The 58261-nt window shown below is 37.5% G+C and overlaps 4 protein-coding genes across 5 annotated transcripts; 3 read left to right on the top strand and 1 right to left on the bottom strand.

The window, feature by feature from the left end:
- The first annotated feature begins 6026 nt into the window (after positions 1–6026).
- On the top strand, positions 6027–7139 carry LOC128215287 (uncharacterized). Its single transcript, XM_052921991.1, has one exon. It carries the CDS (start codon positions 6027–6029, stop codon positions 7137–7139), a length of 1113 nt encoding a protein of 370 aa, XP_052777951.1.
- Positions 7140–7793: 654 nt separating this feature from the next.
- Positions 7794–11672, top strand: LOC128213124 (uncharacterized). The gene is made up of 2 exons (XM_052918655.1): positions 7794–7931; positions 8593–11672. The coding sequence occupies exon 2, from the start codon at positions 8603–8605 to the stop codon at positions 11354–11356; it is 2754 nt and encodes a 917-aa protein (XP_052774615.1). The 5' UTR covers positions 7794–7931; positions 8593–8602; the 3' UTR covers positions 11357–11672.
- Positions 11673–21451: 9779 nt separating this feature from the next.
- LOC128213205 (uncharacterized) lies at positions 21452–26772 on the top strand. 2 transcript variants are annotated; one of them, XM_052918762.1, is made up of 2 exons: positions 21452–21487; positions 22728–26772. In XM_052918762.1, the coding sequence occupies exon 2, from the start codon at positions 23512–23514 to the stop codon at positions 25306–25308; it is 1797 nt and encodes a 598-aa protein (XP_052774722.1). In that variant the 5' UTR covers positions 21452–21487; positions 22728–23511; the 3' UTR covers positions 25309–26772. The 2 variants fall into 2 exon arrangements, with proteins under 2 accessions (XP_052774722.1, XP_052774723.1); XM_052918763.1 differs by having other exon boundaries at positions 21469–21483.
- A 348-nt stretch (positions 26773–27120) lies between these two features.
- Positions 27121–57712, bottom strand: LOC128214643 (atrial natriuretic peptide receptor 2-like). The gene is made up of 23 exons (XM_052921207.1): positions 57622–57712; positions 55080–55182; positions 54571–54715; positions 53666–53853; positions 52876–53016; positions 46298–46449; positions 45995–46067; positions 44677–44809; positions 44351–44437; positions 44013–44156; positions 42724–42845; positions 41948–42180; positions 40882–40995; positions 39551–39670; positions 37842–37935; positions 37423–37510; positions 36929–37068; positions 36402–36551; positions 35707–35805; positions 35077–35168; positions 33750–34284; positions 27695–27823; positions 27121–27360 (listed from the first exon to the last, which is right to left on the bottom strand). The coding sequence occupies exons 1-23, from the start codon at positions 57667–57669 to the stop codon at positions 27302–27304; spliced, it is 3189 nt and encodes a 1062-aa protein (XP_052777167.1). The 5' UTR covers positions 57670–57712; the 3' UTR covers positions 27121–27301.
- Positions 57713–58261: the final 549 nt, after the last annotated feature.

Below are 58261 nucleotides of genomic sequence, written 5' to 3'. Positions count from 1 at the left end.
TTCGAGAGGGGAAGTATTTGTTCGCCTTAAATTGTTCGTAAAACCGGTCATGTTTTGCTACAAAAACATGACGAAATTATATGTCGAAAGATGTTTCGATGCGATTTGCTATTTGCTGCTTCCATTTTTACAGTGAACACTACTTGAACGCTACAACTGACTTATGTAGTGGCACCTTATGATATCTAACTGACATACTATTATGTCTAACAGACATGTTATTGTGTACGTGTGATGCTATACTATGTCAATATATCATGCTATCATGTCTAACTGACGTGTGATTTTTTTCTAACTGCCATTATGTCAGAATGACATACATGTATTGTTATGTCTAGAAATCATATAATTACGTCTAACCGACATTTGGTTATGTCTTACTGACACGGTATTTGGAATAACTGGCATGTTATTGCATGTTTGTCTAACTTACATGTTTTATGCATAACTATCATTGTAGTATATCTAATAGATGTCTTGTCCACAGAGCAAGCCATCTTAAAAAAATTGGCAAATAAAGTTCTGATTTTGATTTAATTTAAGCAAAATGAAATGTCGATTGGACATTATACCCTGTCAATTTGACAAAAAATACGGCGATAACAAACGTATCATTAAACCAAAACTCACATATATCTCTGTTTCATTACTTCGTTAAGTTATTGTCATGTTCGATAGAGGGAAATGTCATGTAATGTCATTCTTTTTAAAATAACAATAAACACCCAAAACAATTTTTAATTCATCATAGAAATTTGAAACATAAACAAAAAACATACACGCTGTTCGTGTCATATTTCGTTCATTTGCATTTAAAGGCAAGGAAGAAAATGAACTATTAAAACTGTTTAGATCGATTTAGCGTTCATATTCTTGATTGTTACACAGAAGGAAATGAAGAAAACGAAAACCATAAATCGTGTTTTATTAGTTTGGCCAACTACAGAGATTTGTTCTTTAAAAATCATCTTGAATTTTACGAACCTCACTTCATTCAATTCAAAATCAAATGTGTAGTTGGAAACAGAAAATCCTCAGTAGTGTACATGAAAGATGCAATAGAACCATATAAATGGGTTTGGACATTCAAATCTTCCAAAACCTCGTTTTCGTATCTGAAATGGCGTAGCGATTTTGGTATTTTATCATTTGGTCTACTAGACGCGAAGACGACAAGGACAAATTTAAAACTAAACGTTAATGTTCCGGACTCCGAATGTCTGTTAAAATTATTGGACCAAACAACGATCAACCGGTTCGGCTAAGCGTTGCGTAATATGACAGTGAAATATTTATCAAAACTAAACAAGTTCTACAATTATTCATACTTTTGCTATCATTCTGAGATTCGTGGCATAAGAGACACAGTCGGATACCTTTTGTCTTTATATTCGGCTTTCCCATCTGAGTTTGAACGATACAAGTTTTGTAAAAACCAACCTTATGTTGAAATGCTCTAATATCCGCCAATCAAGAGACTGAAAGAAGCTAACCAAGCACCATTTGCCCTCGGACTGCTTTGCATTGGCCTACTTCCAAATTCTTCTGTTTTTGATTGGTGGTAAACTTCTGGCGATAAATAGAAAATAATTATGGCCGTCAAAATATTTCTCTACAAGATGTTTCCACTTCCAGCTATGTCAATATTGACAAGTCGTATGATAACTATGTGTGCTTTAACGACGAATATCCCGTCAGTGGGTTTGCAATTGTGTGTGGTTTATGTGGTCTGGCTCAGAAATGTCCTTTCGGCGTTTCACGCCTTCCTTAGAGTTTTGTTCACATTATTAACCCCATCGGTTATCTTCTTTCAGATATATATTTATTACATATTCAATTATGAACATATAATGGTACTTTTAAACAGAAACTGTCCTATGGCCTATCTGTCAATGCTTTGGGAATTCGAGAAAAGCTTGAACAATTGTGTGCCTCAATTCGGAAGACCATATTGTTTATTTGCCGGATTTTATTTCGCAAGTGTGGCTTTCCTTATACTTCCTTCATCTCTAGATAAAATTGTTCAAGCTGGAACATACAGGTACACGACTTTCGGTGAAAATTCTCCACTGTTTTCAAATATAGAAACACTAGAACAGCTTAGTCCATACTTTGTGAGACATACCGTCGGATACAGCCGCGTTTCTCTTCTTAGTTTATCGATGTTCTACATGGTTGCAAACCCCACATTTTGATCCTACGTCATTGGAGAACAAAAAGGACGTGTACGAGATAGTGCTGGCCAACACAGAGCAATGTTCACATTTAAAATACTAAGTATTTTTCTTTTTCCTGTATATAGTGGTTTGCGTTTTTGAACTTGATCCATGCATTGTATATAATGGGTTTAATTCTTTTGTAAAAGTTGTATGCATTGTTTTCGTTGGATATACTGTTGCTCTTTTGGATTTACTGTCTAATGCTTCCACAAGCTGATTGCAAAATCAATTGCCTTTTAACTGTGAGATAACATTAGTCTTAAAGCCTTCTGTTGTACTATTGCTGCTGTTGCTTTTGTTTGCGATGTCATTAGCTTCTGTTCAATGATTATATCAAGTTTTTATATAGTGTTCAGGTGATTTTTATTCTGCTTTCTTGCAGTAATCACATTTCCTGCAACTTCTTTCGGCTATTTATTCTTTGGTGTTGTGTTTCTATATTATATCGTCAAGATGTTCCAGAAGTTTTCTGATGGCTACTTTGAACTGCTAGCTGATGCAATTGAAGCTAGCCAGCAGCTAGAATCTGAAGTGCAGAGGACAACGGTTATTGATGGCACTGTTGTTATTGGTGTTGAGAATCTAGTTGAAATTACCAAACTACAAATAGGTGACAGAAAAATTAATTTGTCCACCGATCAGCGTCGGGCCATAAGAGAAGGATCGCACTTAGTTCGGAAAAAACTTCACACTAAGGACCATTCTTTTGGCATTCCGAGAGACTTGTATGATCTTTTGATTAGAAAGTACAGACCTGTATATAAAGAAGTAACCAAGGCGTTCTTTAAGATACTGTTCACATTAGTGTTGATAGTTTTCACGTTGTGCAGAGTTGTCAAGGATAACAAAGGACAGAGCGTGGAACTTTCTGAAGAAATGCATGTTGTCTTTATTATAGCGATTGGAGCATTCCCTAGAATTCTAGAGGTTGCACTTAATCATAGGTTTGAAACAATTAAGAAAGATATAGAAATAAGAAAAATTAAAGGCACACTAATTGAATACTTGGCTCGCAACTAGTCTGGATAGGGCACAGTCTAGGGATGGTTGGATAGGGCAGGATACAAGAATCAGATAAAATCAAAAACATTTGAAACAATTGAAACGTGTACATAAAGACTAGATGAATAATTTTTGTGTTTGTTTCATCATTGAGCGGTCTGCTATTTATGTGATCCATGCATGCGCAGTCTGTGCTTGAGGTCAGACATGCCTGTGCGATCTGTTATTGCGGTAAGCCATGCCTGCGAGGTCAGTTATTGAGGTAAGCCATGCCTGCGCAGTCAGTTATTGAGGTCAGACATGCCAGCGAGGTCAGTTATTGAGGAAAGCCATGCCTCTGCAGTCAGCTATTGAGGTTATACATGCCAGCGAGGTCAGCTATTGAGGTTATACATGCCAACGAGGTCAGTTATTGAGGAAAGCCATGCCTCTGCAGTCAGCTATTGAGGTTATACATGCCAGCGAGGTCAGTTATTGAGGTAAGCCATGCCTGCGCAGTCAGTTATTGAGGTTATACATACCTGCGAGGTCAGTTATTCACGTAAGCCATGTCTGCGTTGTTTGTTTAGAGGTAAGTCATGCCTGCGTGGTCTGTTATTGGAGTAAGCCATGCCTGCGCGGTCTGTTAAAAAGGTTAGCCAAGCCTGCGCGGTTTGTTATTGAGGTTAGTCATGCAAGTGCGGTTTGTTATCTTGCCTGCGCGGTTTGTTATTGAGGTAAGCCATGCCTGCGCGGTCTGTTATTGAGGTTAGCACCGTAATGTATGTTATTCTTATTGGAGCTGTTACATAGTGTTATGGTTTGGGGTCAAGGTCGAACCATCATAGAAAGGCTATCTCGAAATATGGTATACAAACAGTTTAGAATCGTGGAATTTCGGAAATACTTTAGTTTGGCATATATATATTTCGTTGTTGACTTCCTGAGGCAACCAACCATATACATAAATGCCTTTTCTAAACTATGTTGTATCCATAATGTGTACCTTCTGCCATACTTAACAGATTTCACAATTGGTTATCCTTGCTCCATATGCTTTTCTGTATCTATTGTGTATGTTTTGTAATTATGTTAATGAAATAAATCGTGTAATGCAACATATAGCATCTGCATCGAATCGTCATATACTACTTACGTCGAGCTTACTTATAAATATAGACTCACTGGACGAGTTGAATAAAAGCATGTATTATATGACCAATCGTTACGACACTATCAGATTTTTTTCACCACATGCCCTTATTCGGTAAAACAATACATGTTTTACCCGTGCTGATGATAAGCCAAATATTACAAATTGACAAAGTATTGCTATTTTCCGCGATACATAAATTACAGAAATGTAGTAGCTGGAATAATTTAAATCAAAATATTTATCCGATCATTCCGTTGATAAGAAGTATGATTACCGAGCTTATATTCAGTAATATCTATTCATAAACACTATATATATATTTTTAAGGAAATTTATGCTTTCTTTTAATCGGTGCCGTCACACCCGGTTAGATGACGTTAAGGTATATGCTCATGACGTCACTTCCTGATAAAATATAAAAAAGTGACGAAGGTTTTGAGTATTAGTTAGATGACATGAATTAAAATTTTAATGATTAAGAATGGGCGAAGTGAGCGAAGCGAAGGAGTCTTTCTTAATTATTCAGATTTTACTTCAGGTCATTATACTTAGAATACAACTTCATTGGCTGACATATTGTCAACTCAAAATCAAACGCAAGGATTGTTTTAAATATCGGATGAGTGGGCGGACCTATAAACACCCGCAAAAGTTGAAATTCTTCATTGGCTGTAAATGTAAGTTGTATTTTAAGAAAGGGTTTTATGAAATAATGAGGAAATATCAAGATTTTTCTCTTAAATATTTAATCAAACAAATCTTTATCATGAAAACAAAACAAAAAATAAACGTATAACTTGTTGGAATATTACGTATCAAGCAATTATCGTTTCCACTTTAATATTACAAACGTGTGGAATTATATTGTCATATTACACGTGTATTATACATAAATAATATTGAAGGTAATATTTAACAGGGAATAAGGTATAACATAATGATGAAACATAATGTTACGCTGTGTTACGCGGCGTAGTAAAATGCTTTGATACATCAAAGGAACAACACTTTGATACCAATATTTCTTTCTACTAAAGTTAATCACTAAATGGTTCTTCTTTAAAAATGATGAATTAACAAAAACTTCCTTTATATTATACTGAAACGTTTAGAATTACTACCAGCTAGTACATCTTAGATAGTGGAAGAGGAAATTAAGTATAAGGAAGAACGCGTCAGTCATAAAAGGGGCACACTTATCAGCGATCATGTGGTTAACAAAAGAGATGTCACAATAAACAAACAATAAAACAATGGAGATTTTATTCTTTTCACTATTGCAGATAAAATGTTTCTCAATGTGTTTCGCTATTTTATTTCGTTCCCCTTTGTTGTTGGGTGTTACTTATTGATATTAGAGTTTCCGGGTGTCACAGCGTATTTGACATGGGGTTCATGTATGAAAGACTCGCTTTCTTTTGATATATTTTTATGTTAAGTGTTATTCGAAACATTGGATATTGCATGCCACAATATTATTATCTGCATTATGTAAAACCCTGTTTGAATGGGTACATGTATGTTTTTGATTTTCTGCGAACCACATCACCCAACTATATGTGCATTAAACGCGTTTTGAATGATCTGTACCACTTCACGAGTATGCGACTATCAGCGAACTTACAATGCATGTTTAAGTGTAATTTCGACTCTGCATCTGTACATTTGGCATGTGCGTCGTGTTCCACTTCCCCTCTAATGACGGCATGTTGGTGGATGAAAGCGGACCTGCTTGTTTGTTCCACATCCCCTCTAATGACGGCATGATGGTGGATGAAAGCGGACCTGCTTGTTTGTTCCACATCCCCTCTAATGACGGCATGATGGTGGATGAAAGAGGACCTGTTTGTTTGTTTCACATCCCCTCTAATGACGGCATGATGGTGGATGAAAGAGGACCTGTTTGTTTGTTTCACATCCCCTCTAATGACGGCATGATGGTGGATGAAAGCGGACCTGCTTGTTTGTTCCACATCCCCTCTAATGACGGCATGTTGATGGATGAAAGCGGACCTGCTTGTTTGTTCCACATCCCCTCTAATGACGGCATGATGGTGGATGAAAGCGGACCTGCTTGTTTGTTCCACATCCCCTCTAATGACGGCATGATGGTGGATGAAAGCGGACCTGCTTGTTTGTTCCACATCCCCTCTAATGACGGCATAATGGTGGATGAAAGCGGACCTGCTTGTTTGTTCCACATCCCCTCTAATGACGGCATGTTGATGGATGAAAGCGGACCTGCTTGTTTGTTCCACATCCCCTCTAATGACGGCATGTTGATGGATGAAAGCGGACCTGCTTGTTTGTTCCACATCCCCTCTAATGACGGCATGTTGATGGATGAAAGCGGACCTGCTTGTTTGTTCCACATCCCCTCTAATGACGGCATGATGGTGGATGAAAGCGGACCTGTTTGTTTGTTCCACATCCCCTCTAATGACGGCATGTTGGTGGATGAAAGCGGACCTGCTTGTTTGTTTCACATCCCCTCTAATGACGGCATGTTGGTGGATGAAAGCGGACCTGCTTGTTTGTTTCACATCCCCTCTAATGACGGCATGATGGTGGATGAAAGCGGACCTGCTTGTTTGTTCCACATCCCCTCTAATGACGGCATGATGGTGGATGAAAGCGGACCTGTTTGTTTGTTCCACATCCCCTCTAATGACGGCATGTTGGTGGATGAAAGCGGACCTGCTTGTTTGTTCCACATCCCCTCTAATGACGGCATGATGGTGGATGAAAGCGGACCGGCTTGTGTTTCACATCCCCTCAAATGACGGCATGTTGGTGGATGAAAGCGGACCTGCTTGTTTGTTCCACATCCCATCTAATGACGGCATGTTGGTGGATGAAAGCGGACCGGTTGTTTGTTCCACATCCCCTCTAATGACGGCATGATGGTGGATGAAAGCGGACCTGCTTGTATTTCGCCTTCGCCAGGAGAGGCTGAACTCCACCATGTTTATGCTTACTTGTACGTGTAGTTACAAGTACGTGTTAAAGTTGCGGTTGAGTTTAAAATTCGTTTGCGAAATGTTTATATTAGCTTGAACCTGTAGCTTCAGAGATACCCATATGAATAATTTTACTCGTGGTTTTATTCATACCAATTTAAATCCGCAATAAGTCCACTTACCGGGCGTTTTAACGCACAGAAAATAAATCACATGTACTCGTATTACAGGGATTTCGCAGTGCAGTTGTGTAGTCGGAGAAGCAACCTGTTGTTTAAAAAGGGTTTTCGATGTCTAACGTTAAACTTATTTGAGATGAGCATCTCATAAAAGAAATAATAAAAAGCTGTTTCGAAACGACCGCAGTCATCTGCATCTACATGGCATAACACATAAACTATTCGTCTACCATGTCACCAATAGCAAACAAGTCATACAACCTTAACTAACCAATCATTATTTTGTTACCTGCTGGAAGTTTATGTAGTTTTTCAAACTTTTTGTCAATAACTACGATTTGAAGCTAATTACACAGGAAGAAAATATAATCGGTACCGAAACTTCAACTTAGTGTTCATATTCTTGTTTGGAACACACAGTTAATTGCGTACCTAGGTAAGTGGATATTTTGTTCATACTTATGTTAGGATTATTTTGCGTTTAGATAGTTTTAGCACAACTCTTGAAGTTGAAAAGAAATCGTGTTTAGCAGTATGTTTTACAGCCAATTAGTAACTTGATGTAATCGAATGTAAAATATTTCTGGAATTTCAAAAAATTATATCAAGGTAAAAAGTTACGATAGGACATTAATGCTATAAATATAAAATAGAAAGTTAGAAAAATAATCGTCGGCAGAGTTTTCCAAGCAGGGTGCTTCTGGTCTGCATTCGTGGACCATATAGATTACACCATTGTAGACAGTTACCACATAACCTTTGGCAATATTGAAGTGAAAGTAGACAACATATCAATGTTTATTGTAAGTGGTTAGGTCAAAATAAAAATTCGTTATTACAAAATATCATTTTTGTCAACATATTTTGCTGTAAAGAGGTATGGTAATGCGAACTTGTCAAGGCCCAATCAGCTACTTTAAACAAAAATCGGGAATATACACATAAACCGGAATATTGTAGAAACTTGACTTTCAAAAGCTTCCTTTTAGGAAGACATTTTTCAGGAGTTCATTTACACACTGATTCGATAAAGTGTACTAAAGGAATAAGCATAATCATATGCATGGAGATTCATATCAGTTATAATTGTGTTTCAGTACACTCAAGATGTCTATGATTCTTCTGCTGATATTCATTCTTGGGATCAAGCATGCAGTTGCCAAAGAAGATCAAGGAGATCAGTCATTCATAGCCCATACAGCTCTAAACGATCTACACGATGATACAGACATAAAATTTATTAAAATAGACGAAGACAACAAGGTTACCAACGGTGACGACAACATGGTTTCCAACGGTGACGACAACAAGGTTACCAACGGTGACGACAACAAGGTTACCAACGGTGACGACAACAAGGTTACCAACGGTGACGACAACAAGGTTACCAACGGTGACGACAACATGGTTTCCAGCGGTGACGACAACAAGGTTACCAACGGTGACGACAACATGGTTTCCAACATGGTTCAATTGACAGAAGGAAATGAAGAAATTGAAAAATATAACTCGTGTTTTATGAGTGTGGCCAACAACAGTGCTTCGTTTTTTAAAGCTCATCTTGAATTATACGAACCTAACTTTGTACAATTCAAAATCAAATTTGTAGTTGGAAACAGAAAATCCTCGATGAAACCCCTGATAGAGCACACGGAAAATGCATTAGAACCATATAAATGGGTGTGGACATTCAAATCTCCGAAAAGCTCGTTTCCGTATCTGAAATGGCGTAGCGATTTTGGTATTTTGTCATTTGGTCTACTAGACGCGAAGACGACAAGGACAAATTTAATACTATACGTGGAAGTTCCGGACTCCGAATGTCTGTTAAAATTATGGGACCAAACAACGATCAACCGATTCGGCCAAGCTTTGCGTAATATGACCGTGAACTATTTATCGACACTGAACAAGTTTTACAACTATTCATACTTTTGCTATCATTCTGAGATTCGTGGCATAAGAGACACAGTCGGATACCGTTCGTCAATATATTTTGGTTACCCATATGACTTTGAACGATACAAGTGCTGCAACACCTTTCTATCAAAACAAAACCATGAAATTGATTGCTCACATCCACCGATCAAAAGATTTAGAGATGCCGGCCAAGCACCATTTGCTCTCGGACTGGTTGCTTTTACTTATTTTCCAATTCTTCTGTTCTTGATTGGTGGGAAACTTTTGGCAATAAACAGGAAATATAGCCGTGAAAGTATCCCTATGCAAGATTTCTCCACTTCCAGCTATGTCAATATTGACCAGTCGTATGATAACTATGTGTACTTAAACGGCGAATATCCTGTCAGTGCATTTGCTATTTTGTGTGGTTTATGTGGTCTGGCTCAGAAATGTCCTTTCGGCGTTTCACGCCTTCGTAGAGTTTTGTTCACATTATTAACACCATCGGTTATCTTCTTTCAGATATATATTTATTACATATTCAATTATGAACATATAATGGTACTTTTAAACAGAAACTGTCCTATGGCCTATCTGTCAATGCTTGGGGGATTCGAGAAAAGCTTAAACAATTTTATGCCTCAATTCGGAGGACCATATTGTTTATTTGCCGGATTTTATATCGCAAGTGTGGTTTTTCTTATACTTCCTACATCTCCAGATAAAATCGTTCAAGCTGGAACATATAGATACACGACTTTCGGTGAAATTTCTCCACTTTTTTTGAACATAGAAACTATAGAAAAACTTAGCCCTTACCCTGTGACGAATACCGTCGGATACAGCCGTGTTTCACTTCTAAGTTTATCGATGTTCTACATGGTTGCCAACCCCAAATTTTGGTCCTACGTTATTCAAATACAAAAAAGACGTGTACGTGGTAATGCCGGCCAGCACCGAGCAATATGCATTTTAAAAGTATTGTTCTTGCCCCTGTATATAGTGGTTTGTGTTGTCGAACTTGTTTTATGTACTTCCTATTATGGATTTTCTATTGTAAATGTTTTATGTATGGTTTTTGTTGGATACACGGTTACTCTTTTGAATTTACTGTTCAATGCTTCCACGAGGCGTAATGAAAACTCATTTGCATTTTTACTGTCAGATAACATTATTCTAAAAGTTTTCTGTTGCACCATTGTTGCTGTTACGTTTTTATACTATGTTATTAGCTTCTGCTCAATGTTTCTTGTAAGTTTCTGTTTTGTGTCCAAGTTAATTTTATTTTGCTTCTTAGCTGTAATCACATTTCCTGCAACTTCTTTCGGTTATTTATTCTTTGGTGTTGTGTTTCTATATTATATCGTTAAGATGTTCCAGAAGTTTTCCGATGGCTACTTTGAACTGCTAGCTGATGCAATTGAAGCTAGTCTTCAGCTAGAATCTGAAGTGCAGAGGACAACGGTTATTGATGGCACTGTTGTTATTGGTGTTGAGAATCTAGTTGAAATTACCAAACTACAAATAGGTGACAGAACAATTAATTTGTCCACCGATCAGCGTCGGGCCATAAGAGAAGGATCGCACTTAGTTCGGAAAAAACTTCACACTAAGGACCATTCTTTTGGCATTCCGAGAGACTTGTATTATCTTTTGGTTGAAAAGTACAGACCCGTATATAAAGAAGTCACTAAAACATTGTTAAAGATACTGTTCATATTGGTGTTGATCGAAATCACGTTGCGAATAGTTGTGAAGGACAACAAAGGACAAAGCGAGGAACTCTCTGAAGTAATGCATGTTGTGTTTATTATGGTGATAGGAGCATTACCTAGAATTCTAGAGGTTGCACTAGATAGTGTGTTGGGATCTATTAAGAAGGACATAGAGATCAAGAAGATTAAAGGCACAATACTAGAATACTGGGCAAACCACGTGCCTGAATATTGCGAAGACTGAAATAATAATAAGAATAATAATATATATATATACAAAAGAAAGAAAAGAAACACCAGAAAAAAACCGCATAGGTGTATGCACATGCACATAGTTATAATACTCTAACTTATTATCCCTTAGCTGAATAAGCAAGAACACAAGCAGCAGAAGCATCAACAGCAGCATCAGCAGCAGTAAATACAGTTTGATTAAACACTACAAATTTTATTGAGTACGGTTTAAGCATTAAGAAAAGCACTGGACATGTGGTTTGGTCCTTTAACCAAAATGTCTATGTCGTTGCCGGACCCAGATATATAGGATCTGACACGAGTTGTCATTTAATACAAGATTTTATTAAACGAGTTCATGAAATTTGTTAGTAAGCGAGCCTCTGGCGAGCTTACTAACAACTTTCATGGACGAGTTTAATAAAATTCTTGAATTAAATGACAACGAGTGTCAGATCTTTTTTATCACATGCTTAAAACGGTGTTTTTAGTACCAATTAAGTTCCACTTTCTGAACCGATTGTTTAACAGCCAAAGTACCCAGAGTAGAATGTCAACGATGCGCCATATAAATAGTTCCAAATTAAAATGACAAAAGTAACTAGCAGTTATCAAGTTTTAAAAGCTGATAAAGCGCTTAACAAGTCACAAATATAAAAATGTGTAGTAAAATATCCAACAACATGAATAACGAACGATTTTAACCAAAAAAAACAATAAGTACACAATTTGATGACGTCACACTCAGAGTACATGCATTTACGCGGTTTATGTGACCTACATCGGTATGTCAAGTTTTAGATGTGTGCACGGATTTAAAAGATATTCGCTGTTGCTTTCTACGATGATTTTGCAGCGTTTTCTTGGTGTACATGGTGTTTCACAACATGCAGATGATAACGGCGAAGCCTTACTCTGTACTGCATGGATGTTGCTGTTGGAAAAGTTAATTTCCACCAGGAATGTTTCCAGAGAACATGATGTTCTAGTCGCCATGGAATGTGTAATGAGATGTCTGTGCTGCGGAATTCGTATTTGTGTTTTCGGTAACCGACAGCTGATTAAATTGGCAAGCAAATGGCATTGGTTGCATATTGCTTGTGTTGGTCAAGATGGAGATGTTTGAAATGTTCTTGTGGTGTTTGTCACTATTGTGGCTGTATTTGTTGACTGACTGGATATTCCGTGACTAGTAATCTGCATTATCTGGTTGGCGGAACATTGTTATCAGAAAGTTTTTGTACAAGATGCTTTCTGGCACTATGATTCGTTAGCCATTTCTCTCCCGAATGTCTTACAGCTTCATTATTACGGTAAGTATTTGTTGGCATTTAAACCATTTTGTTTACAAATAATGCGGAGGGATATCTAGGTTGCGTGTGATTAGTCTGGCCAATCGAAATGTCTGATAGGTTATCTTACACATGTGTAAGATAAAAATATTCGTAATGGGTATATTACACGGAAAACAAGGGTAAGCATGTGATAAAAATCATTTAACAATGCTGAAGACAACTATTATAATGACAACTCTCAAAGTAATGATTACATGATCACCGTGCAAATTAAAAATTCCAATAGCAGTTATACCTGGGGCGGTGTACCGAATATGCCAAGTGATTTCAAACCCAGATGGATTGAACAACCGATTGTAAGATTGTGTTTGCTACAATAAAAATGTTTGCAGTTTTTGTGATTTTGCTCAATGAATAAAGATTCAAACAAACATATGTTTTGGGACTGTCACATGACGTAAAAGTTTTGTATCAAAATATATACCTTCCTAAAAATATAATCGAGGAAGTTACATCGACCATCAAAAATCGCAATGTCACATTTGGTAACTTTAAATATTCTATATTTCTTGCAATGTACGTTATTTTCAAACCGAAGTAAGTTTTAAAAAGGACTACAAACAGGAGAAACTATAGCAGCGCCCAACAATCAATTTCATTTTATGGTGCTACAATGAAGTTTACATTTCTCACAATTTCATCTACTTACACCGAATACAAATATAACAGAACACTCAAATATGTACACAAGATGTTTTACGGTACAAGGATGTTGTAAATATGATCAATATATATGTGGTCTACATGCATATTTGAGAAAATATATTTAAAAACACAACATTTTGTATGATGAGCGACCAAATATGAACCGCACAAATAACAGTAGAGATATCATACAAACCAATCAGTTGTATTACAATCGCGGCTACTACCAAGTATGCCCTCCCACAATCATGTTCAGTGATACCTGTGGTTCATGTAGATTTGAAGCATATGGGACACAATTTGAAGATTGTGTCGACCTGTCTCTTCTGAACATTCGCACAACAGTATTGATGATAGCTTATAGTTTGTATGGTATCTCGAATTTTTTTTATGTCTTTCATCGAACAGGAATGGCGTGATTATCGCCTCGTGTCCTACCCGTCTATTTGAAAAGGTTAGGCAACAGTGGGAATCATCAATACTTTTTATATTTGAAAACACTTCGGCCCTGTGTTATTGAACGGGTTTATTTTTAAGCTTTCGACTACTGGACTTATTTCTGTAATTTTTCATTTAAATATTGATCGTATTTTACGTCATTAAGCGCTACGAGTCAATGTAAGGGACACATCAACCAAATAATAGGGCATGCAATGTTGAGAGTGGAAACAAGACCATCCTTAAACGCAATAAAACTTCAATAATAGAAACTCTATCGTAAATGAGTTTTTACGTTCTCATTTAGACAACACCAATTACAAACAATAGGTGACAAGGGTGACAACAATGTTACGCTAGTGGTAAAGCTTGACAAATTGTTCATCTTGATCTTTAACTACCTTCTCATTCAACAATGATGGTACCTGTAAAAAACATACAATGAGCATCCGGCAACGCAAGCTTATGTTGAACATTCATTTATTTCATGTTATGGCTAAGCGAGAGGACTGGATGGTTGGCGGTATTGTCGATACATCCAAGGAACCATTCCCAAAATGCTCAACCAGGACATGTTTCCAGTCACGTAAAACACATGTTAAGGTACACGTGAATCGTGTTTTAAACCTGAATCTGTGTGTGGTCGAGATGCAGTTGTCCAAAAACATTTTGATGATCACATTTTGCCTTCTTAATCTTACTGATTTTTTTTAAGAAGCTCAGCTAATCTGAATGGAGATGAAAAATAAAATCTAGTTAAGCAACTCTTCAGATTAAAAAAAAACTTTATTTTTCTAATGATTTAGGTCGAACGAACTCCGACCTGCAGACTATCAACACGGGTAACGCTTCACCGATCAGGCAAGCATCTTGTCGACTGCCAACTGGGAGCGTTAAGTTGATACAGACGAGGTGGGTAGAATGTTAGAACGTGGCATCATTCAACCATCCTCAGAGTGCATCAGCAATTTTTCTTATAAAGAAATATGGAAGTCATAAGTAACGATTGTCTTATACTAAGATCTATCAAAGCATTGAAAATCATTCTCGATTTCTGCTATTCCTTTTGATTTTTTGATAGTGGCTTTTCAGCATTTTCAGATGATTGTCAACAGGCTTTTAAAAAGCTGAAGAAGTCTCTTAGATCGTCAACAATACTTAGTTACCCTTTTCAGGTGAAAGCTGCATTCTTGACACTGATATGGCCAGTGATATTCATGTAGGCCATGTACTCGCACAATGTCAAGGTGGTCAATAAGTAGTAAAGCCTACTATAGCAAGAGTAACATAACTATGAAAAGTCCTGCAATGTGGTCAACCACATTCAAAACTTTCTGCTCTTACTTTTATGGCCACCTTGTTTGGTTGCAGACAGACAATACTGCTGTCAGCTGGATGAAACATTTGAAAAAAAACAACAACTGTAGCAACTAGCTGGAAGAACTTGACATCTATATCCTCACAATTTGAATAGTACACCACCCAGGGTTGCAACACCTTAATACAGATACGCTATCAAGGGTCCCCGTCAAGGTTTTTGTGAAACTGACCAGGCTAAATTATAAACTGTTATGTCAGAGAACGAAGCGCAACACTTTCAAGCACCTGCTTTCATGTGCTCTTCGAACTGTAACAATATCAAGTGTCAAAAACAACCCGAGACACATACTTAAGAGTGTGCCACATTCTCTAAGTGATCACTGTATTTCACTTAGAGCAAGGTCAAAACCTCAATGGTCAGCAGTTCTGAGATTCATAATGGTATATTGCATTGTTTTTTTAAATGATGACAATTGTTGTCATAAAGTCTCAAATCAGAGCTGCTAACATATTGTCACGACATTACTTCCTACAAAAAACACGTGTATGCAAAACATGTATTGGTCTTTCAGCAAATGCGACCCATGTTCACCGCGGCAACCATTAAAGCCGTCCTTGTCACATCTCAAAGCAGCCGGTGGCTCGTGAGCCCACCAGCGTGTGGCTTTGTGTATGTTTGGCCAACTGTAAAAAAGTAATTCTGGAAATAGCTATGTGCTACTTGTATGCTACAAGTGGACCGAGGCCATTTTTATTCTATTTCAGGGGAAAAATACGCTTGCAAAGGCTTTTGTTAATGTGTTTGTCAGTTTGACGTCCCATTGTAGACCCATTCTGATCTTGGATCAAATTGCACATCAAGACTTTTCCCTGACATGTTTGATATTCTTCAGTTACACTATTTTAAGTCTATACCACAACATTCACAATCAAAGGTTTGAGCATTTCAACCCTCACCGTGATGCTTACTGTGTATTGCGAGCAAAACCAGTGAAACCGGAATGGCATTCTGACACAGGTATTGTTAGCGTATAATTCGTCTATTTTCGCGAGCGCTCACTGTGGTGACATCAAACAAAGTTGTCTTTGGTCACGATATCGTACTTTTAATTCAGGTCTTTACTGGACTGTCACCGGGTCCTAATTTGCCATGCGAACTATGTCTCATCTCCCCACAATGCACTGGAGTAGCTTCACGAGTTGGCACGAAAGACTCAACGTACTAAAGCCCAGTATTAGAAGCGTCATTTTGACCTCACTACCAAACGCCGCTACTTTGCCAAAGGTGAAAAAGTGTGGTTAATCGACAACACCAACGGAATTGGAGTTAGCTGCAAGCTCTCTTTTTCTGAAGGAGGAACTAAGCTATATCGGATAAAAAGAATGGCAGTGGTCGATGTCTGTACCATATCACTCTGGGCGTCTCAGTTGTACCGAGACTCATAAAGAACTGCATGGAAGAACGTCTATGGAGACATACGAATATAATGTATCAACATGAATACATTAACGTGTACAGAGATTTTTTTACATTTGAAATATTATTATTGTATTAATCATGGTTGAATTTAAGAGTGAACTATAATAAAATGTCCGCATCAATGGAAAAAAGGAAATGCTGAAAACACAACTATTACAACAGCAAGAGCAGCAATAAAACAAAATAACTTAAATAAGTAATAAACATATGCATATAAAAGTCCAATGAAGCGTTGAACAAAATACAAGAGCATATTGAATATTGACAACAGTTAAACATATAGTCTCTATACTTTAAATTAAGACTGCATATGAAATAAGTCATACAAAATGTAAAAGAGTAGAAGATGTTCCGATTAATTAGATTTGCACGTACTCCAATCATAGAGGGGTATCTGGTCTCATTCAAACAACACACGTAATCTCCAGAACAACATAAGAAAACAGATCACGTAAAAAAATGTGCTCAGCCACGGTCAGCACCCCGAAATAAACACTATACGATGCAATTTAACACCCCCTGGCCTATAGCTGCACTAACCAGAACTCCTTCTTAACATATAAACAGCGACGGGTTATCTGTCCGAGGAAGCAATGTTCATGAGAAACCTGGTCTCTGATGCCTGCCAAACTCAACCGACAAATGATGATAACATCCGTCTGCTTCCATTCTTCGTTTTTTTGGCAGAGACTTCCAACGGCCTACCAAAGACACAGCCAGAATTTACAAGTTCCATTCTATTTATCATTTCCAAACCAAATACCTCATTGAAGCCTCTGATGTCGCCGAACCCAACATCATTCCCACCCTTACTGTTATGATCTCCGGTGTTCATCTTGGTATCCGACACTCCAGATCACACCCATTACCTCAACACTAGAATATTAAACCAGTGAGCCAGACACCAATACTCGTAGTGTATACTTTTAATTACTTCGATAAACATCGACAAATAGCTGAATGACATCAACTCCTACGTTTGCTCACCAGGAAAAAGGTCTGGTGGAAGAAGTGACGCCCAGCATCAAACATGAAATAATTTTAAACGTATGAGATGTATGTTACAGTATGTTAATCCTTATTAACCATATTGCCATAAGGTTGTTTGTAGTGGTAGCATGTAATGCTTTGTCATCTTTGTCAGCACAACAAAGGCAAATTTCAAATGCCTCGCCCAAAATTTCCTGCACGCGCAATCGACAGTTGGTTTGGACGTTAGTGCAAACTTAAGTACAGTCAACTGTTAAATATTGCGGCCAAATAGTTCCCTGTTATCACAAAGACATTGTCTACACTTAGCTGTTTTTGCAGTAATTAATAGCTGCTATAAACTTTGTTTTCTCAAATAACAAACTTAAAATTGTTAGCTAACGACATGTATTTATAGAAAGTGTGGACAATAGATGATTGAAAAATGCGGAAATTTAAACACAGTAGTATATGTTCAGTTTAAGGAAATAAATTCATTTTGTGCTCTTTTTATTATTGAAGAAGTTGATTTACAAGTAGAATGATGACCAGTTTCGTCGTCGTCAGATAAGTCGTGAATAAATCTGAACCGTCGTGTCTAGCCAGTTTTTAAATGTTAAAAATGTTATTAAATATATCTACAAGACACTTAAAACTTAAAGGCCAAGTTTAAGAAATGTTTGGCATAATAACCCCCTGCTGTGCATCTCCTGCTAATTGCACTGGTGTCACAGTAGGGTCCAATTTCCTGTGTATTCATTTATTGGCTCAGGGCCATTTAGGATCCATTTCTATAATAAAACTTCCCAAACTGCACAGCAGGATACTCAGATCGGAGATCTGAATACTTAGAGGGATCAAGGGAAGTAGATTAAGATCAATAAACAGAGGTTGCGTACTGTTCACATTTTTTTTTTTTTTTTTTTTTTTTGGGGGGGGGGGGCACTTATAGAAGGCTTTTAATGATGGTAGTGATGACATTTCATGTGCTCATGTATAGAACGTCGATGTTTATAAATGTATGGCTGATTAGTAAGCTATTTATATGAAACGTAGTTAGTCACATTTTAGGACACCCATCACACTTGCTTACATAATTGTTAAGTAGAACGAATGTAAATATCTTTATTAATACACATATATGTAATGTTTAAGTAAACCCACCAAACCTTCCAACGTTGTCAATCCTGGCCATACCTCAATATTTACACCTTAACTTCCATTCTTTAAATTAAATACCTGCCGGCAATTGCGATTATCATCAGATGAACGCAACATCTTCGAATGCGTTCGAATCGTGAGTCATGGCATAACAATAAATTGTATATATATATAATGGCAGATTTCACGTTTTGGTGACCAAAAAGTTCCCGGCGAATATTGATTTTTAAAATTTATTGCAGATTTGTGATTTCAACATAATCTTTTACAGCAATATCTTATCTATCATATTTTAGAACATTTGCAATGATTTATTCATGCACTTTTATAAAAAAAAGAATTTTGTATCACCATACCATTTGTGCTAGTGTTACAATATTGCCGGTAAAAACTTGTTTTTTTTTTAATATTTTGATCCAAAGAAGTATTTTGTCTTGCACTAAATGGTTCATTTATCTATAAAACAGATTGTACAGACAAAAAATAAAGATTGTTTCGTTTTTCTCAAATAAATTTATTGAAACAAACCCTAATTGGACAACAAGACAGAAAATGCTTTCTGCAAACATAGGTTTTCTTTTTATATCAGATCAGATAAGCTATAAACATAAATGTTTTGTTGTGGTAATATAAATGTCTCTAGTATGGTGCAATTATCATTACCTTTGATATTAAACATATATATATTATAAATTGCTAATTGCAGTATGTGCTAGTGTTACCACAAAACAGAATGAGTAACATTAGCAGTATGTCACATTAGCAGTTGGACAGAATGTTTCACAACAAATTAAAATACAGACCTACCACAGACTGTTTGAGCTTGATACAGTATAAAACAAACTATATAAATGATTGATAAACACGGTCAATTGATAATCACAAAAATTCTTAATTCTGTCCAATAAATAACGATATCAAACACAAAAGCGGTATGAATTCAATATAAACTACGTACCTAATGAATGAATACTTACAAACGATAGTTTACAGACGACATTGTTATGTTCGAATAATTGACTCTGGGAAAGTCATCAAATTTCAACGATTTTCTTGCTTTATTAAGCGCTTGTCTTAATGCTAGTGTGACATAATGTTAACGTTACATCGAAGGACAGAATGAGCCAAACTTGGATTAAGTTTTTATCAACGGTATTCACCACTATTTTTATCATTTCAATGTCAACTGTGAACCAGTCCAATATAAAAGTAATCGCTACCCGGATGTTAACCCTCAGTCGGTGTAAATTATTCACGAATAGAAAAGGTGCTATCGTCATGCTAAAATGGGACAGAATCGATTTTGAGTAACATTAACACATTTTTAGACCTAAAAAACTTTATGATCGGGAATGACCAATTTCTTGTTACATGCAATACTGTTTTTATCCGACACGTAGTCTTTGTTTTCAGTGATTTAATAAAGGTGTGTTTAGGCTTAAAACAGTTAGCAGTGGATCATGTCTGCTAATGTTACACAACAATTCGAGGACAGATTACCGTAACGTTATCACCATGCGCAATTACCGAAAATTTAAGTATATTACGAACGAAATGCAATCATTTTAGATATATTATTGTTTTAATTAACATTTCTTGCAAACATTATTCAACAGACAAGAATAAAATACTTACCAGATGTTATTGAAAAGCATCCTGAAAAAAGTGGTATATTGGTACCGGGAAGATTTTCTGTCTTTTTTGTCCTAAATATCGGCATATTTTTACATTTTTTTACCTTATTTAACACAATATTTTCATTATTTTAATACAAATCACTTCTATTAGGTGTTCTTATTGGGTTGGGAAAGGCAATTGCTGTATATATGACGTTGACATGCAATAACAATAAATGAAAGCAAATGGGCCAAATAATTGCCTTTTTTGTGAAAATTGTTTATCTTGTTATTGTTTGTTATTGTTTGCAGCAGGCCACGAAAAACTTAAATCAACATGTTAGAAAGTGTAAATTTTTGATATATTAAATGTATTGTTGTCATTTGTGTTTCAATTTTACTTTTAGAAGTTATTTGGAGTGATAAATTTTCCCCCGCATATTATGACGTCATTTGAAAAACTGCTTCAGGTTACGGTCGGGTAGTTCTATTTACATAACGGGTGAGAAAGTCCAAAACCAGCCCAATTCGTTCGTACCCCGATAATGACATTAATCCTGAAATTCCTTCCTTAATTATTTGTATTCATTTTATATTCTGGTAATAAATGACATGCAAACCGATAAGCTACATAAATCTTAAATCCAACTAAGACAAATCTTGAAAACTAACCCAACTATAGTTGGGTAAATTCTCAACGTTGATAACTGCACACAAACAGTCCCATGCAAGTTACGTAACCATACAGTACACATCTCAGTTGGTAAATATTTTAAGTGTAACGTATGCCATGACCTGAAGATGATGATACCAATTTTTTCCATATATGCATTATTTTAGGAGTTAAAGGTTTATCACTCAAATTTTATGTTTGTTTTACATGTGTATGTATTGATTTTGAATAAGAGTGCCACTTTAACTAACCCTTACTAACAAAACATCATGTTGTTACCTCGTGGTTCTTTTCATTAACAATCTTAACAAAAGGAAGTTTATGTGGTGCTACTTGTTCTAACTTCCTTTTAATAACTTTAAGAATTGAAACAATTCACGGTAACTTGATACTCAATAAAAGGAAGAAAATACACTCAATACTCGAAACTTGATTTAGTCATCATATTCTCGTTTGGATCACACAGTTTAATGAATATCTGTAGGTAAGTGAATATATTGTTTATACTGTTTTAGATTTCTTTTGCATTTGAATAGATATACCGCTATTTTCACATTTTCAAAAGTAATCGTGCTGAGTATTTTTTATAATAATGTTGAAGGCCCACTAGATGCTGTTTTAAATGTAAAACCTTTCTGAAAAAATAAAAACAGTATCTCAGACATGAAATAAAAATAATGGTAAAAAAAGAAATACAAATTAAAATATCGAAATAAAAATGTCGGTGTTACATTGCGTTTGGGTCCATTTGAAAATTGACCTCAATGGTCTTTGCAACGTTGAAATTGACTCTGACAACATTTCAAAATTTGATCAAAACAGTCGTTAAACTGATCAGTCCATAAAAAACACATGTGTGTATGGAAAGCACTATCGACTTTCGCAATCTTATTGGCTACCTTTTTTTATAAGCAATGCCGAGCCCGTGCTCAATCTTACAACTTTCTAGATAGGTATTTATATAACAGAAATTCACCGACCTTGGATTTACAGAAGGCATGCCGGTCTCATATACCTGGTTCTTTCGTACGTATAATACCAATGTGACCTTGATTTGACATCATTTATATGAGCGGGGCTGGAGCCACTTTTCAGCAAGGGTCAAATGTTCACGCAACGAACGCTCATTATTTAAAAATAAATGTCAGCTTTCCACATAACAAATTGATTCCTCATCTTTTGAAAAATGACCCATTGAGTCAATATTCAACGGGTTAAACATGATGTTACACTAGAGGCAGGATTCGAACCAGGGCACTGTGTGTCTGCAATCGTTTACCATATCCAATACATGGTTGTAGACAGTAACTCTGAGAATGTTTTTATGTAATATATACACACATCTTAAAATGAAAAGGATATTTCAACATTGAAACAAAAGTAGTCAACCTTTCACTGTTTTTGGTTCAGATAAAATTGCATCATAACATAGGTATAATGTTGTCGACAGCTTTGGATATTAGGTAGTACATTTGTATAGTAATGAGAAGGTGTCTTGTGCCAGCTATGTATTTCTTTATTCGTAAAATATAAAAAGATTTACTGACTAGAGTCATACTTTTCTAAGAATTTGTAAACATTTCATATTCAAACGGTTCGTTTAAAACATATAATGCTCAGTAAAAAGGTCATTTCTATTCTTATTTGGTAAAGAATGAACCAAAGGAATAAACAAAAACACATGCATGGAGATGACAATAATATAAGCTGTAGTTTTGTTTCAGTCTATGACATATACCCCGCCTCAAGATGTCTGTGAATCTTCTGCTGATATTCATTCTTGGGATCAAGCAAACAGTTGCCAAAGAAGATCACGTGGCTCAATCGCTTGGTGTCCGCACACAACCCACTGATCTACAAGACGTTACGGATTTAGAATTCAGCAAAACAAGACAGGGCAGGATTAACGATCGTGACGCTGCTGATCTAACCGAAGGAAATGAAGCGAACGAAAACAATCAATCGTGTTTCATGAGTGTAGCCAACTACAGTGCATGGTTCTTTAAAGGTCATCTGGAAATAAATGAACCTAGCTTTGTCCAGTTTAAAATTGCTTTTGAATTTGAAAACATGAATACCCCAGTGAAACCTGAGTACATGGAAAACGCAATAGAACCATATAAATGGGTTTGGACATTCAAATCTCCAAAAAACTCGTTTCCGTATCTGAAATATCAAAGCGATTTTGATATTTTGTCATTTGGTCTGCTAGACGCGAAGACGACAAGGACAAACTTAACTTTATACGTTACTGTTGCGGATTCGACATGTCTGTTAAAGTTATGGGACCAAACAACGCTCGAAAGTCTCGGCGCCGCTTTGCTCAACTTGACAGTGGATTATTTGTCTAAACTGAACAAGTTCTACGCATTTTCATACTTTTGTTACTTCTCTGAAAATCCTGGTATAAGAGAGACACTCGGATACCGTTAATCAATTTATTTGGGTTACCCAATTGAGTTTGAACGATACAAGTGTTGTTACACTTTTCTGGATACCAAACTTCAGATGAAATGCTCTAATCCACCGATCGAGAGACTGAAAGAAGCCAGCCAAGCACCATTTGCCCTCGGACTGCTTGCATTTGCTTACTTTCCAATTCTTCTGTTTTTGATTGGAGGTAAACTTTTGGCGATAAATAGAAAATATGGCCGTCAAAATATTCCTCTACAAGATGTATCCACGTCCAGCTACGTCGCTATTGACCAGTCGTATGATAACTATGTGTACTTGAACGACGAATATCCTATCAGTTTGTTTGCAATTATTTGCGGTTTATTTGGTCTGGCTCAGAAGTTTCCTCTGGCCGTTTCACGCCTTCGCAGAGCTTTGTTCACATTGTTAACCCCATCCGTTATCTTAATTCGGATATATATTTATTACATATTTACTTATGAACATACAATGGTGCTTTTGAACAAAAACTGTCCAATGTCCTACCTTTCAATGATTGGGGGATTCGAGAAAAGCTTGAAGAACTTTGTGCCTCAATTCGGGGGACCTTATTGCTTATTTGCCGGATTTTATTTTGCAAGTGTGGTTTTTCTCATACTTCCTACATCTCCAGATAAAATCGTTCAAGCTGGAACATACAGGTACACGACTTTTGGTGAAATTTCACCACTGTTTTTAAATATAGAAACAATAGAACAGCTTAGTCCATACTCTGTGAGACATACCGTCGGATACAGCCGTGTTTCACTTCTTAGTTTATCGATGTTCTACATGGTTGCCAACCCAACATTTTGGTCCTACGCCTTTCATATACAAATAAGACGAGTACGAGGTAGTGTTGGCCAGCACCGAGGAATATGCATATTAAAAGTATTGTTCTTGCCCCTGTACATAGTCGTTTGCACTGCCGAACTTGTATTATGCATTTTCTATTATGCATTTTCTATTGTAAATGTTATTGGCATGGTTTTCGTTGGATATAGTGTCAATCTTTTGAATTTTCTGTTCAGTGCTCCAACAAGGAGAGTTGAAAACTCATTTGCTTTTTCACTATCAGATAACATTATTCTTAAAGTATTTTGTTGCACCATTGTTGCTGTTTCGTTTCTTTACTATGCTATTAGCTTCTGCTCAATGTTTCTTTCGACATTATTGTTCTTGTCCAGGTTGATTTTATTCAGCTTCCTAGCTGTAATCACATTTCCTGCAACTTCTTTCGGCTATTTATTTTTTGGTGTTGTGTTCCTATATTATATCGTCAAGATGTGCCAAAAGTTTTCCGATGGCTACTTTGAATTGCTAGCTGATGCAATTGAAGCTAGTCAGCAGCTAGAATCTGAAGTACAGAGGACAACAGTGATTGATGGCACTGTTGTTATTGGTATTGAAAATCATGTTGAAATTACGAAATTTCAAGTAGGTGACAGAACAATTAATTTGTCCACCGATCAGCGTCGGGCCATAAGGGAAGGATCGCACTTTAATCGAAGAAAACTTCACACTAAAGACCACTCACATGGCATTCCGAGGGACTTGTTTAATCTTCTGGTAAGAACGTACAGACCCGTATATAAAGAAGTCACTAAGGCGTTCTTAAAGATACTGTTCATATTGGTGTTGATAGACATCACGTTACACATAGTTGTCGAGGACAACAAAGGACAAAGCGAGGAACTCTCTGAAGTTATGCATGTTGTGTTTATCGTGGCGATTGGAGCATTGCCTAGAATTCTTGAAGTTTCACTTGATAATGTGTTTGAATCAATTAAGAAAGACAAAGAAATTAGGAAAATTAAATCTACAATCATAGAATATTGGGCAAACAACGTACCTGAATTTTCAATAGACTAGAGAGAATTGGACGAGGTCTTCAAGCTGCACTCGCACAGATATACTATTTTCACAACTTGTATTGTCCTGGAAAGAGCAAATTTGTGCGCAAATATCTGCAAACCAATGATATAAGATTGCTGACAAAAAATCAGATCGTAGATTTTCATATTTCTGTTCAAAAATTAATGTTTTATGGCTTAAACCGGTAGTAACGGTTTAAGAAAAATGCACAAAACATCAATTTTTGAACTTAAATATAAAAATATGTGATCTGCTTTATTCCAGCAGCCTTATATAACTGGTTTCCATGGATTTTCGCAAAAAATGGCTCGTTCCAAGACAAAAAAAAGTTGTCAAAACGTTCAATCTGTGAGAGTGCAGCTTTAAAAGCATTCCTTCAGTTTGTGTATGTAATTTTACTAATGCTATGCTAATTCTTGTTACAATTAATGCATTTTATATAGCTATTCATAAGATAAAAACATGTTTGTACATTAAAACCGTTCGCTGCGATCTTTTGCACTATTCTATTGTAACAATACCTAAATAATTAGAACGCGTTAATTTGCATGATTATCTTTCTTACCATTATAACGCTTTTGAACACAGTTTTTATTTGAACTTACTACATGTATATATGTATACACATAATCAGTAAGGGTTAAGAATCTGACATATTTACAATAATCGCTTCAGGTTTAGTTTTATTTCTAAAATGATGTTCTTTAAATCCCATTTGTTCTTCATTTTGTCTTAAAACATTCTAAAGTTAACGTAATGCCTTTCATAGGACTTAGGGCTGCCATGAACGGGTCAATTCTGAAAGCCTGTAGCCTCAAACCATTTGAATAACTGTGTTACTGATATTCACGAGCAGATGCTTGTGGTTATATTGTTTTTTTTTTAAATTTTTTAAAATCAACATTTTTTTAAATAACTGTAAACAGGTCATAATCATAAGTATTGGCGATAGTCAGTCCGGCGCTGTATAGCCACGGTCATTCTGCCCTTTGTTAGCTTCGAACTTAGCCCATACAATAAATTGTGATATGTATCAATTCAATTCTTAACACGCAGTTGTGTTTAGTACCAAATGTAAAATTACATGTACACTCACATATGCCACATTCATTTCAATGAACAAAGATCTACGCTATGTTTTGTAATTACTTTAATAATATTTTATGTACACATACAATTCTTTATGTCATTGTGCAACGAATATTTCATTAAGGAGTGCCTGTTTTATACATGTAATGTACTGCCATTATATTCCGCTATTTACAGCTTTCAGTTTCCCTGTTTATCGTCACATGTATGGGGGCGGTTTACCCACCCAGATGTTTTATTACGGGAAACATAACGTAACACTTGTCAAACATATTCTTGTTGACTTTGATTTTATTTTATGGCATTTTAAGTAAATGCCCATTATCAATCAAGGCAGTGTTTCTTGTATTTTTTCCTACAAGCATTACTAGTTCAGCCGGCTTGTGGTCGCAGTTATAACCTAATAAGTGTACGATATATAAATGGAATGACTTGCTCCTCGTGAGATCATGATACGCTGTGAATGGTGACGTTGCAAAATGATGTGTTGCAGAAAAAACAAACGATTTGCTACCTATACATTTTACTAAAGTAAATCACTAAATTTTCCTTTTTCGCCATGATAATTTTAAAATAATTTCCTGAATATTTTGCTGAAACGTTTATGCATGGTTTCTAAAATAATTGAAGAGCAAATAAAGTATGAAGATGCTCATTTTAATCATGTCATTCTCAGTCATCAGAGGTTCAATCGTGATAAACCTAGTTTTGGTACGCATAGTATCACCACTCTGATGAACGAGGATGAATCACGTAGGAAGCTTTTAATCCTTTACAATGAAGAACAACATATCATTGTTTTATTTCCTGTTCCACTTCAAAAACCACTTCAAAAACAATAACTTTGAAACTATCTCTTCATATAGTTCGCTATAGCATTCTGTTCCCCTTGTGTAGCTTGTTACCCGTTGATACTGTGATCTTCGAGTGCCGCGGCATCGTCGTCTTCGTCCAATATCTCTGTAGGGATACCATAAATTCTTTGTAAAAAAAAACAAAACCAAAACTGTTTGTGATTAAACATTCATAGAAGAATATTTATGAAAAAAAAGCCATTTTGCCTTTGAAAATACAAGCACTTTGTTACATATATAGCAGTTTGACGCAATGCACAGTTTATTTTCTAATAAAACTAATCATTCAATCCATGTACTCTGAAGCGTTATTTCTACAAAATTTTCAAAATTAGATTGGGTTATGCCTGCGACAGTATTTTAACGTACAAAATGTAATTATTCCAAAGTAAAGTCATTTAGTGATTGATATATTAATATGTCCTTGTTATACTCCCTACCTTGCAAAGACGAACAACTGCGCACGACGATTTCGTGCACATCGCTTACGTCATCCGACCTATCCGTGAACCCCGAGTCACTGGTCATGTTGCTGATTCTGCTGATCTTCCTCTGGCTTGTGCCCGGCTCTTTAGCAAAGACACATTTACATTTTTAAAGCATGATTCATATCGAGCTATTAACAAATTGATATACACCGGCATTTATATAGCAGTGGGGAACATGCTGATTTAAACCGCCATTTATATAAGGGGGGGGGATTGATAGATTGATTTAACCGGCATGATATGGTGGGGGCGAACATGCCGATATAAACCGGCATTATATAGAGGGGGCCGTTGATATAACCCGGCATTTAGATTGAGGAGGGGGGGACACGTTGATATAAAACGGCATAAAAAAAACGTTGAACGCATTAATATGAAACGGTTTTCATAATAATTGTATTATATTAAAAGTTGTTTTGAATTTGTAATAATATGCGGAAATAAACAAATTGATGTCAACCGGCATTACAACTGAAGGGTGAACACATTGGCATGACCCGGTATTCATATGTAGGGATAAACACATTGGTATGACCCGGTATTCATATGGAGGGGTAAACACATTGATAAACACGTAGGTATGACCCGGTATTCATATGGAGGGGTAAACACATTGGTATGACCCGGTATTCATATGGAGGGGTAAACACATTGATATGACCCGGTATTCATATGTAGGGGTAAACACATTGGAATGACCCGGTATTCATATATAGGGTTGAACACATTGGTAAACACGTAGGTATGACCCGGTATTCATATGGAGGGGTAAACACATTGGTATGACCCGGTATTCATATATAGGGGCAAACACATTGGTATGACCCGGTATTCATATGTAGGGGTAAACACATTGGTATGACCCGGTATTCATATGGAGGGGTAAACACATTGATAAACACGTTGGTATGACCCGGTATTCATATATAGGGGTAAACACATTGGCATGACCCGGTATTCATATGTAGGGGTAAACACATTGGTATGACCCGGTATTCATATATAGGGGTAAACACATTGGTATGACCCGGTATTCATATGGAGGGGTAAACACATTGGTATGACCCGGTATTCATATATAGGGGTAAACACATTGGTATGACCCGGTATTCATATGGAGGGGTAAACACATTGGTATGACCCGGTATTCATATGGAGGGGTAAACACATTGGTATGACCCGGTATTCATATATAGGGGCAAACACATTGGTATGATCCGGTATTCATATGGAGGGGTAAACACATTGGTATGACCCGGTATTCATATGGAGGGGTAAACACATTGGTATGACCCGGTATTCATATATAGGGGTAAACACATTGGTATGACCCGGTATTCATATGGAGGGGTAAACACATTGATAAATACGTTGGTATGACCCGGTATTCATATATAGGGGTAAACACATTGGTATGACCCGGTATTCATATGGAGGGGTCAACACATTGATATGACCCGGTATTCATATGTAGGGGTAAACACATTTATAAACCCGGATGTTTAAACAAATTGATATCAACCAGTATTCCTATAATGAAATTAACAAATGTGACTGTGAAAAAATGATAAAATAGCACTTTACAAAATAGCATTTTTTTATGTCGAAGCATAATTAAACATGTATTAATGCCAAAGTTGTTCTTAAAACCATTTAACCGGATGATAGCATCCTCAATACTGATATTTATAGTATACACTTATTAGAATTATGTGTGAACAAAATACATTTCGCAAATAAAGTAAAGTACCAAATAAAAATAGGAATATAACTGTACAAGGTATGACATAGTAAAACTAATGTTTTTTTTGGCTCGTTTGTTTAATTTTTCAAGTTAAATTCATGACTGTAAGATATCCTATATGGGTATCACATTCTAAATTGAATCATGGATCTGCCGCCATGCCACGCATGTATAGTGTATATTCCTCATTTGCCATGTATTATCATGATTATGGTATGATAAAATAAACGCAGAATTTGAATTTAAAACCCGACACTCAATTGGAGACGCGAACACACCGAGAGCAGCTAGTATTAACAGTGAGCAGCTAGTATTAACAGTGACAATGAGGCCAAGTTATCAACGTGGGTAGGATGACGAAATTCAGTAGGCTACCTGGAACGTGCTAACAATAACATTTGCCTTGACAGCAACTGTTTGTTAACATGGCACTTGCAATGACAGCAACTGTTTGTTAACACGGCTCCTGCCTTGGCAGCAACTGTGTGTTAACACGGCTCCTGCCTTGACAGCAACTGTTTGTTAACACGGCTCCTGCCTTGACAGCAACTGTTTGTTATCACGGCTCCTGCCTTTACAGCAACTGTGTGTTAACACGGCTCCTGCCCTGACAGCAACTGTTTGTTAACACGGCTCCTGCCTTGACAGCAACTGTTTGTTAACACGGCTCCTGCCCTGACAGCAACTGTTTGTTAACACGGCTCCTGCCTTGACAGCAACTGTTTGTTAACTCGGCTCCTGCCTTGACAGCAACTGTTTGTCACCACGGCTCCTGCCTTGACAGCAACTGTGTGTTACCACGGCTCCTGCCTTGACAGCAACTGTTTGTTAACACGGCTCTTGCTTTGACAGCAACTGTTTGTTAACACGGCTCCTGCCTTGACAGCAACTGTTTGTTAACTCGGCTCTTGCCTTGACAGCAACTGTTTGTTAACTCGGCTCCTGCCTTGACAGCAACTGTTTGTTAACACGGATCTTGCACTGTTTGTTAACACGGCTCTTGCCTTGATAGCAACTGTTTGTTAACACGGCTCCTGCCTTGACAGCAACTGTTTGTTAACACGGCTCCTGCATTGACAGCAACTGTTTGTTAACACGGCTCCTGCCTTGACAGCAACTGTTTGTTAACACGGCTCCTGCCTTGACAGCAACTGTTTGTTAACACGGCTCCTGCCTTGACAGCAACTGTTTGTTAACTCGGCTCCTGCCTTGACAGCAACTGTTTGTCACCACGGCTCCTGCCTTGACAGCAACTGTGTGTCACCACGGCTCCTGCCTTGACAGCAACTGTGTGTCACCACGGCTCCTGCCTTGACAGCAACTGTTTGTTAACACGGCTCTTGCCTTGACAGCAACTGTTTGTTAACACGGCTCTTGCCTTGACAGCAACTGTTTGTTAACACGGCTCTTGCCTTGACAGCAACTGTTTGTTAACTCGGCTCCTGCCTTGACAGCAACTGTTTGTTAACACGGCTCCTGCCTTGACAGCAACTGTTTGTTAACACGGCTCCTGCCTTGACAGCAACTGTTTGTTAACACGGCTCCTGCCTTGACAGCAACTGTTTGTTAACACGGCTCCTGCCTTGACAGCAACTGTTTGTTAACACGGCTCCTGCCTTGACAGCAACTGTTTGTTAACACGGATCTTGCACTGTTTGTTAACACGGTTCTTGCCTTGATAGCAACTGTTTGTTAACACGGCTCCTGCCTTGACAGCAACTGTTTGTTAACACGGCTCCTGCCTTGACAACAACTGTTTGTTAGCACGGCTCCTGCCTTGACAACAACTGTTTGTTATCACGGCTCTTGCCTTGATAACAACTGTTTGTTGACACGGTTCTTGCCTTGATAGCAACTGTTTGTTGACACGGTTCTTGCCTTGATAGCAACTGTTTGTTAGCACGGCTCCTGCCTTGACAACAACTGTTTGTTAGCACGGCTCCTGCCTTGACAGCAACTGTTTGTTAACACGGATCTTGCACTGTTTGTTAACACGGTTCTTGCCTTGATAGCAACTGTTTGTTATCACGGCTCCTGCCTTGACAACAACTGTTTGTTATCACGGCTCTTGCCTTGATAGCAACTGTTTGTTGACACGGTTCTTGCCTTGATAGCAACTGTTTGTTGACACGGTTCTTGCCTTGATAGCAACTGTTTGTTGACACGGTTCTTGCCTTGATAGTTATCTGTTTGTTAGCACGGCTCCTGCCTTGACAACAACTGTTTGTTAACACGGCTCTTGCCTTGATAGTTATCTGTTTGTTAACACCGTTCTTGCCTTGATAGCAACTGTTTGTTAGCACGGCTCCTGCCTTGACAACAGCTGTTTGTTAACACGGCTCTTGCCTTGATAGCAACTGTTTGTTGACACGGCTCCTGCCTTGATAGCAACTGTTTGTTATCACGGCTCTTGCCTTGATAGCAACTGTTTGTTGACACGGCTCCTGCCTTGATAGCAACTGTTTGTTGACACGGCTTTTGCCTTGATAGTTATCTGTTTGTTAGCACGGCTCCTGCCTTGACAACAACTGTTTGTTAACACGGCTCTTGCCTTGATAGTTATCTGTTTGTTAACACGGTTCTTGCCTTGATAGCAACTGTTTGTTAACTCGGCTCCTGCCTTGACAGCAACTGTTTGTTAACACGGCTCTTGCCTTGATAGCAACTGTTTGTTAACTCGGCTCCTGCCTTGATAGCAACTGTTTGTTAACACGGCTCTTGCCTTGACAGCAACTGTTTGTTAACACGGCTCCTGCCTTGATAGCAATTGTTTGTTGACACGGCTCTTGCCTTGATAGCAACTGTTTGTTTACACGGCTCTTGCTTTGACAGCAACTGTTTATTAGCACGGCTCCTGCCTTGACAACAACTGTTTGTTAACACGGCTCTTGCCTTGATAGCAACTGTTTGTTAACACAGTTCTTGCCTTGATAGCAACTGATTTTCAACAGTACAGCTAGGAGCATCATTTCCCATTGTATCGGTTAAGGCGTTTTTTTCTATTTTCAAGAATCATTTACATATAATCAGTGATCCCAATTGAACATGGCTCATATTCACGTCATATAACGTCTTTAGTCCGAGTTGATGACCTAGATTCACAAAAGCTATTCTTTAAATTTATCAATTCATCTCCAACATTGTCTCTTAAGACGAAATAGCTAGTGTAGCTACTAGTAAAACTTGTATTTTCTTTATTCGCCATTTCTAACAAAGTTCAGATTTACTGGTCTGAGTCTCAAACTTAGACCCAAGATGATTGTGAGTGAATAATACATGACTACAGATCCGATGAAAGAACTATGAATGTGCAAAAACAAAGAAAACACACTGAACTATGATACAATGCTAGGTTATGAATTTATTCTACGAATTCAAGATGGTATGTTATCATTGTTATGACACAATGCGTGATAGGGACTAGAGATGACAATATCAACACATGAGATGACAGATTAGTGTGTGAGGACTGAGGAAAAAAGCGAGATCAGCCAGCTACAGTGAACTTTCAGAGATCATATTCATGTCTACAAATCAAAAACAATTGTTGGTAAAGAAAATTAATAATAGTGTGACAACAAGAGTTCTTGGTTAGTTCACATGCACACTATGGCACGTTATAGTATCGTTCCAGTACTAGAGCGCTCTAGTAGCACAATGTTGTGGTCTATTCTCCATTAATATAGCTTACAGATGGTAAATCACCTTTCCATTCAGTTCAAACACTGTCGTTGACGATCTTCTTCAATTAATTTTAATGAAGTTTTACTGATGATCTCTTTCAATTTTATTTGTTACATGCTCAATATTCCATACTGTAACATTGATTTTCTAACGTAAGTTACCATCGTTGTTATTAACTTCATACCGAGTTCCCTGTCTTTTTGCCATAATAATGAACTAGTACTACTAAGGTGTGTACTAGACACAACGATATAATATAAATACATGTACATCGTTCAAGGAGAAAATGGTATTTTTTCCATTAGATACATGTATGTTGAGGTATATGGTAATCTCACAATACATTAGGTATACACTTAGAGCATGACAAAGGATACCAAGAAGGCAAAAGATAGCCGATTAGATTCTTTAAAGTGATCAGTCATGGGGAACAAAATACCATGACAACAAGAACACTTCTTTAGTTCACTAACACATTATTGCACCCTTAATTAGTTTCTACCGTTCTACGACTAGAATACTCTAATGGCAAAGCCACATCATCAAAACTAAATACATTGTTCTCTACTGGTGAATCACCTGCCACGGACATCTCAACTGGAGTAAACAGACAGTCACTGTCCGCTGTGTTATATAGGTCAACTGTGCTTGTATTGTCTTCTCTGTGGTTTACAGATATTCCTGGTGTATCTTTAGTGTCTTCCTCACCGTGGCCAGTTTCTTTATTATTGCAATCATCCCTGTTATTAGTTTCACTGCTGCAGTTATCAGTGTCCGAGGAGTGTGACAGGTGACTGCTTATGTTGTATGACACTTTATCTTTGTTTGCATCGGTCAAAGTGTACTTTGAAGTCTTATTTGGAACCATATCGGACTGCAAAGTTGTATTTTGAGTATGGTTTATGAAGTGTTTCACTTGTTCGGATTTCTTTTCTGTCTGAAAGGAGTTCATGTTCTCAAACGTGGCATGTAGTTTAGCAGACGGGGATTTCATGGATATAAGACTGTTTTTGTTGTCATCCTGGTTTACTTCTAACTGTTCTAACTTCGCCTTCTCCGCCAGGAATGTTGGGTCATAGCCTGTCAGCCACCAGGTCATCATTTCACCTTTGCCCTACAATTTGACAACACCGCCAAGGTGAATAGAAGTATGTATTCGTACCTACTACGATCGAACCCCGTTGTCTCGAGCTCGCTTGGCTCGAATTCCTCGTCGGTTCAAACTGGATGTTAACGACCGATTTTTTCAACGTGAATGTTAGCATTCCCGCTTGGCTCGAATTTTCGAGGCTCGAGGTATTTTCGCCGGTCCTGTGAGTTCGAGCCAACGGGGTCCGACTGTATACCAATACAAACATATCTAACTAAACCGTTTTTCTAAATACATGTCAAACTAATCACTGTCGCTCTATATCATCCAAAATATAAAATATCATCGAAACACGTGAGCTATCAGACGTGGGTTATTTATAGAGTAAAAAAGCAGTTCATAACTTCTGTGTCATATGTAAAACAAATGCACAACGGTGATAATAAATAATGAACATGTATCACCATTCGGAGCTCCTCGGCCATTTTTATCGAAAACAACCTCGGATGTATGCCGGTACATCAGTTGAAGTAGTTCGTAAATTTTTGAATTATATCATTAATTAAATGTATTGTTTTAGAGTTGTATCCATTGATCTAAGTTTAAATTGATTGTCAGTGAAGTGAATTATTGTAAACAAAATTAAGATTCCCACGAGTAAAGTCATAAAGTTTAACTGCTTAATAAAATTACTACGCGATCTACTTGCAGCGGACTTAAACGTGCCACTCTTTGAGTATGTAAACCGTCCAAATACATCCGAGGTTGTTTTCGATAAAAATGGCCGAGGAGTTCCGAATGCATGTATCACCTTACCTTTACCGGTATTTTTCCTCTCTGTTCAATAGTATACTTGTTCAACTTGACCAACTCTTCATACGTGAAGTTGCTGATATGTATCCTGTATGCTGCAAAATAATAAGCATGATGCTCTTCAAATAGTGGTATTTATCGTAAAAGAGAAATTAACCACAATAGCTTTTTGAAAAAATTGCACGACCAAAGCTATATGATATCGGTCCAATGTTCTGGTTTACAATATCTTGGACACGTCCAATCGTATTCCTTCTTGATACGCTGATCCAGTTGTGTGTGACGCAAGCCAGATATACAATGACCAATATTTAACCAGAACCCATAATACATGTATTAACGTAATACTTGATTACTTGATAAGGTGACACACATAAATCGTACTGTTGGTTCCGAAGATAAACCGATTATTGACAAAGCAATGAGGACCATTGGTCAGTTATTTCCCTTGCTCAATATACAGTATTGTTTGGAAACGGTTTGGTATATTATAAACTAATGTGATATATGGAATAACAAATGCCAGTTGAAAAAGTCATTTACTTATGTAATATTTGGCGAAGTGTTTGTCTTCAAATGGGGCAAATAAACCCAATAATGTCACTCTATATGTTGCTGTAATTTTGGCCTTACCTTCACCGTTCGACTCCATCCTTGAGGCTGTGTTGACTGTGTCCCCGAACAGACAGTAGCGTGGCATCTTCAGGCCAACCACGCCCGCACATGCTGAACCTGATAAAGATTATAAGTGTATTCCATTGCGGGGGTTTTTCGGAAACAAGGTTTACTGAGTTTCCACAAAACACCTTGCGCGAGGGTTGGGATGAACCTATATTTCACGAGCGGTCATAGTAGATGCCTTTTCTCCCACCTCAGTTGAACAAAACATAGTTAAAATGTGTTTTATTTTATATTTTTAATACGAGTACGTGGGCAAGATAAGGATTTCCATTATGTTCAAATATTTGGATCTTTATATTTGGGGTGGGAAAAATAGTTGAATTACGTTATGGAAGTAGGGTTCCAAAAAGCTGATTGATGGTCAATCGTGGTTGAATATTTTATGAACATTTAGGGAAATTGGAAAACGAGGATTTGGGTAACAAAGAAGTTCTGAAAATGATAAAACAAGTCGATGCCACTCAGTTTAACGTTATTCATTTTGCATTTGAGATATACTGTAAATCACTGTCGGATAGTGTATCTACGTCGGCCACTTCTTTAGCGTGGTTGACACCAAAATTGGAGTTAAACAAAACGGACGGATTTCAATAGTCATATAATTCAATAACAAATGCACAAGTTCGCATGTTTGAGTAGCCTCACACCTGAGTGCAGGCCAACCCTGATTTTGAGCGGCTCCCCTGGCATGTGCGGGATAGTGAAGACCTTACAGGCAGCCACAAGGTCGATGGACATGTCGGCTATCTCGCGGGCGTGGTACGGGGTCGCCAACGGGATCCCAGAAACCACCATATCTATAACAGCAGAAATATTTGTTCTCAACCTTCTTTCAAATATTTCATTATACACCGATGGCTGTCACGTCTTGGACATGGGTTATTTCATAGTTGGCAAAACCGCAGGAATAATGAAAAACAACATTTGTTTCCGAAAAAGGGGGCATACGGAGGCTTTATGGTCTCTTAACGTGGTCATTGCCAACCATCTTACTGCTGTAGTAGCAGCTGGTTTTAAATACAGTTTTAATCGTGTATGCATGTATGGAATAGCGGTGAAAAGTCGCAGAAAAGTTAGAATGAGAAAGGACGGAAACACTCACTTATTAGGTTTGAGGCATTTACAAAGATTGTTATAGGAAATAAAATGGCGAACTAACAAAGTTTACACTTACACGCGTCTCCGATTGTCTCGACCTTGTACACGTTATACTTGTCGATGATTTCGTCAAAAGTGATGTAGAGTTTGTTCAGTAGCCCCACCACTTCCATCGCTGTGCTCCCACCTGAGATCGTCGTGAAACCTACTATGTCGCTGAATAATGAAAAATGTATATAAGCATATCTGTTAGTCGAGGTATTGTATATAAATAGCTTTTGTGTAGTTGTTGGCATCGTCGGCGTCCTTGTGCAAATACACATTTACATTGGCAATAACTCAAAACAATGCAAGATATTAAAATGAAACTTAGTACACACATTGCCAGATTTATAGTATTTGTTGAGTTATGTCCCTTGACGTTTGTTCCGCGGCGGTCTTAGTGAATCAATTAATGCATTATGTCTATCATAGACAAAAGTTGTCTTGTTCTTGTTTCCTTCGAACTTTATAATGGATAAATCTTTATCTCTTGCATATTCTGTAAGTTTTATAACAAAAATTATTTACCTGAAGTAGATGGTACATCCGTTGTGATACTTGGCCTCAATAGGTTTGCCAAGTCGCAGATCGTCGGCCACAGCTTTAGGCAACATACCTGCGATGTAGAGAGATATAACTGTTTACCAAACGTAGTGAGTTTAGAATTGTGGGTGTATCATAGAGGTTTCCTTAGGTATTATCGGTTAAAACCAAGTCGGAGACAATGAAGTTTTAGAACATTCTGAGATATTCTTGTTTTAGATTGTCGATGATGGAACTCCGAAAGTGTTATGAATACAGAGGCTACCACTATAAATCTCTGTTTAGAACTTCGCATGTATGAGAAAAGTTTTTTTTTTCTGAAATAACATGCATCACTATAAACCAACTCATCACAATAATATGTCCCCTTAAATATAGACAAACAACAACCAATGAGGTCTTACTATAGAGCAGTCGGTCGGTTTTGGCCTTCTCAGCGACGAGATCCTGTGTCCTATCAGTCACGATGGATTCAAGGTGTTTGGAATATTTCTCCATCTACGGTGTAAAATATATACCTGAACCCATATTTACAGACGTGTTGAGCCTGATCAAATCTCTATTGTACTGAAGAGCATTAGTCGTAAACATCGTTATGGTATTTTTGTAAATATTAAAACTAACAAATATTACTATAATTTACACAGTTTTGTCAAAAATAATGATGGAAGTTTCGTTTTGTTATCTCCGTTATCCAATCGCTTTAAGTTGTTAATGAATACGGAGTCGGACTAAACGCACGCACGCGTATGATACTACATTCTGATGGATACAGCCCACGACATTGGCAATCTAGCACAAGCTGATGCCGGTGTTTCAGACTTACATTATTTATTAATGCATTCAACGACATTGATATCATGAAAATGTTTGTGGGACATATTATATGAACCGATTTGATACGATTTAACTAATCGTGAAAATCGCTTTAGCATCATATCCATTACTGAGTTTTCAACGAACACAATCGCATCACGTTCGCTATTGTAGCATCACGTTCGCTATTGTAGCATCACGTTCGCTATTGTAGCTGTTTGTCACGGATTTGTTAGCCTGGTGTAAAATCGAGGGCTTATTTAGATTTTAAAATTATACAGAAGAATGACGGAATGTTTTGTTCTTATTATGAAAACATCCATTAGAGGGCAATCAATAACGGTTCACATGCTATTTTAATGATAAAAGACGGATTGAATAAAAGACAAAACCGGATCAATGTAAACATTGAATGAGGATCACGTCATCCGGGAGTGTGTAGGCACATGCAAGGTGAGTGATATTGCATCTCCCGAATGGTGAACCTAGTTATGTGTATTAAAAGTTTAAAAAAAGTTGTCACCCATACTTGATATATTTTATTTGAAAGAAATGAAAAATACTTTAATTTGATGGATGCACAGCACTGATCTAAGAATCGAGACTCTAATGTTTAAATGAAATTTGTTTTACGATGCAATTTATTTGGAACTAGGTCATACTTGGATGCCGACCTTTATAGTATTCATCGTTGGAAAATGTAAGGAAATCTTACTATACATGTATGGTAGTACCATATCATTTTTTTATATAATAACAACAGTCAATGGTTTATTTAACTGTTGCAACCATCCAAAATATGAAAACCGGTTTGGTCTTTTAGGTAACATTCTTGCCACCCTTCTATGTAAACATTTTATTGTATTTACGCAGGAGCCATTGCATTTTTTTTAATTGTGAATTTTTTTGTTAAATTTCGAACACAGCTTAAATCTGAGAATGCACACATTTCTGATTATTTACATTTTATAAAGACGTTCCATGTATTGCTTGATGCTGGCTGGATGATCTTTTTGTTTTATAGACTATTCCAGTAATCACGCATTTATATTTAGTAGAACGACATATTATTAGCCTCACACCATTCTTCATAATACACAGCCGACCCGACATAATAAACAGCCGACCCGACATAATACACAGCCGACCCGACATAATACACAGCCGACCAGAATTTATCGGAATTACACTATTTCGAAGCTTATGTTCGATTTCTTTTACATTAAACCATCTTTTTGAATGTTTAATCATCTGCAAACATGTATATACTACTTATATCAGCTGAGAAAACACGTACCATCGCCATCATGAGGTCAACGGGGCTGAGTTTGCTGGGGTTAATGCGATGGATAGTCTTCTTGATGGCATCAAATGTCGGCCTCATTTCTGGGTCGTCGTCCCAACACTGGTCGATCAACTGAAACATTTGTAGAAAATGCTCGATTTGGGGAAAAGGCTAATTGATTTAATGCTATATAAATAAGTTCAATGTGTGTTTCTGATTGCAAACTCGGTTTGGTTTTATTAAGGCTTCCGACAATTTGAAGCACAAAACTGCTATCAGTCTGTGTACCAAGGGTTAAGTTGACACTAAAGAGACGCATTTACACGTACTAGACTTACCTGTGTTTGAAGTGAAAGTAGACATTTATTCATTTCAAGATAATATTTTTAAATGTTTGGTTTAGCAGTCTTTTAGCATATAAGTATTAGATGAAACAAAAGTGTTGAAACCTAAAAGTACAAATTCCTAAGAAAAAAAACAAAGAGACAAAATGAGAAAATCCATTATTAAAATGTTGACAACTATTCCATTCATAGTTTCATCTAAAAACACTTCTACCTAGTATGTGTATATTGTTCATTTCATTTTATTTTATTTGTACAATGGATATTCCATCAACAAGTTATCATTATTAGGCAGTAATTGAGACAATACAGTCGAACCCCGTTCCCATCTATAAAATGTTTTGTTATTTAAGATTGACTGAATAAACTTATCGCAAAAGGAAGATATTATCACAGAATGAAGAAAAATGAAGTCCTGAAATAGTATTACAAGAAAAGCTTTTTTGCCCTTCTATGCTGATTTCAGTTGACATAAAACACAAAAATACAAAGCGAAATATTTGTGTTAAAAATAAAATCGGTCATTTATGTAATGTAAATATATAGAAAAACTCACCAAACATTTACCTTCATACGATATCAAAATTACATGGGTCACTAGGCATCAAGATTTAACATTATTTCTGAATATGGATTGGTAATTCGGATACCTACATTGTGATCTCCGTAAATATTATCGTATAGCAAAACTGAATGTCGTAATGAATTGCGATCTCAATGAATATGTTCTTACACTATTTTAAAAACTAAGGACACTTGCTTGTATCTACAGTCGAAACCCGTTAGCTCAAACTCCCAGGGACCGGCGAAAACACCTCAAGCCTCGGAAGGTTCGAGCCAAGCAGGAATGCTTACCTTCAGCATGAAGAAATCGGCCCTTTACATTCAGTTCGAGCCATCGAAAAATTCGAGCCAAGCGAGATCGACTCAACGGGGTTCGACTGTACATCTAATTATCTATGACAACTTAGTTCAATCATACTCTATCATTTCACTCACATGCAGGTAGTGTTCTGCGCACGGGCAGATGTCGTCCTTGTTTTCACAAGCATCGGGTGAAAGATCCGGAAATGGGGGCTTCCAGTACGCCGGCACACTGAACGCGTCTTCGTCCTGAAACAGTGGGGATGAGGTCAATGTAGGGCCAGAAATATTCACGCCTGCCCTGCCCATTATTTGTAACCCAGGAATAAAAAAGTAAAGTCTGAGCTGTACAATTCTTTTTGCCTTTCTTTCACACAAAATGTACCCCAGAAGCGTATTCTTTAGTATGAACTTAAATAAACTTTACTGTATTATCTGCATGCGCTCCAACATTCTATATTCTGAAGGCATTTGACTTAATACATTGTTTAATTCGAATAATATTTTTATAATGCCGTCAGAAACATAAAAGTTCACGGTTTCTTGATTTTAAGCTTCATAAACACCTGATTTCATGATTTCATTTCACGAAAATACGAGATCACGATTTCCACTTCATAAATTCACGAGTACATGATTTCAACTTCATAATTCACGATAATTCACGAGTATACGAGTTCAACCTCATGAACTCACGGGTACATGATTTCAATTTCATGAATTCACGAGTACTCGATTTCAACTTCATGAATTCACGAGTACACGATTTCAACTTCATGAATTCACGAAATTCACGAGTACACGATTTCAACTTCATGAATTTACGAGTACACAATTTCAACTTCATGAAACTACGAGCACACGATTTCAACTTCATGAATTCACGAGTACACGATTTCAACTCTATGAATTCACGAGTATACGATTTCAACTTCATGAATTCACGAGTACACGATTTCAACTTAACTTCATGAATTTACGAGTACACGATTTCAACTTCATGTATTCACGAGTACACGATTTCAACTTCATGAATTCACGAGGGACTTATGAATGATGGTAACTTTAACGGAACATAATTTAAATGCTAGAAAATGAGCATTGAAAAGTAAACATTTTCAAATAGATACCGTCCGACTTTTATAATATTATCATTGTCGTTATTAATAATTATAATTACTATTAAGAAACGAAGACTTACACCATACGGATCATTTCTTGTTGCTATCTCAATCAATATGATAGCAAAGGCGTACACGTCACAGGCGGCCGTCGGCTCAAACTCTTTGACGTCGGCGAACTCCGGCGCTATGTAGATGCGCGCGCGCCGCCCCTGGTAAAACTCGTCCTCGTCGTCTTCAAAATCCGCCGAGTCGCAATCGCCCCCATCCAGCGTTACGTCATCATTCTCACGTAACGTCCGCAGACCATAATCTGACATAACAGCCTTTAAAGCTTACCATGGTGAAGAAATTGATTCAATACATTAAAGATGTACTCTTAATCTCAAATAAGATTTACCACAATTAAAACAAATGTTTTAATATACCAAAATGGATGAGCACATGTCGAAAACAATAGTTCTTATGGAGGATACCGAGTTTAATTTGAAATAAAGGTGCAGAAAACACGGTATTTCTACCTTATGAGACGCTTTACGCTGAATAGTTTTAGATGTTCAGCTTTTAAATGCACGGTAACAATCATGTCATCAGTAATCAATAGTTTTTATAAATGCATTATTTAGTAAGTAGTGTAAGGTTTATCCCACAAAATGTGTATGTATACATTTTGAATAAGAGTGTCACTTTAATATTTTCTTTTCTGTTAACGGAACACTTTATTTATCGGGTTTCTTTGTTACTTTTAACGACAAAGGTTTCCATGATGTGCTGTTATATGTTAAGTGATATTAAGAAAGGAATATCCGTGACTAGCGGTGACGTCAGTATGATCCGCTGACGTCATTATTCTGACCTGTAATTTTGACGGTCCATCTGTCGTCCACGACACAGTTGTTGGACTTGAGGCGGCCGTGGTAGAGGTGGTGATTGTGCAGGTGCTGCATTCCGCGTGACACGTCCGCCGCGAATGAAAATCTTATAAAAAATACAATTTCATGTATTATAAATACCAGGCAATGATATTGTAAGATTGGAGGTGGCCATGATAGAGGCGCTTGCAGTAGAGGTCCTGCACCTCGCGCGAGGCGTCCGCCGCGAACAAAACCTAGTACAAATACTAACAAGCTAGTTCTTCCATTCTTTCATTACTATCAATAAAAGTTAGCTTAAGTAAACTTAAGTTACGGAAAAAAATATAGACGGAGCGGAAACCATTTTCTGTTTTTATAACAGTGACATTGAACCCATCCCCCGCAAAAGCAATCCCAAGCTAGCTCTTCACATAACCTACCTACACACCAACGTTAACCAATATCCATTAATTTCTATTTTAGTGATTAAGCGGAAAAATTGTACAGTTATCTTAACCTTGACTATACCCTAACCTTAAAAGGCAATCAGAAACTAGCTCTTTATATAAGCTACCTACTCACCAACGTTCATCACGATCCATCAATTCTTTTATAAGTTATTGTGCTGAAACATTTTTCAAACAGTTACCTTGGCCTTGACCATCAAAAGCAATCCAAGGCTAATTCTTCCCATAAGCTACATACACAACGGCTTTCATTTCTATCCATCAATGCTAGGCTAGCTAAAGTGATTGGGCTGAAACCAATCTTTGACGCCCGCTCGGCAACGACATCCCCATTCTAGTATCTGTTTTTTAACGAAAACCTGATAAAAAATATATAATAAACGTAGGGAGATGGATCCAAATGAGTGGCACCGTCGGGTAACGACGTGCTTCCTTTTCGAGCATTGGTATGTGTCGCAATGGGTCGATCTTGGATTAAATATGTTTTTTTTTAATGTAGAATTATTATTTTTTCATTTATAAAACTGAAAAAGTTGATATCAATATTGATAGTTGTGGTCTTTTACCGTATACACTAAGCCATTATGGCATACACTATGGCATACATTATATTTCAACCCTTTTTATTTCACCAGGATGCCTACACAACCATAATATCATAAAACAAAGACACTGAATTAAGGGCCTGGTACCAACCAGTCAAACCACAAACATTGAACGACCCGAATCCGATAAACAACTTGAATGCCCAGTTGAGCACACTGAGGATTTTTGGCGTCACACGGATCGCCCCCTCCACCCCAAATCGGCAGAGTAAAACTTACCGGAAGGCCCAGTTGAGTGGAATGTCATCATTAAGGAGGACATCACTGAGGCTCCCCTTAGGACAGTACTCCGTTAGAACACGGATGTTGGGTGCCACGATGCTCGCGCCCAAAAACCGGCACAGATTCACGTTATCGCACTCTCTGGAAGAAGTATATAATATACATCACAAAATTCATGTACACCCTTTTAAAAAATGTGTGATCATTTTAAATTTTGTTGTTAACGTTTGAAGAAATTTATATCCATTTTGTTTCAAAAACTTGCGCTTTTGAAGGATTTTTTACGAACAAAACGATCTGTAAGTACAATCTAACACTCGTCGCATTGTCCCAACCTGACGGCCCTGACATCGAGGCGGACCTTCTTGGTGAGCGTAAACTCCTTCTTCCGCACGTGACGAACCGCCACTGTACGTCCCCGCCTGTAGACAAATACCATGTATCAAATAATCGAAGTTTGATAAGCACTCAATCTTACGGTTTGCTGAAAATATCTACAAGATTCGTAAGGCAATGCTTCAAGACATTTTAAGAGTGTTAATTAATTGTATTCGTAATATAAAGATATGGTAGCTTAAACGATAGACGTAATCAAAACATTTTGATCCATAAACTTGCATTTTTTTGTAGAAAACAATCGAAGCTTAAAGCCAATACGTACAGCATGGCTGTCTTGACGAACACCTGTCGTTTCGCAGCAGACACGGCCATACTGCGGGTTCCGTCGCTGGCGGTGGTGGACAGGTCCATCGTGCTGCCCAACATACTCCCGAACCCGCCATGCATGCCCTCGTCTGTTGATGGTTGGATAAACATTAATTTGTAATATTTGTAGTCTTTGCTGACTTGTCCGAGGTTCGATGCATGTGAGGAGCGTTTCAGATTGGGAGATTCCCAGATATACCTATTCTACATTTGATTTTCTCGATGTTTAGGCAGACACATTTAAAATAGATGGGCTCTTTCACAGCGACACTAAAAAGACATACTATAGCCGTGCACCTTCAAAGCGGCACTCAATGGGACAACGTACGGCCGTACACCTTCATACATAGTGGCACTAAATAGGACAAAGTACGGCCGTACAACTTAAAACCAGTACTAGATAGGGCAAAGTGCGGCCGTTTACCTTCATAGCGGCATTGGATGGGACAAAGTACGATCGTATACCTTCATAGCGGCATTTGGGCCCGTACACCTTCATAACGACATTAGATGGGACAAAGTACGGTGTGATACCCTCATTACGGCACTAAATAGGACAAAGTACGGCCGTATACCTTCATAGCGGCACTACATAGGACAAAATACGGCTGTACACTTTTATAGCGGCATTAGATGGTACAAAGTACGGCCGTACACCTTCATAGCGGCACTAAATAGGACAAAGTACTACCGTACACTTTTATAGCGACACTATATAGGACAAAGTACGGCCGAACACCTTCATAGCGGCATTAGAATGGGCAAAGTACGGCCGTTCACCTTCATAGCGTCACTAAATAGGACAAAGTACTGCCGTACACCTTTAAAGCGACACTATATATAGGACAAAGTACGGCCGTACACCTTCATAGCGGCATAAGATGGGACAAAGTACGGCCGCACACCTTCATAGCGGCATTAGATGAGACAAAGTACGGCCGTACACCTTCATAGCGGCATAAGATGGGACAAAGTACGGCCGCACACCTTCATAGCGGCATTAGATGAGACAAAGTACGGCCGTACACCTTCATAGCGGCATTAGATGGGACAAAGTACTGCCGTACACCTTTTAAGCGACACTATATAGGACAAAGTAAGGCCGTACACCTTCATAGCGGCATAAGATGGGACAAAGTACGGCCGCACACCTTCAAAACGGCACTAGATGGGACAAAGTATGGCCGCAGACTTTCGTTACGGCATTAAATGGGACAAAGTACTGCCGTACATGTTCATAACGGCATTAAATAGGACAAAGTACGACCGTTTACCTTCTTTGATGTCCTCCAACGGAACGATCCAACTCTCATCCCACAGCAGTTTTCTCTTCTGAATTTGGAAATACTGAGAAAAAAAAACACAAACAATTAGTAAAACATTCATGATTTGTTATTATCAGCGTCAACATCATCATTTAAAAATCATTGGTGAACCATCTTTTAGATGAAGTACAAAATACAATAATAAGAATAGTAAGAACTAGGGATGCAAACTAATATTCGAATATTCGAATATTCGATCAAACTTTTGGTATTCGAATGAACAACACAAAATAATAAGTACAATGTTCGTACCAGAATGACCCCTGCCGCACCTAGCACTGCCATGAATGAGAATGCAGCTATGAGGCCGATCTGCCACGCTTTGAGGGGACATTTACCGCAGTCCTTGGGGCACGACTCGCAGTCTTCACCCTCGTCGCTCTCACAGTCACCGTTACCGCACTCTTTAATATAAGACACACAACGGTACAGCGCTATGTAATATATAACACGACCCGTTTCCTAACTTCGTAGTAAATAACACGCACAATAATCGCACTTTGTGATATATAACACGCACCTTTACCGCACTTTGTGATATAACACGCACCGTTACCGCACTTTGTGATATATAACAAGCACCGTTACCGCACTTTGTGATATATAACATGAACCGTTACCGCACTTTGTGATATATAACACGCACCGTTACCGCACTATGTGAAATATCACACGCACCGTTTCTGCACTTTGTTATATATAACACGCACCGTAACCGCACTTTGTGATATAACACGCACCGTTACCGCACTTTGTAATGTGTAACACACACCGTTACCGCACTTTGTTATATATAACACGCACCGTTACCGCACTTTGTTATATATAAAACTCACCGTTACCGCACTTTGTTATATATAACACCACCGTTTCCGCACTTTGTTATATATAACACGCACCGTTATCGCACTTTATTATATATAACACGCACCGTTATCGCACTTTATTATATATAACACGCACCGTTATTTCACTTTGTGAAATATCACATGCACCGTTACTGCACTTTGTTATATATAACACGCACCGTAACCGCACTTTGTGATATAACACGCACCGTTACCGCACTTTGTTATATATAACACGCACCGTTACCGCACTTTATTATATATAACACGCACCGTTACCGCACTTTGTTATATATAACACGTACCGCTATCGCACTTTTTAATGTATAACACGCACCGTTTCCGTTCTATGTAATATATAACACGCACCGTTACAGTACTTTGTTATATATAACACGCACCGTTATCGCACTTTTTAATGTATAACACGCACCGTTTCCGTACTATGTAATATATAACACGCACCGTTATAGTACTTTGTTACATATAACACGCACCGTTACCGCACTTTGTTATATATAACACGCACCGTTATCGCATTTGTTATATATAACACGCACCATTACCGCAATTTGTTTTATATAACACGCACCGTTACCGCACTTTGTAATATATAACACGCACCATTACGGCACGTTGTAATATATTACACTCACCTTTACCTATCTCCGTAATATTTAACACGCACGCACCGTTACAACACTTTGCTATGTATAACACGCACCGTTACCGCACTATGCAATACATAACACGCACCATTACAACACTTTGTAATGTAAGAGTTACCGCACTTTAAAATATATAACACGCATCATTATAGCACTGTGCTATATATAACACGCACCATTACCGCAATTTGTTTTATATAACACGCACCGTCTCCGCACTTTATTATATATAACACGCACCATTACCATCCTTTGTTATATATAGCACGCACCGATACCGCACTTTGTTTTATATAACACACACCATTACCGCACTTTGTAATTTATAACACGCACCATTATCTCACTTTATAATATATAACACGCACCATTACGGCACTTTGTAATATATATCACTCACCGTTACCTATCTCCGTAATATATAACACGCACGCACCTGTTAACACCGGATGGTGCGGTTTTTATAAGCCCACCTTTATGGGCAGAAAACCCTCAAGTGGGCTAAAACGTACAACAAATGGGTAGACATTAAAAAATTATTGACAAACAATAGATTACAGCAATTCAATGTCTTATTGTCAATGTTTATACCATATCAAACATACATAAACAAAATTTTATTTTTATCCTATAAAAACATCTCCCAACCCCAGTTTTTTTTTCATTTGTTGATGCAGACACAAGCTCTGATTCACGAGTGAGACACACCCTCACTATTCAAACAACTATTCATCCTTCCACAGCACACCATATACCTTGAGCAAATTTCACCTCACTAATGGTGCAGCACAGCAATATCCTCCCACATATATCTCCCACACCCTTCCATCCCCCTATACTTGCTCTTAACCCCCCTCATGCTTTCATTTTCATTATCACTGCGTGCAGTGGCATGCAAGGGCGTCAAGGTTTAGGCCTACCCTTTAAGTTATCACCCAATTTCCCCCCTCTTCCCCTACATATCCTTGGACACTCCCAAATAACCTCTCCTATCCCCCTCCCAGCCATACCCCACAATTCCTCTAACCCCCCCCCCTTCCCATTTCACTCTCCTCCTGTTGATGCCAGAGTTTCATGGATCAGGCACGCCCGGATTTTCTAGGTTTAGCTGGAGCTGCACTACTCAGCGCTTCGTTATGTATAACACGCACTGTTACCGCACTATGCAATACACAACACGCACCATTACAGCACTTTGTAATGAACGAGTATAACACGCACCGTTACCGCACTTTATAATATATAACAGCACTTTGTAATATATAACACGCACCGTTACACGACTTTGTAATGTACGAGTATAACACGCACCGTTACCGCACTTTATAATATATAACACGCACCAATTCAGCACTTTGTAATAAACGAGTATAACACGCACCGTTACCGTACTTTATAATATATAACAGCACTTTGTAATATATAACACGCACCGTTACACGACTTTGTAATGTACGAGTATAACACGCACCGTTACCGCACTTTATAATATATAACACGCACCAATTCAGCACTTTGTAATATATAACACGCACCGTTACCTATCTCCGTAATATATAACACGCACCGTTACAATACTTTGTAATGTATAACACGCACCGTTACCACACTATGTCATATATAACAGGCACCGTAACCGCACTTCGTAATATATAACATGCACCGTTATCACACTATGTCATATATAACAGGCACCGTAACCGCACTTTGTAATACTTAACACGTACCATTACAGCACTTTATTATATATAAAACACACCATTGCCGCACTTTGTCATATATAACACACACCATAACAGCACTTTGTAATATATAACACGCACCGTTACCGCACTATGCAATACATAATACGCATCGTTACCGCACTATGTTATATATAACAGGCACCGTAACCGCACTTAGTAATACATAACACGCATCATCACAGCATTATGCGATCTATAACACGCACCGTTACCGCGCTTTGATTTATATAATACGCACCTTTACCGCACTATGTAATATATAATAGGCACCATTACAGCACTATGCGATATATAACACGCACCGTTACCGCGCTTTGTTTTATATAATACGCACCTTTACCGCACTATGTAATATATAATAGGCACCATTACAGCACTATGCACTATATAACTCGCATCGTTACCGCACACCGTTCTTATGGTCCAAACGAACCGAATACCGAGGCTTAATATTACAGGAAACTGGTGGAAGAAATTAAATACCAAATGTAGTTATCAGAGTCGGATTAGAGATGATTTAAATGTTGGTAGTGGCTAGGAACAGTTTTGCTACTATCAGTCGGAAAGATTTGTTCCCCCTCTAATATTGACATAAAAATGTTGACTCCGTCATCCCCGACCCTAACTCCTTTGCTTATCTTAATTGAAACATTTTGGAGAATAAGAATGATGAAACGTAGCGTGACATTAGGGTCCTTGTTACAGTACACTTATAATTATACTTCGGAACTCCCAAACTTCGTATCATGGACAGACACCAAAACTAAGTACAGTTGACCTGAGCTTGGGCTTGAATTCTAGTTCATAACCTCAATGTATTTACAGACCGCCTAATATTAATTATCACGTCATCGAGTACACACATGACTGAAAATGTGATTTCCGTTTCGAAAGAAAAGTTACCGACACCAAACATGGCCTTATTTGCCCAACGCCCTTGTGTTGGAGAAGTTTTTCCTTTGTTACAAAGTTGGTTAACAAAATTTCATTGTAGATTTTGAAATTGAATTTACAATTAGGTCAGGAGTTCGTTCTGACGGGTAAACTGTAAGACCTTAAAACGACCAGGCAAAGGACGATTGTCCGTACGGGTATGGCCGATATTCAATTACCAACAGAAAAACAAACAAACAAATAAACTTAAAACAAATTCTATAAAAGAAAAACATCAATTGAAACACGAATGGTCCCGTGCTGTTTTAAACGGGACAAAAAAGAAGGAAAACAACCTTGACCTATTGAAAATCACCTTGAAACTGCCAGGTCAAGGACAACGGTCTTTAATGCATATCGATAGTTAATTACTATATGTATTGTTTTAATTATGAATGGTGCATTTTTAGACAAACTGTGAAGAACTATGTTGTGTTTCATTTCAAAAAACCAAAACGGAAAACTCCATTTAAAACATTTATCAATCAACTGGTGTGCCCGTTGTTCAAATGAATCCGTTGGTTTTCAGAAAAAGTACATCGCGTGAGAGCAAGTGATTTGCAACTAGTAAAAGTCAAGTGCATGACCATAGCCGTCATTTAAATAAGGTTGCAAGTGTGTATGAAACGAGAACATTTATATATATCGCAAGGACACGTGCAAACGGACTTCGTTTCTAACTTATTCTTATCGTAAATAAGCTTTATGGTAGACCTCTTCACAACAACAACAACAACAACAACGACGACAACAACAACAACAACGACGACGACGACATCAAAAATAATTCAAGTCAACTAGTGTGCAAATATTCGTTACAACTTCAGAGTCATTTCTTCAAGAATTATGGGTCCTCAGCAAACACAATAAGTATAGGATTCGACAACAACAACAACAACAACAACAACAATAAAGACTTCAACAACAACAACAATAATAAGAACTTTAACAACAACAACAACAACAACAACAGCAGCAGCAGCAGTAATAATAACAACAGCAACATCATCAACAACAATAGAAAATGGATATCAAGCTGCATATTTAGTTCTCCCAACGGAATACTTAATCAGGGGCATGTAATTCAACAAACAGTTTTAAACAAAGTGTGTGTTACATTTTGATTTGCAAACGAGTCATGGTCGTTTTGCATATGAAATATAAACACAATACAAACGGAACATTTCATTAATATTATAAATAAAGTCAATGGGATAATTTGTTTTGAACATATGATATGGTATACTCTAGGCAGACAGTGCTGCTTTGAACAAGATACAAAAAGTTGTCTGTAAAATCATATTATGGAAAACAGCTAATGCACCACAAAATAGACTGACAGTGTGCTAATAATCGAAAATGAATTTCGATTATAAAAAAGGATACAATAAAGGACGTTTCGTCTTATTTTAAGCTTAACTAGCCAATTAAATGAGACTTTTAACCTTATTTCGTTTAATGAATCAAACACACAAGCATCTCGAATAATAAACTTTTAATTAACTGAGAGGCGGTGTACGTAATGAGTCGACGTGTTATTTGTCCAAGCCAACGTAATTCGTTGACGTCATTTTCTTTTCAATTTCGCTTCCCCTTCATTAATGTTACTCACTTGCATTTTTAAAAGCGTACCTTAGACTTAAACCTTAAATAAATAAAAATCGTTCCATGCTCGTTCAGTACCCTTTCAACACAAGAAGAATGACTTTGAGACTTACATATATACATATAGACTGTATTTATTTAAAAAAGAAAACTTAATTATGCCGATTGGCGTTAAGCATGTATGAAATATATTTATTTCATTAATATTCTTGGTTTAAATAAAGGCATTTCGGCGTAGCTCAAATTATCTTCGCAGATGGTAAACATATTGATTGGTTTTGACTTCCTTATCTTGTGATCCTTTTTAATACTGCCTCAAGTTCAATTCACACAAGTATGTAGGAAAATGAGGAAAATATGACGCTAAAATAATTTCAATTTTTGACTAAAATCAACTTAAAAATTAATTGAAACGGTCCAGGACTTTGCCCAAATTGGCAATAAAATAAAATCAAGTTGAAGGTGCATTTGTAACAAGACAAAATACTAAGTTCCAACCTGACATTTACTCCGACATAATTTCTTCCGCAAATGCTTAAGTAGATCAAACAAAAAAATTAATGGTTCATGCAAAGTAATTTAGAGACATTTTTGTTTTCGTTTTACTTCCGACAAAGTCAATGTTGGGGAGGAAAAAATAGGTAATTTCTCCTACGTCAAGATTACATTTAGTCTAAATTGCTAATTAATTGCACCATCATATTTCAATAGTTTATCGAAACATTAATGGTAAGGGTTATTGTTTGTTTTATGTCGGGGTTAGGGTTAGGATTATAGAATAAGGTTAAGGCTAAACACATACAAATTTGGCGGACTAATTGTAAAATCGGTACAAACATTTCAATCTGCCGTGTTAGAAAACACGGAAAGAAAAAAAATGGAAAAGCAACAAAATAACAATCAGATCATGCTTGGCTTATTTTTTAAATAGAAAAATATTAGATGACAAATATTCCAGTTCAAACGGATACGGTATGTACTGGAAACATCAGATATGGCTTATTGTGTGGTCGCACACCTTAAGTCATTACCTGCTCTGGGGGTGACTTTGGTTTTAGTTTCCAACGCCATCTGTATCCCCGCTATCCGGAAGTGCGCAATAAGAGACGTCACACCCGTCTGGTAGAGACCCGCGACATGACATGTCCAGTTACCGGTATTCACGCTGCCCACTGGAAACACAACGACACAATAAATAATAGCAATAATAAACGGCAAAATTGTTTAGAAAACAAGATATTATTTTAAAGAGGTACACGAAATGCGAGTCTGCGGTAGTTTAAGTGACATATTTCGAGTCTGCAAACAAACGCAACGTAGACTCACTTTACGTGTACCAACTGCATAATGCACAAATTATCAATCTGGAGCGATTATAAATATTTTTTTCAAAAAAATCGATCAAGCAGTTTAGCGGCCTAGCGGCGTGAAGTTAGCGGCTGGGGGCCTAGCGGCCTAAAATGGTTTTCTATTTCAAAGTATTCATACATGTATTTTCTTCTTAAACAATGATATATTTACTGTTTTTACGCACAAATTATCACTCTGAAGAGATTATAAACATTTTTTTCATTTTTTTTCAAAAATGTCGATCACGCAGTCAGCTATTTTAAAGCACGAAGACATGCCTGTTCTTCTTAAACCATGATATATACTGTTTTTATGCATAAATTATCACTCTAACGCAATCATCAACATTAAAAAAAAAAACGCACAAAAAAACTCAAAATTATTTAGGGTAATAAGGCATCAATATTAAATGGAGCTGTCAGAGAAATAGCTTATTTTGTCTGATTCCTTAAAGTCTGACTCCCTGCGTACCAAGTACTTCCGAGTGCGTAAACGTAGAGCCACTGGGCGAGATCCAGGGCCCGCACAGCCCGTTCGTGGTGTCCGCAAGGGGGCAGGAGTGGACGTTCACGTGCCATATACAGCAGTTGGTCTTCGTGGCGTCCTTCGCTTCCGGGCATACCGTTGTCTCGCACCACGTCTTTGCCTCCGTCGCCGTCCTAAAACAACGTTACGTTTAATTGTAAGCCTTAAATACGGACTCATGATAATCATGTAATTTTGTAAGGTCTTTTTTGCAACGAACGTAAGTTCCACAACATGGCTGCGCCTCCACTACCATCCTTAGACAACGTTAAGTTAGATAAGATTTATGATACGTATCCGTAAAGAATAAATAACATATATTGCCCTCATCACATTTCAATGATTTCCTTAGGTTCGTTTGGATGTAACAGGATGATTGTAATAAGAAACCTGAATAAGAATTTTGAAACATTGTATCATTGCACCTACCTAAAACTGAACATACAAATTCTTGGACGTATTTTGAACTTAAAGTTTTTTTATGAAAATATTTTTCTCGATGCACGAAATTGATCGGCCCATTTTAAGTGTTTAATGCCGGCAAAATTACAAGGTAATATGCCACTTAGTCAAGATTATTGTGGATCGAGAGCCGCCGGAGGTCGTTTGCTTGATCTCTCAAAAAGGACAACAGTGCGTTTATTTTTATTTGCGCAGAAAAACGGACTCGTGACCCGGTCTTGGACTTCGCGTAGTCCAAATAATTGTACGTTGACGGATTTTTTATATGGCAAATCCTTCACGTTATGGACTGGAAGAATCCCGTATAACACGTCTATTATTTTAGACTAGGACTTCGCGCAAAACCTCTTCGGATAAACTTAAGAGTATAAAGTTATAAAAGGACTTACGTGACTGACCCTATACCGTCAAAGTAGCCGTTGTTTACGGCGAACGTGTAAAATGCGTCGTTGACGATGAATTCGAACGTTAGACTGAACTCGTCCTGTGCTCGTATTGTTTCTCCAGGAATCGACACCCACCGCAGTTCGAATCCTTTAATGGAGAGAAATGTGTTTGTTCAATAATCTTGTATTTAGATTATTAGATAATTATTCGTTTGGCAAGTAAGAGAGAAAAATCGTATTACCACCATATTAAATAAGGACAATCAATTTTGGCGATGCTTGGGGAAAAAACAAACTCATACATTCATATATACCTTCGCAGAAACAAGTAAGAAGATTCTTGTTTGCGGATGTAGACAGTACCATCACAGTTTACAAGTACCGGTACGGAGTTTGTTGAACGGTCACATGGTCAGGTCTCAGCAATTTTGAACGCGTGTTACGTGCGAGCCAAGTGCACCACCTTGCGAATATATTATTGTATATATAAATAGACGAAATAATAACCGTACCTTCACAGCTGACGGGTACGGGGTTGGTGGCACTGGCGGTAAGATCCCAGCAGTGGTACTCGGTGTTGTCGAACGCGTGCCACCCGTCAGCCACGTTCACCGCCTAATGGGGATGTTAGGACAAAAAATGCATTTTAATAAAAACGTATACAAAATATTCATTACGATAATTATTTTATTTAATATGTACGAACGGAAATAAGTAACCAAATAGTGTATGAGGATGATGATGATGATGATGATGACGATGACGATGACGACGACGACGACGACGATGATGATGACCACGACGACGACGATGATGACGACGACGACGACGATGATGATGATGATGATGATGATGATGATGATGTTGTTGTTGTGGGTGATGTTGTTGCTGTTATTGTTTTTGCTGCTGCTGTTTGTATGGATTTTGACAACAAGGAAAGTTGCAGGGCAGAATGTCAAAGAGAGCCAGAGGGCCTATCAGCATTCTTAAAAGTGTATATGCTAATCGGTTTGGTAATAAAATGACTAGAAGGTCTAAGTCTTAGACGACTTCAGATACTCAATAGTCAAGTTGAGGGCTCATAAGTGTTCTTGAAAATATGATGACGGTGAAGTGCACTTGCATTATGGTATTTAAATTCTTATTGTCTGTTTTCTCAGTAATTTTGAAACAGTACAGCTCTATAAACTATACGACTAGATGGCAATTAATACCCGTAGGAACCTTTTCATCTCGAACGGACTATTTGTTTTGTTTTCCATATTTTGTTTGGATTCCCTGTTAAATCTCTGTCCGCAAACAAAAACATCTACCGGACATCTGCTTCGGTATGTATTGATTACAGAGCAAATCATTGATATTCCAATTAATGGTATTTATCATTTGTTCTCTTGAACTAGATGTCCTTGTTTAACTACATCTTGTCATTATTATTAGTTTGCAATAGCATCGATTCAGCGACATCTCTAGCACGCGGGATAAGAGGGAAAGGTTCTAAGTGGCATTAAAAAAGAACGCATTTAAAACCTTCCCGCTTCCACCTCTCAAACTTACAACAAAACGTTAATTAATGAGTCTGTACCTTGATCCCAAGAGGTTGAGCACCAACAAAGTACTTAAATTAATTGATGGCTGGACGAATAGCGACGAATTACCGCAGAATAACCACTCGTGCTTGGTCAAAGTAGTTGACGCCAGAGGGCGCGCAAGGGCGAATATGAATCCATACAGGTTAACCAAGAGTATTCCAAGTTCGTGATCGGCGGGTCGCTAATTAGATTAGAATTCGTAAAGTAACGCAATCATATATTCCGGAGCTCAGGTTGGTGCTACCAGGACACCTCTTGCTCTGTCGATTTATTTTTCCTATTGGTACACTTCTGTTGTTTGTTGTTGCTGTGGTTGCGGTGTCAGTTACAAAACACTTATCCTATAAAAATTGAGTGTAGATTTAAAAAAAAATACTGGGTGCGTCTTATTCCACGCGAAAATTCAAAACGAGAGCACCAGAAGCGAACATCAACGCACGCACGTTTTCCTCAGTTGAAAAGGGGCAATACTCTATAATGATTCACGCCATAGTTATGGTTCTCAATACACACACTACTGACATGAGCATTCATTTTCGCGTGAAAGGATATTGAAATATAATCAAGGTGGAGTCAGTTTTTGCACGATGGCGGAGTCGACAAAACTATGGCCGCGGACAAGATAATATTTTATGAATTACATGCGAAGAAATATCACCACATGTATGAAAAAAGTAATACTGACAGTGTTACACAGTATTTGAAACAGACTTTCAGAAATCAAACGTACAAAACACCAATGCCATGACAATACCTCGATTGTGTTCTCTAAAAAATAACAGACAGGTCAATATAAAAAAATCCCAACAAATGTTAATAATAATGTTATATAATAGCATATATATCGCGTTCGATTTCTTCGTTAAAATAATTTTGAGACACATCAGCGTACTTAATAAAGATATCTTATGTTATGTTACCTAAAGAAAAATGCTAAGATCATCATCATCGTCGTCGTCGTCGTCGTCATCATCATCATCATCATCACCATCACCACCATTATTATCATTGTCCGTGAATATGTGTATGCAATTATTTAAAGTCGACCAAGAAGTAAAAGAATATTTATGTACGTCAGTAAAATGAGAATGCAATTTTACTTGTCTGTATTAATATTGAAAAAGTCAGTGCTATGTTTCCGTTCGATCCTTCGCTGTTCATTTCGCATCGTATTTCTTCCTGATTCAAATTTGAAATGTAATAACATTACAGCCGTCATTGTAAAAGTAATTCAGTCATTATTTCAAAAGAATGAATTATAAATGAAGTGTCTTAATACACAGCTAGCTAAAATAATATTTGCTATGAATAATTGAATATCATTCGTATAAAAAGTTGATAACAAACCCTGGGACGAATAAAAAATTTACTCGAAGAGCATGATGTTAATAATTATTAGAATTCAATTATAGTTGTTGGAGTGACATTACCTTAATCATGAAAAAAACACACAAAAAGTACCCACGATTGCAAGGATAATTCCAACAAAGCAGCAGTTGTTATAGTTAGCCATGAATCCGTCTGTGTCAAAGTGTCACATCATAATAGAATAAAATGATCACATGCTTTCCAGAGATTATCCGAGTTTAAATGTCATAAAGTCAGCGCATTACACTGCTCTAACAATCAGCTGCATCAGTAAATGACAAAACTCATTGGAATAGCGCCGAGTAAAACTAAAGTGCGGTTGGTGTAATCTGAATTGGAAACTGGAACGGGCCAATATTAGAACATTACTCCTACTGGTAATAATTCTCAATTTCAATAATAATTCCATGTGATGGAGATAACCAATACCTCTGTGAAATGAAACCATTCGCCAGCAAAAAGTTGTTAACATTTTGTTTATTCAATATTTAAGTTTTCGTGGGTTTAAATTGTATGAAGCTTAATGAACTGGTCATTTTTGGAAAAGTCAACAAATCTATGCATGGTTTCTTCAGAGTCTTATTTATTCAGGTTATCACAAAATAATTGCAAATATCAAAAGAGACTCAATATATACAAAGCAGGCACGGAAGTTTGTCATGTCTAAATATTGGTAAATATCAGACCATTAGAGTGCTGTTGCGATGCCCATTTGGATGGACGGTGTAATGGACGAC

This window comes from Mya arenaria, chromosome 13 (genome assembly GCF_026914265.1).
Source record: "Mya arenaria isolate MELC-2E11 chromosome 13, ASM2691426v1".
NCBI classification, from domain to species: Eukaryota; Metazoa; Mollusca; class Bivalvia; order Myida; family Myidae; genus Mya; species Mya arenaria.
This window is presented reverse-complemented; position numbering and strand designations above follow the sequence as displayed.

Bases quoted from the DNA above. Each gene is read 5' to 3' on its own strand.
- LOC128215287 (XM_052921991.1), top strand. From the start codon at position 6,027: ATGTGCGTCGTGTTCCACTTCCCCTCTAATGACGGCATGTTGGTGGAT.
- LOC128213124 (XM_052918655.1), top strand. From the start codon at position 8,603: ATGTCTATGATTCTTCTGCTGATATTCATTCTTGGGATCAAGCATGCA.
- LOC128213205 (XM_052918762.1), top strand. From the start codon at position 23,512: ATGAAATGCTCTAATCCACCGATCGAGAGACTGAAAGAAGCCAGCCAA.
- LOC128214643 (XM_052921207.1), bottom strand. From the start codon at position 57,669: ATGGCTAACTATAACAACTGCTGCTTTGTTGGAATTATCCTTGCAATC. The intron at 53,017-53,665 runs GTACGCAGGGAG...TTGTGTTTCCAG, and splicing joins TACGCACTCGGAAGTACTTG to TGGGCAGCGTGAATACCGGT. The intron at 36,552-36,928 runs GTAAGTGTAAAC...CTGCTGTTATAG, and splicing joins CGAGACAATCGGAGACGCGT to ATATGGTGGTTTCTGGGATC.